This window comes from Chelonia mydas, chromosome 3, assembly GCF_015237465.2.
Source record: "Chelonia mydas isolate rCheMyd1 chromosome 3, rCheMyd1.pri.v2, whole genome shotgun sequence".
In the NCBI taxonomy this organism is placed as follows: Eukaryota; Metazoa; Chordata; order Testudines; family Cheloniidae; genus Chelonia; species Chelonia mydas.
The window spans coordinates 10,656,301-10,726,602 of record NC_057851.1 but is presented as its reverse complement, the minus strand read 5'-3'; the positions used below and the strand labels follow the sequence as shown (position 1 = coordinate 10,726,602).

General features: G+C 50.5%; 2 protein-coding genes across 5 annotated transcripts; both read left to right on the top strand.

Annotated features, from left to right (window-relative positions):
* Positions 1-18,135: 18,135 nt before the first annotated feature.
* PAQR8 (progestin and adipoQ receptor family member 8) lies at positions 18,136-44,136 on the top strand. Of its 2 annotated transcripts, XM_043542119.1 has the most exons (3): positions 18,144-18,253; positions 38,274-41,258; positions 42,798-44,136. In XM_043542119.1, exon 2 carries the CDS (start codon positions 38,325-38,327, stop codon positions 39,384-39,386), a length of 1,062 nt encoding a protein of 353 aa, XP_043398054.1. In that variant the 5' UTR covers positions 18,144-18,253; positions 38,274-38,324; the 3' UTR covers positions 39,387-41,258; positions 42,798-44,136. The 2 variants fall into 2 exon arrangements, with proteins under 2 accessions (XP_037749807.1, XP_043398054.1); XM_037893879.2 differs by having other exon boundaries at positions 18,136-18,253; positions 38,274-44,136.
* A 3,676-nt stretch (positions 44,137-47,812) lies between these two features.
* Positions 47,813-69,553, top strand: EFHC1 (EF-hand domain containing 1). 3 transcript variants are annotated; one of them, XM_037893876.2, is made up of 11 exons: positions 47,813-47,830; positions 55,311-55,532; positions 56,978-57,265; positions 58,442-58,591; positions 60,062-60,254; positions 60,636-60,856; positions 62,778-62,918; positions 64,192-64,405; positions 65,328-65,475; positions 66,802-67,015; positions 68,914-69,245. In XM_037893876.2, exons 1-11 carry the CDS (start codon positions 47,828-47,830, stop codon positions 68,983-68,985), a joined length of 1,866 nt encoding a protein of 621 aa, XP_037749804.1. In that variant the 5' UTR covers positions 47,813-47,827; the 3' UTR covers positions 68,986-69,245. The 3 variants fall into 3 exon arrangements, with proteins under 3 accessions (XP_037749804.1, XP_037749803.1, XP_037749805.1); XM_037893875.2 differs by lacking the exon at positions 47,813-47,830 and adding an exon at positions 51,668-51,802 and having other exon boundaries at positions 68,914-69,553; XM_037893877.2 differs by lacking the exons at positions 47,813-47,830; positions 66,802-67,015 and adding an exon at positions 51,668-51,802 and having other exon boundaries at positions 68,914-69,249.
* Positions 69,554-70,302: the final 749 nt, after the last annotated feature.

Here is a 70,302-nt window from a genome sequence, read left to right as displayed (position 1 = left end):
AGTGTGAAAGCTTGTAACTTCCACCACAGGAGTTGGTCTAATAAAAGATATTAGCTCATCCTCCTTGTCTCTCTAACAGTCAGGATATTATCAGCTCTGTAAAATGCTACATCAAAATCTTCATTCATTCCTATCCAGTCCCACTAGGGGAAGCAGCTTCAGATCGAACACAGCTAACCGTTGTCTGTGTGTCCAAATGAGAGTATATAACAAGTAGGTGTCTTGTTTCCTCTTTACTAGGTTACGTAACAGGATTAGTTTCACCTAGACATCTGAAATCTGCTAAATAGCTATTGTTACTAAATTAGAATGATACCCAATCCTCAAGTATAATCACCCCACTCCTGTAGTCCTTTTTACTGGTTCCGCAACTGAAACTGTACAGCTCTGTCCCTTCCTTGCTTCTCATCTCTTGGGTCCAATTCCTCTCTCCTCTCCTCTTGGAATCAGAGTAGCAGCTGTGTTAGTCTGTATCCGCAAAAAGAACAGGAGTACTTGTGGCACCTTAGAGACTAACAAATTTAGTTGAGCATAAGCTTTCATGAGCTACAGCCCACTTCACTGGATGCATAGAATGGAGCATAGAGTAAGAAGATATATATATACATACAGAGAATATGAAAAGGTGGAGTAAGAAGCTAATTAATTAAGATGAGCTATTATCAGCAGGAGGAAAAAAAACTTTTGTAGTAATAATCAAGATGGCCCATTTAGACAGTTGACAATGTGAGGATACTTAACACGGGGAAATAGATTCCATATGTATAATGACCCAGCCACTCCCAGTCTCCATTCAAACCCAAGTTAATGGTATCTAGTTTGCATATTAATTCAAGCTCAGCAGTTTCTCTTTGGAGTCTGTTTCTGAAGCTTTTCTGTTGCAAAATTGCCACCTTTAAATCTGTTACTGAGTGGCCAGAGAGGTTGAAGTGTTCTCCTACCGGTTTTTGAATGTTATGATTCCTGATGTCAGATTTGTGTCCATTTATTTTTATTTGTTTTTATGGCTGACTTAGAACAACGCTTCCTTAGCTCTCATCCCCTAACGCCCCTACTCTACTTGTGCTACATTGATGACATCTTCATCGTCTGGACCCATGGAAAAGAAGCCTTTGAGGAATTCCACAAAAGCACTAACCCAGGAACCTATCCTTGCAACAAAGCCCGATGCCAACTCTGTCCACATATTTATTCAAGTGACACCATAGGACCTAATCACATTAGCCACGCCATCAGGGGCTTGTTCACCTGCACATCTACCATGTGATATATGCCATCATGTGCCAGCAATGCCCCTCTGCCATGCACATTGGCCAAACCAGACAGTCTCTTCGCAAAAGAATAAATGGACACAAATCTGACATCAGGAATCATAACATTCAAAAACCGGTAGGAGAACACTTCATCCTCTCTGGCCACTCAGTAACAGATTTAAAGGTGTCAATTTTGCAACAGAAAAGCTTCAGAAACAGACTCCAAAGAGAAACTGCTGAGCTTGACTTAATATGCAAACTAGATACCATTAACCTGGGTTTGAATAGAGACTGGGAGTGGCTGGGTCATTACACATATTGAATCTATTTCCCCACTTTAAGTATCCTCACACCTTCTTGTCAACTGTCTAAGTGGGCCATCTTGATTATCACTACAAAAGTTTTTTTTTCTCCTGCTGATAATAGCTCATCGTAATTAATTAGCCCTCTTTTCATATTCTCTGTATGTATATATATATATCTTCTTACTCTACGTTCCATTCTATGCATCTGATGAAGTGGGCTGTAGCCCATGAAAGCTTATGCTCAAATAAATTTGTTAGTCTCTAAGGTGCCACAAGTCCTCCTGTTCTTTTTTTACTCTTGGAATAACTCAGTTGAAGTCAATACAGCTTCACTAGTGTAAAATTGGTGTGAGTGGAGAATCAGGCCTCTCCTGCAATTCCTCCACTCAGATGCTGAGTTCCACCAATTCTGCTTCTGTTCATGACCATTTCGCTATTTCCTGTGCTGTCCCCCTGCAATAGCCTGTCTGATCCCATGTTCTCAGCAGTCTCCTGGTCCTTCAAATGTACCTCTTTCCACAGTCTCTCTTAGAATGAGCTAAATTCTCCTCTTAGTTGTAGTGGCTTCAATGGGGCTATGTAACTGAAGGAGAAGATTTGAGCCCAATGTCACACACCTCCAAGCTAACCTTTGGCATCCTAGGCAAATCTAAATGTAAATTCTAAACTAGTGCAATGTAACATGACCCTGTAATGCGCAAATGCATAACCATATTGCATGTCCCATGCTTCCCCCTCTGTCATGTCTCCCTCCAGCATTTCATCCTGTGTCTAAACTAGGTTGGAAGATGTTTGGAGCCGTGACTCTGGACCTGATACTCCACAAAGTAGGTATAAAATGCTACCCGGTCAGGATGGTAACTCATGGCAAATGGCTACACAGCATGCAGGGGAGTGGAGAATTAGGTCTTATTGACCAGGTTCTGGTCCCTGCTCTGGCTGCTTTGTGTCTTTCTGATGGCGTCAAGTAGCTAGACAGCATCCCTAATGAAGCTGGAGATTCCCTTCAGATAAGGGCATAAACCCAGCTGTAGCTGACTCTGTACCACCTGCCCTTGGCTCCACTGACAAGGAAGCATGTTGGAGGCAGAAGGAAGTATGGCCAAAGCACAATGCACTCCAGGGATCTGGGGTTAGCAGAACAGCCCCAGAAGGCCATTCCAGCTGGTGCCAGTTAGAGCACCTTTGAGGGTGAGGCTGCTCCAATTCGTGCTTGGGGTCAAATTAGCTCTTGGCAGCCTTCAAAATCAGAGGTGATGGAAAGGTGGTAAAAAGCTACTTATGCTCTCTGCTGGGGTGCAACAATCAGGGCTCAGGTTCACCTGTGGATTTGTCCCCATGTCTTTATTTTCTCATTAAAGCACCATGCACACCCGTGTAACCATGGGGAAGAAAAGCAGCAGCAGTAGCAGTAGCAGAAGAAAGGAATAGGGACCTGCTCCTGCTCCCACCGAAGCTATTAGGAGTTTTGCTATCGACAGGAATGAGACTAGGATCAAGCCTTATATTTATATAGTTGAGAAACTGAAAAGAGCTTGCTGGGTTTTGTGCAGGATGGAAATATCCAGGAATATTCTGGCTAATGCATGTGTAGATAACAGCCCCAGCCCCTGGAACGAACTGATGTGTGCAGTAAACACAGGTGACAGGCATTGGCTAGAATGGGGCAGGAGCAGACAAACCATACATCTGCAATTTGGCTGGCAGATTCAGCTATCATAACAAATCACCAGAGGACATTGGGAGCTGTTGATATATGTTATCAGGACATGACATTAAATATCAGTTCTGGAGCAACTTTCCTCTCTTTGTAATGCATGGTATGTATTCTCCACTCTCTGTAATAGACAGCATAGACTGAGTATCCTACTTTAAATGGTCACTGATGGGAAAGTTCTTCCACTATAAACAGAAAAGATATGAGCGTTTGATGGAGCAGGAAGAGGCTGACTGCATATCTGTTTCAGTAGAAGCCAGTTCTCAATGCACCTGTGGATCTGCTTACAAAACAAGCCATGAACACCAATAAAGACAGTAGTGACTCATCGTAAATTGCCATCATGTATTGTATTTATAACATATGTCATCAGAGAGGTTATGGGTTTCGCTCTACACTGCTTTGCCCCTTATGTGAAGTTATTTACATCTGTGCAGAGTGTAAACTGCTACCACTAATGTGAGGGAGAGGAGGGTGCTGATTTGTTAGTATACATTCTGATTAGGCACCACTGCCCCGTAGTGGGTTGACTCAGAACTGCTCTATTGAGCATCATAAGTCCTATACTGCTGTTAGCTGAGGGAAAGTCTCCTCTGGCTTAAATGGTGGGGTCCTGTGCTTTTGAGTAGTAGGATCTGAGTTCTATCCTTGTTGTCACAGTGAACCTCGTAAAGGTTGTGGTGTGAAGCAAGGGGAACCTATAAATCCCTTAGTGGCTATGATTTTGTTCTGACATTAAGAACAAATACGAACATCTTTCCTCACCCTAACACACCACAGCTAGAGCACCTGAGAAGTCAGAAAGGACTATGGCTCCAAGCCTCAAAATAACAAGGGTGAGGGCTAAAAATAGCAGCCCATTGTTATTCATGACAGTGCCCCATGGCAGCAGTTGTATTAATAATTTATTTGAGCAAGTCAGTCCCTAGGAATGAAAAGAGACAGAGAGAGCAGAGATAATGGAATTGACTCCTATTACTTTGTACTCCGATCCCAGAGCAGGTTCAGAGATCACCATGGTACCATACAAACTAACCTACTATCCAATCTAATAATAATAATCAATAATTAGTAATGCTTTACCTTTATATAGCATTGATCATCCATAGATCTCAGAGCACTTTACACGTGATAATGAAGCTTCACAAACCCCCTCTGAGTGGCACAGTTTGCCTGCCGCATGATGTTTTGAGGCCAAGAGCTTAGCAGGATTTTTAAAAATGGACATTTATATGGATACCAAGAAAACCCAGAGTTATAGTCAATAATAAAAATAAAGAGTTTGGGTGGGGATATAAGCCCTTACGCTTCAGGGTTTAGGCCAATCTCTAAATTTTGGGAGTCAGGAGGAAATTTTCCATGCGGACAGGTTATCTGACAACTACTTCCTTCAGTGTTCCTTGCACCTTCAGCTCTTTTTGGCCATTGTTGGAGATGGTAAGAACAGCACAATCTGCCCCACAGTGAAATTAATTGGCTCACCTAAAAGCACAAAATGTCTGTGCCAGAAGTAGGAACAGAAATCAGGCCTTATGACTGAGCACAATGATTGGTGCTATGCCCAAGCGTGTGCTAGGCACTGCACAGAACAAACAGGGAGTCCTGCCCTGAAGTACTTACAACAGACTGTCATCTGCTACCTCTGAGAACAGTCTAGATCAATGTTTCCCAAACTTGTTCAGGCAAAGCCCCTGGCGGGCCGGGCGGCAGACGGTACGTCCCTCGGCCCATGCCACTTCCCGCAGCCCCCAGTGGCCTGCAGCGGTGAACTGCGGCCAGTGGGAGCCGCGATCGGCCAAACCTGCGGATGCGGCAGGTAAACAAACCCTGCCCGGCCCGCCAGGGGCTTTCCCTGAACAAGTGGCATCCCAAGCTTGGGAAACACTGGTCTAGATCCATTCTTTTTGGAACCCCCTTTCAGGTAGTTGAAAGCGGCTATCAAATCCCCCCTCATTCTTCTGAGAATGCTCCCAAAGAGAGATCCAGCAAGCCTTGTACACACAGAAAAGCAAAGTCCTGGGTGCAGGTGGATTAGCATAAACAAGAGAAGAATTTGATGCATCGTTCCTAGGATTGCTAACATTTTTGGTTTGAATTAGTCTATGTCACCCTGTTGAAAAGTGCTGGCCGATTTGACTTCAGTTAACAAAACAGGCAAGGGAGCCAGTGGAGAGATTCAAAAGTACTTGCCCTCCAGCCCTGGAGAACAAAGTTATTAGCATAGCCACAGCACAGGTACAGTGCAGGAAGCAGGTGCGGAAGCTTCCCCTATGCAGCTGCATCCAGTGTGCCTCAATCCTGATCTACGGTGGGACAGCTTCTTTGAGTCCTAATTGTGTGTTTATTTCTTCAGTGTATATAGCCATATAACTGTTATTATTTTTTTTATGTGCTGTGCCTTTAAATTTATAGCAGTGACCTGGAGACATCTGCCATTTTGTGCTGGGTTCAGATGCAACCTGTGATGTAGGAGACACATCCACACCAAGCACTATCTTGGTCTTTACCTGTGTTCTTTCTTGTTTGATTGGCTTCCCTTCATCTACAGGAAAGGTCAATTGGACAAAAAGGAAAGAGCTACTCTGGGTCATCTTCACTCCCATCCTCACTGCCAGTTGTCTTTGCTGAATCTTCCATACTCAGAGCAACTTCCTATGGTAGCCATGTTCCAAGTACACAACAGAACTGTACACAGATGTTGGGGGCGGCTCACGAGTGCAGGAAGCGCAGGAGGGAGGAGGGATAGCTCAGTGGTTTGAGCATTGGCCTGCTAAACCCAGGGTTGTGCGTTCAATCCTTGAGGGGGCCATTTAGGGATCTGGGGCAAAAATTGGGGATTGGCCCTGCTTTGAGCAGGGGGTTGGACTAGATGACCTCCTGAGGTCCCTTCCAACCCTGAGATTCTATGAACTGGACTCAGACTATGGAACACGCTCCTGCAAGAGAGAAGAATTATCACAGATCTGACTGTGCAAAACGTGTTCAATAGATTTTAAAGCCAGAAGAGTCCATTATGACTAACTAGGCCAACCTCCTACGTAACACAGGCCAGGGAATTCCACCCAGTGATTCCTACATCCAGTTCAAACATCTTTGACTTTGCTTTCCCTCAATATTTGCATCACACACACAATACACCCATTCTCCCTCTTAGGCTATGTCTACACTATGCACCTACACAGCCATGCCGCTACAGCCATACTGCTAAAAGACACTCAGTGTAGCCACTGTTTGTCTGCTGGAGAGAGCTCTCCCACTGACAAAATCCTTCCACCCCCAACGAGCGGCAGTAGCTTTGTCAGCAGGAGAGTTCTCCTGTTGACAGCGCTGTTCACACCAGCGCTTTTCATCAGTAAAACTCTTGTCGTTCATGTTCGGGGGGCAGGGGATTCACACCTCTGAACAACAAACCTTTTGTCGTTCAGGTTCCAGTGTAGACAAAGCCTTAGTCTCTAGCTATTCCTCTACAGACTGGGAAGAAAATAAAACACCATCAGGAGACTACTATGGGTATTTCTGTATTGAAATGCTTGAGGAAGTGCACAGATTTAAAATTTTTATTAAAGCTAATGTTTAAAATCAAATTTACACAAGTTAAGAAGGAAGGTACTGTACATCTGGGGCAGGCGTGAGTTATGAGAGATTACAGGTATCTCTCACAAGGTTCACAAGATACATACATAGTACATAACCAGCATAGACCCAGATTGGGGTGCTGGAGTTTTTTGAAGCATCAGTGATTTTGGGTACACACTACAGTGCTATCCTATATCCTGGCCTGTTCTGGTTCGAACCCTGTTGTTAATGCATGGGTGGACATGCTACCTCCAGATGTTGCTGTGGGGTGTATGTGTTGGGATTGTTGCTTTTTTATTGCCAGGTTGTCTGGGACAACCAATAAAACAGCAATAAAAAAAAAAATGTCACCACCATGGCAAACAGAAACTGAGGAGTGGCTGGATCAACAAAACTCTTCAATAGCATAGATGACAGAGTGTGTGTACGTAAGGTATGTGTCACCTTTCACCTCTATGCACTGAAGGCGGATCCCCTGCCAGGATTCACTTCTGTATATGGAGCCTCTGAGGTTTTAAGCAGCTATTTTTATTTTCTTCTGGCTAATTCTCAAAATCAATGGCTTATCTTTAAGAGTAAAAATCATTGATCTGTGTTTAAAGCATGATTTTCTTTAAGTCATATCAAAAACTGCCCCCTGCTTCAGCTACAGCACTCTCCAGGATCAGCTCCCAGCGGGCATGGGAAATCTGTTGGGGGAGGGGGATTTCCCAGGCCACTTCCACGAGCTATTTTCAGCACTGGAAAAAGAGTAAATGTCAGAAACATGGCTGGGTAATTCTTTAAGCCATAATAATAATTGTAGAGTAACAATAATTATTTGCTGTCTAGTAGTCACAATGTGCTCACCACTGAATAAGACACAAAAAGAAAGACAGTTCCTGCCCCAGATAGTCTCACCTCCTTAGAGCAACACCATTTATGTTACAACTGCTGTGTGCTGAGAGATGGTTGTATGAATTACGAGTTATCAAATCACATAATTAGGAACATAGGAATTGCCAGACTGGAGTTGATCAGGTCCATCTAATTCAGCATCCTGTCTCCAACAGTGGACAGCACCAGCTTCCGAGGAAGGTGAATAAAAGTGCCAGATCTGCCTTCTCTGGACCATTCATTACCTGGTAGATCTTTGTATTGTGTTTGACAGAGTAGCTGATACGTTCTACCTGGATGTGCCTGGAACAGTCGGCATCGTGACAGGTGCATTCTACCTAAAGAACATCTGTCGGCAGGGCAGGTGTGATCTTCCTGAAAATACCTATAGCATTGAGTATCACAGCAGGGGTTTTCTATCAGCTTAAACTGGCATATTCAGCAGGATTCTGGGTGCACTCTCTCCATATGTACCTGTAGCAGAGCTGGTGTGTTCTATGGGGCTGTACCCAGAGCATAAGAACGGCCCTACTAGGTCAGACCAAGCGTCCATCTAGCCCAGTCTCCTGTCTTCCAACAGTGGCCAGTGCCGGGTGCCCCAGAGGGAATGAACAGAGCAGGTCATCATCAAGCACTCAGTAGCATGGCAGCTGTGTTAGCATACCTGGGACATTCAGCTGAAATCAGGTAATTAAATGTACTAAACACTGCCACAGGTCTCACTTTTCAGCATCAACAGAAGTTAGCATGTAAAACAAACTGACTGCCCCCGGCTCAAGGAGAGCAATTAGGACTGCATTGCAGTGAGCTGTGGTAAGGTTATTCAAAGACTATTCACAGGCGTGTTTTAAGATAAATGGGGAAAAGCAATCTATATCACAAACCATACAAGAGGGCAAACCTGATATAGGCTTTACAAATCAGGTCCTTTAGCAGGATGGCCAAGCCCAGTCTACGTTCTCCCGTAGATCTGTTTATGGTACTTTTTTACAGATTCATTCTGGCCTCAATCTGTCAGTTAAGCAGATACTCCTTAATTTGCAAAGCGCTACCATTTGGGAAGTTGTAGACTATAATAACACGTCACCCTTACACAATGTTTTTCATCAGGTTTCAACGCTGTTTACATTAAGCCCATTTTACAGACAGGGAAACTGAGGCACAGCATGACCTGATTTGCCTAAAGTCACCCAGAAGGTCCACAGCCTAGCCAGAAATAGAAGCCAGGTCTCCTGTGTTCCAGTCCACTGCTCTATCCACTAAACCAGACTACTGGGTTGTTCAGTTATTCCTTTCTGGCCCTTCAGTTCCGTCTACCCAGCCCACAGCAGTGAACCTCCCACCCCAGCTTGGCAGACTTGGGTGCTCAAGGCTTGTGCTATGTTGCTAAAAATAGCTGCATAGATTTTGCACCTTCCAAACCGCACCTTCAAAGTGCTGTCTACACAGCTATTTTTAGAGCGCTAGCGCGAACCCCCCAAACCAGAGCCTGTAAGCCTGGGCTGGGAGGCTCGCTGCTGTGGGCTGTGGAGATATGCCCTTTGGTGCCCGCACTGCGGATAAAGCATAGGCACCAGCTCATCCTGGCCACCTGCTGGACTCCCTGCTGCGAGGAAAGGAAAAGTAAATTCCATCCAGAGACTCTACATCCTTGAAGGGAAACTCACAAGGATCTTGCTTGCTCCTGCATGCTGCTAGCAGGCATTTCCAGCCTTCGGCTCTTTCAAGTCTTTCCATTGACTTCAGTGGGCTATGAATTGCCATTTAGCAAGGATTATTGCCACGGTTATAACGTTACTGACAGCCAGTCAAGGAGATCTGTTCCTCTGGTCCCCTTCACCACCAGCTCTGAGTTCTTACTCAATTGGATCTCACAGGCTAAAGCCATGTGACTGTAATGGGTCATAATTGCGACCTACTGTTAATTCACAGAATGCTGGCAGCTTCCAGCCGGCCAGACACATGCGTGCTTAGAAAGATGGGCTGAAGCCTTCAGGGGGTTGTTTGCAAGGTTGGTAGGCTCAAAATGGGGCCATATTTTCTTCCTCCTATTTTTGCATATAATTCTTTATATATGTCTCCCCCGCTCCCCCAGAACAAACACTTCAGTGCTCTTACTATTATTATTATTAATTTTTTTGTATTACTGTAGCGCCCAGGAGCCCTAGTCATGGACCAGGACCCCACTGTGCTAGGCATCATGAGCAACCCTTCATAAACAAACCAAGATGCGTTTAGACTGGAAGTGGGGAGGGGGAACAACAGGGATTAAACTTGTGCAAAAGGTTATTTCATTGTATTTTTAAATGCCTTGATTTTAGCACCTTGGCAGTGATACATAACAGTAATTAGAGTTATAAGAGAAGGTATGTTATAAATAAAACACCATAGAACCATAGAAATCAGAGCTGGAAAAGATCAATTAGGTTACCTAGTCCACAACCATTGCTTCTGTAGCTCTGCCCCTGTGCTGTGGTCTGCGTTGTGCAATCATGCAACTCAATGACTCAGGCCGCAGGGGTTCCACCACTTTCCCAACAAGCTAATAGATCTTGTTTTTAGGATTTTTTTTTTTCTAATTTTCAGCCTCAGTTTCCCCTGCTCAATTTCTTTCTATTCCTCCTAGGGATATACCTCCTTGGATCGCACAATCTGTGGCTGTACAGTCCCAAGTGGCTCTTAGATGCTGACGTGTTTGTGATCCAATCCGAATGCACATGAAGTACCATTGAGCTAGTGGGACTGGAGTGGCCAGGATCCCTGCAAGCAGCCAGGAATGAGGGGGTAAGAAGGGTGAATAATTAGGAGACCGAAACACGGGAGTTTATCAGTCAGAATACAGACACCTACTGAATTCTGTTTGCGGTGCTGTTGTGGCCACATTGGCCCCAGGATGTTAGAGAGACGCAGGGAGAGGTAATATCTTCTATTGGACCAACGTCTGTTGGTGAGAGAGACAAGCTTTTGAACTTACACAGAGCTTTTCTTCAGGTCTGGGAAAGGTACTCAGAGTGTCACGACTCAATGCAAGGTGGAACACGTTGTTTACGCATGAGGAGTTAACATGTACTGAATTTTGTTGCATGTCCATTTTTAGGCCTGCACTTTACAAGCTCTGTGCCACATGGGGAATTTCACTGATGTCAATGGGGGTTACAACCAGGGACTGAGGGCATGCTATGGCCCTGTGTGTGACATGGCATCGGTGTGGAGGACAAATGCTGGATTCAGCACAGTTTACGTCACTAAATAGCACCTGGGATTAATACATCTCCCTTCTCAAAAAGGATCATTAACGATACATGGGCCCGCTTCTGGGGAGGAGACCAGCTTACAGAACACTGAACAAGAGAGCAGGAGGGAAAATGTTAGTTAAAGGCATCAGGGCATAGCCCCATTGCTTGTCCACCCAGAGATCAAACAGGAACTCATTATGAAGACACACACAGGGCACTGAGTGGAACTCAGTTTATTGTCTCCCTTGGGAAGCTGAATGGATTTGAACCTATGGTGCAAAAAAATGTTTGCCTTCCCAGCTGTGGGCCTGACTCAGTGAAGTGCTGAGCACTCAACTCCAGTGGGCAATGAGGGCACTGAGCACCTCTCAGGATCATGCCCCTGGTGCTTAGAATATTAGGTTATTCCCCTCCAGCGTGGGATAATACTCTAACTCAGGTGTTCTCGCCCTTTTTCTTCTGACCGCCCCCCCCACGCCCATGCTATAAAAACTCCAGGGCCCACCTGTGCCACAGCAACTGGTTTTCTGCATATAAAAGCATTGGTGCTGAAACTAGGGGTGCTGGGGGTGCAGCCACACCCATTGGCTTGAAATGGTTTCCATCATATACAGGGTTTACAGTTTGGGTCAATGGTTCACAGCGCCCCCATTATACAAATTGTTCCAGTGCCCCTGTATAAAAGCCAGGGCCAGAATTAGGGGGTAGCAAGCAAGGCAATTGTCTGGGGCCCCACACCACAGGGGACCCCGTGAAGCTAAATTGCTCGGGCTTCGGCTTCACCCCCGGGTGTTGGGGCTTGGGGTAGCGGGGCTTCTGCTTTCTGCCCTGGGCTCCAGTGAGTCTAAAGCCGGCCCTGCTTGGTGGACCCCTGAAACCTGCTTGTGGCCCCCCAGGGAGCCTCAGACCCCTGGTTGAGAACTGCTGCTCTAACCACTAAAGAGAGAAGAAACCAGTCATGTGTGAGTACAGTCATGCTAAGAAACAGGGTTATCTGATCCAATAAACTGTCTCCCCGTGTCGGAAATTACAAAACAGCAGCTCAGCGGAGGATGCAGAAAGTTTAGTATAGAAGCAGCTGTGAAACTAGTTAACTTCCTAATCTACTGTATTTACATCAGAGCCGTTGCAAACCAGTTCCCCTTTTAAGACAAAAGAATCTTCCCTCCCATGCCCTCTCCTCAAAGCCCCTGGAGTTGGGCAGGACAGAATTTGGTCCATGGTGAGCAAAGAAAATTATTCAGGATCCAGACTATGTGTACATTGCATATCTGGGTGAACAGGTTTCAGTGACATGGTGAATAAAATGGCAACAGCTGCTGGTGGAGCTGTATTGGAGGCATCAGCAGTGGCAAATGTGAGTGGGAAAAGCCGGGTATCAATACAGCTGTAGGCACTCATCCTCCAGCTTCTTCTTGGACTGAAGCACCTGTTTGGGGTTACACTGATTTCAGTGGGACAGTCACTCCCGGCAGAAGCCCCACTGAAACCAAAGCAGGGGCCGTCGTCCATCCTCGTGCAAGTAGTGGCAGGACTGGAGCCTGAGTGTCTGAATGGCTGCAGAGGAGCAAGACTTTTTTCTGGGTTGCCATCTAGCCCCCCTCAAAATTCACAGGAGATGCTTGATTTTTTTTACCGTCTATTCCGTGCCCCATAAAACGACCGTTAGGATATGAACGCTTCATACACGTGTACTCTGAGCTGTGGGCCGGGCCAGAACACCATGATTTGGGGCCGTCACAGAAATGCCGTGGTGATTTTGCAATATCATGGTGTGACTCAGATTCCATCTCAGAAGATGAAAATAACAAGGATCTTGTGAGTTCTTCCTCTCCAGAAAATGGCGTGTTTCAATGTCACCTCTTTTATACATTGCCAGAACAGAATGCACAGGTCTGGAAATATTACTGAAAATGCAATCATCTGAAAGAGATCAAACCTTTGCATAGGGGATGTGAATAGGTTTTCTGCTGCTGGTGTCTAGAGCTGAGGCTTGCTGATTTTTGTCAGTAACAGGTAATAATGTAGATTAGTAAAGTAGGGAAGACAGCAGGGATAAAGGTTTATAGAGTATTATATTCATAGAATATCGGGGTTGGAAGGGAGCTCCTAGTCCAACCCCCTGCTCAAAGCAGGACCAATCCCCAACTAAATCATCCCAGCCAGGGCTTTGTCAAGCCTGACCTTCAAAACTTCTAAGGAAGGAGATTCCACCACCTCCCTAGGTATATTGTGGTATTATACAGGAAGCACAGGTTAAAGTGGGGGCGGGTGCACCCAGGTCATTGTGTGCCTGCATGTATGTGACTGTGTGTGTGTGTCTGTCTTAAACTGTGGGTGTCTCCATGTGACAATGTGTGTATGTGACTGTGTGTCTGTGTTAAAATGTGGGTTTTTACGTGATTTTTGGGTGTGCGCCTCTAAGTAACATGGTGGGTGTATGCACGTGAATGTGACTGTTAAATTGCGTGTGTTTATGTGACTGTGCGTCAGGGTCTGTGTATGTGTGTGTTTTAAAGAGTGTATGTGAATGTGATTCCTGGGTGTCAAGGTATGGGGGGAGGGTCAAAATGTGTGTGTTTATGTGCGTGTGTGTTTGGGGGGGGTCAATATATGTTTGTGTATACGAGCGGGGAGATTGGTATGTATTTCAGATTGGGCTGGGTGTGTATTAGGGGGTGCTGAGGGACACTGTGTGTGTCCAAGATCAGGCTGTTTGTATCCGGGGGCACTGTGTGGGGCAGAGACTGGGCTGTGTGTGTGTATCAGTGGGTGTGAAGGGGTCACGATGTTGCGGGGATCAGGCTGTGTATATCAGAGGTGTGGAGGGGTCGCTGCGTGTGGTGGGAGATCGGGCTCAGCATGTATCAGGGTTTGTGGAGGGGTCACTATGTGGGGGGATCAGGCTGTGTGTGTACCAGGAGGTGTGGAGGGGTCACTGTGTATGTTGGGGGATTGGGCTGAATGTCTGTCAGGGGACGTGGAGGAGTCACTGTGTGTGTACTAGGGAGCGTGGAGGGGTAACTGTGTGTGGGGGTGGGTCAGGCTGTGTGTGCATCAGGGGTGTGGAGGGGTCACTGTGTGTATGCGGGAGATGGGGCTGTGAATGTATAGCAGGGAGTGTGGAGGGGTCAATATAGCAGGGAGTGTGGGAGGGTCACTATGCGGTGGGGGGGCAAGATTGGGCTGTGTGTGTATCGGGGTGTGGAGAGATCACTGTGTGTATGTGGGAGATTGGGCTGTGTATCAAGGAGTGTGGAGGGGTGACTTTGTGTATGGGAGATCAGGCTGTGTTTGTATCAAGGGGTGTGGAGGGGTCACTGTGTCAGGGAGAGACCGGGCCATGTGTGTGTATCAGTGGGGGTGAAGAAGTCACTATGTTGAAGGGATTGGGCTGTGTGTGTACCAGGCAGTGTGGGGTAAGTCACTGTGTGTGTACCAGGAGTTGTGAAAGGGTCATTGTGTGGGGGAATCAGGCTGTGTGTACCAGACTGGGGTGGGGGGGAGATTGGGCTGTGTGTGTACTAGGCGATGTGAGGAGGTCACTGTGTGTGGACCAGGGGTAGGGGGGCCCTGTTGGAGGAGTCAGTGTGTGTACCAGGGGGGAGGAGGGCTCACTCTGAGGGGGGATTGCACTGTGTGTGTACCAGGGTGTAGGGGGGAGGGAGGCAGTGTGTGGGGGGCAGTGTGTGTACCAGTGTGTGTGTGTGTGTGTGGATCAGTGTCTGTACCAGACAGTGGGGAAGGGTCAGCGTGTGTGGGATCAGTGTATACTAAGCATTGGAGGGAGGTCTCACGGGTGTGTGTGACCAGTGTGTACCAGGCAGTTGGGAAGTTTTACAGGGAGGAGATCAGTATGTACTAGGCAGTGGGAGGTCTCGCTCTGTGGGGGAGGGGGATCAGTGTGTGGGTGGGTGGTCTGTGTGTACCAAGTGCGGGGTGATCTCATTAAAAGGGTCAGTGTGTGTGTGTGTGTGGGGGGGGGGTCAGTGTATATCTGGCGGTGGGAGGGGGTCTCACTGGGGGGGGTCATTGTGAAGCAGGCGGGAGGGGGCTCCCTGGAGAGTCAGTGTGGGGGGGTCATGTACCAGGCAGTGAGGAACTCACTGGGAGCTTAGTGTGGGGGTTCAGTATTGATCAGGCAGTGAGGTTGGATTGGGGGTTGGTGTGTACCCAGCAGTGGGAGGGTCAGTGGGGTTAGTGGGGGGGTTCAGTTGTGGTTGGAGTTGGGGGTCGGTGTGTACCCGGTGCTGTGTGGGGGGGTGTCACTGTGTAAGGCGGTGGGGGGGTCACTGGGGGTAGTGGGGGTTCAGTATTGATCGGGCAGTGAGGTTGGAGATGGGGTCTGTGTGTACCAGGCGGTGGGGGGGGGGGGGTAGGGGGGGTTCAGTATGGATCGGGCAGTGAGGTTGGATTGGGGGTTGGTGTGTACCCGGCAGTGGGAGGGTCAGTGGGGTTAGTGGGGGGGTTCAGTTGTGGTTGGAGTTGGGGGTCGGTGTGTACCCGGTGCTGTGTGGGGGGGTGTCACTGTGTAAGGCGGTGGGGGGGTCACTGGGGGTAGTGGGGGTTCAGTATTGATCGGGCAGTGAGGTTGGAGATGGGGTCTGTGTGTACCAGGCGGTGGGGGGGGGTAGGGGGGGGTTCAGTATGGATCGGGCAGTGAGGTTGGAGTAGGGGGTCGGCGTGTACCGGGCGGTGGGGGGTCACTGGGGTGTAGGGGGGGTTCAGTATGGATCTGGCAGTGAGGTTGGAGTTGGGGGTCAGCGTGTACCAGGCAGGAGGGTCACTGGGGGTAGGGGGGGTTCAGTATGGACCGGGCAGTGCGGTTGGAGTTGGGGGTCGGCGTGTACCAGGCAGGAGGGTCACTGGGGGGTAGGGGGGGTTCAGTATGGATCGGGCAGTGAGGTTGGAGTTGGGGGTCGGCGTGTACCGGGCAGTGGGGGGGTCACTGGGGGGTAGGGGGGTTCAGTATGGACCGGGCAGTGAGGTTGGAGTTGGGGGTCGGCGTGTACCGAGCGATGGGGGGGGTCACTGGGGGGTGGGGGGGTTCAGTATGGACCGGGCAGTGAGGTTGGAGTTGGGGGTTGGCGTGTACCGAGCGATGGGGGGGGTCACTGGGGGTAGGGGGTGTTCAGTATGGACCGGGCAGTGAGGTTGGAGTTGGGGGTCGGCGTGTACCGGGCGGTGGGGGGGTCACTGGGGGGTGGGGGGGTTCAGTATGGACCGGGCAGTGAGGTTGGAGTTGGGGGTCGGCATGTACCGGGCGGTGGGGGGGGTCACTGGGGGGTAGGGGGGGTTCAGTATGGACCGGGCAGTGAGGTTGGAGTTGGGGTCGGGGTGTACCGGGCGGTGGGGGGGTCACTGGGGGGTGGGGGGGTTCAGTATGGATCGGGCAGTGCGGTTGGAGTTGGGGGTCGGCGTGTACCAGGTGGTGGTGGGGTCACTGGGGGGTGGGGGGGTTCAGTATGGATTGGGCAGTGAGGTTGGAGTTGGGGGTCGGTGTGTACCGGGCGGTGGGGGGGTCACTGGGGGGTAGGGGGGGTTCAGTATGGACCGGGCAGTGTGGTTGGAGTTGGGGGTCGGCGTGTACCGGGCGGTGGGGGGGTCACTGGGGGGTAGGGGGGGTTCAGTGTGGACCGGGCAGTGCGGTTGGAGTTGGGGGTCGGCGTGTACCGGGCGGTGGGGGGGTCACTGGGAGGTAGGGGGGGGTTCAGTATGGACCGGGCAGTGGGGTTGGAGTTGGGGGTCGGCGTGTACCGGGCGGTGGGGGGGGGTCACTGGGAGGTAGGGGGGGTTCAGTGTGGACCGGGCAGTGCGGTTGGAGTTGGGGGTCGGCGTGTACCGGGCGGTGGGGGGGTCACTGGGAGGTAGGGGGGGTTCAGTATGGACCGGGCAGTGGGGTTGGAGTTGGGGGTCGGCGTGTACCGGGCGGTGGGGGGGTCACTGGGAGGTAGGGGGGGTTCAGTATGGACCGGGCGGTGAGGTTGGAGTTGGGGGTCGGCGTGTACCGGGCGGTGGGGGGGTCACTGGGGGGTAGGGGGGGGTTCAGTATGGACCGGGCAGTGAGGTTGCAGTTGGGGGTCGGCGTGTACCGGGCGGGGGGGGGGTCACTGGGGGGTAGGGGGGGTTCAGTATGGATCGGGCAGTGAGGTTGCAGTTGGGGGTCGGCGTGTACCGGGCGGTGGGGGGGTCACTGGGGGGTGGGGAGGTTCAGTATGGACCGGGCAGTGCGGTTGCAGTTGGGGGGCGGCGTGTACCGGGCGGTGGGGGGGTCACTGGGGGGTGGGGGGGTTCAGTATGGACCGGGCAGTGCGGTTGGAGTTGGGGGTCGGCGTGTACCGGGCGGTGGGGGGGTCACTGGGGGGTGGGGGGGTTCAGTATGGACCGGGCAGTGAGGTTGGAGTTGGGGGTCGGCGTGTACCGGGCGGTGGGGGGTCACTGGGGGGTAGGGGGGTTCAGTATGGATCGGGCAGTGAGGTTGCAGTTGGGGGTCGGCGTGTACCGGGCGGTGGGGGGGTCACTGGGGGGTAGGGGGGGTTCAGTATGGACCGGGCAGTGAGGTTGGAGTTGGGGGTCGGCGTGTACCAGGCGGTGGGGGGGTCACTGGGGGGTAGGGGGGGTTCAGTATGAACCGGGCAGTGCGGTTGGAGTTGGGGGTCGGCGTGTACCGGGCGGTGGGGGGGTCACTGGGGGGTAGGGGGGGTTCAGTATGGACCGGGCAGTGCGGTTGGAGTTGGGGGTCGGCGTGTACCGGGCGGTGGGGGGGTCACTGGGGGGTAGGGGGGGTCAGTATGGATCGGGCAGTGTGGTTGGAGTTGGGGGTCGGCGTGTACCGGGCGGTGGGGGGGTCACTGGGAGGTAGGGGGGGTTCAGTATGGACCGGGCAGTGGGGTTGGAGTTGGGGGTCGGCGTGTACCGGGCGGTGGGGGGGTCACTGGGGGGTGGGGGGGTTCAGTATGGACCGGGCAGTGAGGTTGGAGTTGGGGGTCGGCGTGTACCGGGCGGTGGGGGGGTCACTGGGGGGTGGGGGGGTTCAGTATGGACCGGGCAGTGGGGTTGGAGTTGGGGGTCGGCGTGTTCCAGCTGCAGAGCGAAGCCGCTGGGAGAAGCAGGCGGGCGGGCGGGCGGCCGCCGTGGGCAGGGCCATGCGCGGGGCAGGGCTCCCCGTCAGACCCGGCCCCGCCCGCCTGCACACAGCCCCGGCCGGCGGCTCCATCCCGGGCACCCCAGGGCCGTGGCTGCCGCTGCCGCGCTCCAGGATCGCGGGGAGCTGCCGCTGCTGGAGGCCCGGTGAGTCTGCAGCGACTCCGACCGCGGGCTGGGGACGCGGGGCGCGGGGCAGCAGCGCCGCCCAGTCCGGGGGGCTCCGTGGGCCCCCGAGCGGGCATCCCCCGCACAGAAATAGATGGGCACCCCCGTGTGCCCCCCCAGAGATGGGCAACCCCCCCGAAAAAGATGGCACCCCCCCGATGAGCACCCCCGCACAGAAATGGATGGGTACCCTCCATGTATTCCCCCCTCGAGATGGGCACCCCCGGACAGAAATAGATGGCACCCCCTGTGCGCCCCCCCCCGAGAGGAGCAACCCCACACAGAAATAGATGGCACCCCCCATTTGTCCCCCTGAGATGGGCACCCCCCCGCACAAAAATAGATGGGCACCCCCCATGCATCCCCCTGAAATGAGCACCTCCCCCACAGAAATAGATGGCAACCCCCATTTGCCCCCCTGAGATGGGCACCCCCCGCACAGAAATAGATGGGCACCCCCCATGCATCCCCCCTGAAATGAGCACCTTCCCCACAGAAATAGATGGCACCCCCCCTTTGTCCCCCTGAGATGGGCACCCCCCGCACAGAAATAGATGGGCACCGCCCATGCATCCCCCCTGAAATGAGCACCCCCCACAGAAATAGATGGCACCCCTCATTTGCCCCCCTGAGATGGGCACCCCCCGCACAGAAATAAATGGGCACCCATTGTGTGTCCCCCCCCCAGAGATGGGCACACCCAGAGTGGCACACAGACAACACCACTGTCTGCCCCCCCTCAATTAGGGCCCAGCTATGAGCACCCCGTCTACACCAGCATAGACAGATAGCATTGTGCTCCCTCCCACACAGCGGAGTGCCTAGATTGAACACCCCCTGCATGCCCAAAGGATAGACTGGTTCCTCGGTTCATCCCAGAGACGGACATCTCAACAGCTGGGCACCTTTTGCGCATCCACAGAGATAGCTGTGCCTGTACTGCGTTCCACACGGTGTCGATCCTGGTGGTATGAAAGGAAGGATGGCCGCCCAGTTTTTAGGGCATAAGCCTGGGAGGCTTTCAGATCCCTGGGCCAAAACCAGCGGCCCTTGCTCAAGCGAAACTTTTGGTTAACAACTGAGTAAGGACCTGAGGATTTGGCCCACTATTAGTACATCAGCTGGGCATATTTCTGATCTGCTTTTCTCAGGATGCACTGTTTTGTTTGTGTCTTTCCTGGGTTGTGTTGTTTTACATCACATACAGTTGCAAGGTGAATGTTAGCTGTGGGCCTGATTCAAAGCTCACTGAAGTCGAACAATGTGAATGTTGCCTTTGATTTCAATGACCTTTGGATCAGGTCCTTTGTTGCTTGTATATTTCACTAGTATTTGGAAAACAAGAACCCTGCACTTAAGGGAAAGTGAGCCCAAATTTGCTTTTTCCTTTGGCCACTTTCTCTGCCTTTATAATTTAAACTTCTGTAACCAGGACTTACAGTGGTTTGGAAGTGGGTGTAGAGGGGTCTATCAGCAACTTGGCTCAATTTTTTCCCCTGGGCCTGTGTCCTCTGCCCTCCCCATTACCTTAAGCACTGCTTAAAATCTCATGGCCAAATTCTGTTCTCGGTCACACTTGACTCCTGTGTGACTGAGAACAGTGACTCCTTTGGGGCTCGCTCCAGTGGGACTGAAGGTGAAATCTCAGCCCCTTGCGTATCAATTTTTACACACATATACTCAGTGGTATGAAGTATACAAACATGCTGTAGTGTACCTGATACGTGAACTAAAAGGTCTCTGCCATCTCTGATTTCTCTGATTTTATGAGTGGTTCATCATTGATTTCATTCTGCAGACCACTTCCCCCTGCTGCTTGGCATTGAGTATGTTTTGTCCAGAGAGGGTTCCAGAGACCACTTTAGTTAGGCTCACTCAAGAGAAGTAACTTGAGGGTAGATAACTTGAATGAACTCTGCAGTGAAAACATAAACCACAGTTTGAGAGCCGCAGCTTGCACGTCTTCTGCCTTGACTGATTAAGATTTAACATGTATTTGAGTTACATGGCACTCTGACACACCCTCCTGCACTCTCCGCTTCTCAAAGGCCCACAGCTGTGATTTGTAATGCTGATCTAATGGATTGTCAGCAGGAGACTTAAGCTCTATTCCTGTCTCTGCCACCGTCTCATAAAGTAACTTGGGCAACTCACTTAACCTCTCCGTGCCTTAGTTTACCCATCTGTAAATGGAGGCAGTGACCCTCACCCACCTTTGTGAAGTACTTTGCTGAAAAAGAGCTCTAGGCACACAAAGTATCATTAGTCATGAAAACATGGTTGCTGGGTTTGAAAAAAAGGCCGCTTACCAGTACTGTACAATTATGAAAAACACAATACGAGGTAAATGTGTTGTTGGTAGCTCTGTAGCTAGTATTGCTTGTTTTCTGTGTACTCCCCTCTTCATTTCTAACAAGGCTGCCTGCCTAGAGGGCAGCTGCTGTTCAGTGAATCATGTTACAGACATGGCACACATGCTGTGCCTTCTCATGGAGACATCACTCCAGTTCCTTCTTGTTTGATTGTTTCCCTAAATCGAATATAAAGAAATCATTCAGGCTGAAAGTATATGGTTACCTCCTCTTTGTATATGGGAGAGAAACATAACAGTGGATTATATAAACAGGTTGTGCGCCTGCTTTATCATTAAGGGACAGTGTGAATTTATCCAGATATTGTCTAACAATTCCTAGAAACACAGAGAAAAATCAAGCCAAACCACAAAAACATTCTTTATTTACTCCTGTTTGCTGCTAAGGGTGTTTTCCACCAACGCCATGTGGTTGCAAGAATGTTCAGACTCTAAAAATACCCTGTGCATCATTTATTGTTATTTAATATTTCCACTGAAGCTGTGCCCAATGGCTTTGATCGGGATCAGGGCCCCTTTGCGTTAGGTGCTGTGCAGGCACAGATAAATGGACCCTGTCTCAAAGAGTTTACAGTCTGATTGCAACATTGTACAGCAAGTGAACCGAACAAACAACAGAGGGGAGAAGATGAGGGAGGATGAGGGTAACAATGAGATCATAAAAAGAAAAGGAGTACTTGTGGCACCTTGGAGACTAACATGTGAGATCATGTGGTTGCGCAAGCAGCTATGTGCGTTCACAGCTTGGTGTTTCTGAATAATTTACAAGGTTTAGCTATAGCTGCGTCAGGAACCCTCTCCCTGCAACCTTTACTAGCCCTTGCATTATAGTATTCATAATTGCTCAATAAATTCTCCAAGAGTTACAAGTTTCCTTGAAGAGTTTCTAAGCCAGGGCTTCTTCGCCTGTGGCTGTGACTCTGGGGGCCGGGGGGCGGGGGGGATGGATGTCGCAAACAGGTGTCAAGGGGTTGTGATCACTTTGTGCTTTTCATATTGCTAAATGGGAAAGGGCTCCTTGCTAGACTGGAGGAGAGTGGGGGATGGAGGTACTAGTATGTAAATGAGACCTGATGTGGAAAAGATCCACAGCTCTAGGCAATTAGGGTAGGACTGAGAACATCGCACTGCTTCGGCTGCCAGTTTTGGTTGGACATATTCCTGGAGGTTTCATCACATCACGTAATCTTTAATTAAAAAATTAATCTTTAATTCCGGCTAATAATTTGTGTAAATTTTTTTCTAACGACTGTGGCACCAGAATTCATAGCCTTAAAAGTTTTTCTGTGCATTTGTGGTGACGACATGTTTATGGCAAAATTAAATCAGTCCAGCAGGACGTGCTGTGGGAGATCTTGGCAACCACCCTGTTGCTTTTCACAATGGGCTCACAGGTTTATTTTGTTTGTTTGGCATGCTGCAGATGGTCACCTGATCACAAAAATCCCACCCAGAATTTAAATGTCATGCTATTGGGAGCACAGTTCACGCAGTGCAGGACACTTGTAACCCCCCACTGGTCTGGGTAGCAGATCTAAGAGCACTTTCTTAGCTCTCATCAAATGACCTCTCTGAGGGCCTGATTTGTCAAACTCTTGTGTGAGTGGGCCTTGCTCACATGAGTCATCTCCACAAAGTCAATTGATCTACCTGTGTGAGGAAGGGTTTGCTGTACTGATTCCTGATTCTGCATCTACAATAGCAAATCTATACCCCCTCTCCCCTCCCAGGAGCATAGCACTCCCTACCCCATACGTGGGTATTGGTCCTGTACTGATTCAGGAAAAGGGTTACCTGCTCAACAGGCCTTCGGGCTACAGTGAGGAAATGGACAGATGGAGGGTATCCAAAGAGTTGGGAGCTGCCTTCTAAAATGTTCTTATAACTCCCAGGTCCAGGAGGGTAGTTCCTAGCTGTGGTTGCTCTGAAGCATCTCTGTGACTTTTCACGCTCGTAGTTACCGATTCCCGTGACTCAGCTCCGCCATAGCAACTGTTAACGATGCTAAGCCTGCGCTCTAATTTTGCTCCCACCCGGTGGAATGTATATCCATAGCTGACCTTGGTCTACTTCATTTCCACAGTATGCCCAGCCCAACCCCTGGCAGATGCTGAAGGTGCGTGGCATTGTCCAGGGCTAAGGGCGGTGGTGATGACCTCTTACAAACTACTTTGCAGGCTATACATGTGCATCGGCGCTGAAATGCAGCCACCTCTGGAGTACGTAGTAACACTGCACAATGATTTGGGACAGGAGGTGTAGAAGGATCCTATATCCAAATGAAACTGCAATTTGGGAAGGCAGACAGTGACTTTATTTGGAATTTGGTTAGGACTACGCCCCCTACTGTACATATGAGCGATAGCATCTTGCGACAGAAAGATTCTGGCCAAAATTTTCAATTTCAGATGCCTAAAGTGAGACACCTAAATCCATAGCCTGCATTTCAGAGATACTGAGCAAGTTAGGAGTTGCTCTGGGAACTCTGTACCTCTGCAAATCAGGCCACGTATTTAGATGTCTAACTTAAGGTATCCAGGGTTAAAACTGTGTGACATAGTGACTTTCCCCAGGGCACAGAGGGCAGAGTCAGCAGCCAGGGCTAGACCTCAGTTCCTGGCTCACAGCTACGAATGAGTTCAATCTACTTTTCTGCTCTTGTCCTCCAGGCACCAAAAAAAACCCCATGAAGAATTCTCCAGCACAGTGGTTCTCAACCTTTCTTTTCGCGGACCACTTGAAAATTGCTGAGGGTCTCGGCAGACCACTAAATGATCTTTCCAAATGTTGTTTGTACCATTAGCTAACTATTGTAACGCGCTTTGGATAAAAGCGCTATATTAAAAAACCCCTTAATAATAATTAAAAGTTTTTTTGTTGTACAAATAAAAACACACAACTCATATTTTAATATCAGTACCTCACCTTTCTAATTCTGTGGATGTGCCCTCTCTCCCCGGCCGCAGCAGCCCCCGAGCTGGGGCTGGGAAGGAGGGGGGGGTGTCTCTCCCTCTCTCCCCCACCGCAGCAGCCCCTGAGCTGGGGCTGGGAAGGAGGGGGGATCTCTCCCCCATCACAGAGCAGAGGCTGGGAAGAAGGGCCGTTTCTCCCTGGCAGCTGCAGCCCTGGAGCTGAGGAAAGTCGCCTTTTTCTCTGGCCGCCGCAGCCCTGCACGTCCCAAATTCCCCCCACCCTCTCTTCTCACCCCATCGCCCCTCCCACCTACCCCCATTCCTTCCAAGGCCACCACCTCACCTTACATATGGGTCTTCTCCAGGGTCCAAGCACCTAATTACTGGAGCCGTGCCTGCACGGGCTCCACTAATTAGGTGGGTGGCCCTTCATTCTCTCACGTGCGGCTGCCCAGACACGCACCTTAGAGGGAACTATCCGCAGACCACCTGAATGGAGCTCGCAGACCACTGATGGGCCGCGGACCACAGTTTGAGACCCTCTGCCCCTGCACATCTCATCTTGGCTGGACTTTGCAAACTGCCTTTCCCTGTGTTGGAACTCCAGGATCACTGATTTTTTGTCTGGCGATGCCCTGGCATATTTTTGTCATAACTCGCCCTCATCCAGGGCCCTCGTGCTCTGTTCATTGTACAAGATGCACAACTCTCTCACTGGCTGGAGACAACACAACTGACAGACCATGCAGTGTCGGTGTTGAGAAGTACTATGGCTCAGCACACCTGAGCCTGCCTCCAGGCCAGAAAACAGCGAGACCTGGCATTCCGGTGACTCTCCTAGGATTTAAATGGTGACGCCAGCTCTTGTCATTTTTGATGGCTAATCTCTGTAAATTGTGAGACGCCAATTCTCGGATTAATACATATGGGGACAAATCCTGCCTTCAGCTCCCTGTATTCAGCTCCCTTTGGAGCTGTACATGTGTATGTCTGAGGGCGGAATTAGGCCCATTTTCTTTTCTTATAACCCTCCACAGACTTGCTCCAGTCTTTTCTCTTGCACCTTCTCTCTTTCCATCACTTCCTGCGCCCTCCACCACCTCCTCACTTCACACACTCTCATCGCTGTTGGTGCAAGAGCCTTCTCCCCTGCAGCTCTGCCCTTTGCAATCTTCTCCCTGTACTGTTCTGTCTCACTGAGCTACGGTTTCAGGGTTTAGACACTTCCACCTCGTGCCCTATGTGCTCTTTGAGTTCACAGCCCAGGGGCTGAACACAGAACAGCAGCCAGGCCTCCTAAGCAGCAAATCTAAGCAGATGCAAAGGACGTGGGAGTTGCTGTAAGATTCTGTAGTGCCCATCCCAGTTCCACACACCTCAGGCTTAGTGCTTGTGCTACAGATGCTCTAGCCGGAGAGATTATAAAGTTAGATTTGAGGAGCTTTTCCCCTAGTTAAAATACCTTTTCTTTTGAAACTGCCAGGCCAAAATGTTCCAACATGGGTGCCTAAATCCATCATTTAGGACCCTAAATAAAAGCAGCCTGAGCACCTTGTTGACTTTGATAGGATTTGTGGGGCCAGCAAACTCTGGAAACTCAACTACTTTAATATAGGTGCCCAACAGCCCCCACATTAGAGCATTTTGGCCCCAGTGAGTTTTAGGGCTTATGAAATGTGCCTATTTACGTCCTTCCCTTCTCATCTGAGAGACCCAGTGGTCAAGGTGGTTGCCAGCTAGTGGAAACCAGATTGGAGCCACCAACTCACTATGGAGAGCTAAGTAACTAGCAGGTAGGAATAGCTTTTGGTCTCTGCCTAGTCTGGGTTTGAAGGTGTGACCTAGAAGGAAAAGGTTCCACAGTCCAATTCTAATGTCCTGACCCATTCAGTCCCCCACTTGGGTGAGTGCTTTGAATGTATCCTTTGACTGATAGAAATCAGATGGCGTTTGGGTGAAATCCTGGCCCCATTGAAATCAATGGCAAAACTCCCACTGACTTCAGTGGGTCCCAGATTGCCCCTTTGTGTAGAAATAAAACATACCTATTTAATATATGATGTAGTAACAGCACGCTGAGCACCTTCTGTCCAAGGATTTCAAAGCGCACACACAAGGATGTACCAGTAAAGCTGGTAGGTATTATTAGCCCCATTTTATAGATTCACAAATCAAGACACGGAGCAGTTAAGAAACATATTCCCAGTTGTGTCTTCTAATGTTGGTGCTTTGATTTTTGGATGCCCAGCGTGAGACGCCTGGTATCTGATTTTACAGCAGTTCCTGTCTGCTAGAGGTGGGGGTGCTCAGCATGTCTGACAACTGGAGCCTAGATGATCAAAAAATCACTGGATCCTTTACTGCCACCTATTAGACCTTGGGTGAAATTCATCCCTGGTGTAAATTCATTGAATCTGCCCTCTTATATGTTACTACATGGACAGTGCAAGCACAGAAACCGATTCTGAGCTCTGCTACGTGAGTGTAAATCCAGAATTATTCAAGTGAAGTCTGGATTTGCACAAGCGTAGCTGAGATCAGAATCTGTCCTTTAGTTATCTGAATGCACAGCGCTTGCCATCTTCAAGTTGTAGCAGTTGGCAGGAAATGTGAAGATGGCAGGTTTATGTACCACAGGAAAAGGAAGTGAAGACTGCGGGTGCAGGGAGCTACTAACAACAAGTATGTTATGTTCTCTCAGTTTCGCAGCCAAGGGCAGTAGTAATTCCCAATGGTCACACGGGTTGGGGCTGGGAAATATTTACAGTCGTGCTAGGGTGCTCATTTCAAAGTAAGTTCCATTTTTTTTCTCCTCTGCTATTTGCTTCTAGACCAAGTTACTTCTACGATTGTAGAGGAGTGAGTTTGTTCTAAGGTGATTTGACTGGGGAGTGCAAATGGGCAATGGGCCCGATCAGAAATGCAGAGCAGTGAGTGGAAAGACTCCTGGTTCAGTGGACTCTGGATCAAGTCCATTGTGAGTGCATCTCTCACTACATCCTTTCAAACTCAGCTCAGTAGATACCCAAAGACATGATCATCTGGTGGCTTTTTGGTGGGAGGTGATGGGAGGTGGTGCTCTCAGTCTAGTTCCTCGTGGGTGCCTTTCAGGTGAGATGCAGGAGGGCTCCTCACTTGAGAAAGCCCCGTCATTGTCTGGGAGTGTCTAGCCCAAGGAACTGACAGCAAGTCTCCCCCAACTGGTCTTCACTGCTGAGAAGGAACAGTTTCTTTCTGATAACTATCGCAGAGAAGCCAAAGACAGCCAGCACCTTGAACTGCAACCGGAAGCCAGTGCAGAGATTCAGTCACCAGAGCTATGTGCTCCTAGGGAATGTCTACACTGCAGTGTAAGCCCAGGGTTAGTGGGACTGGAGTCAGCTAGTCTGTGTTAGGGAACCCTGGGCTTGAGCATCTACATTGCATTTAAACCCTTAGTTAAGTTTTTGCTCAAAGGTAGGGCTCTGGCGTCTGCACTGGAAGACCTGAGTCAAAGTAACCATATCCCAGAGACCATAGTGTTCCTCCCCCCCGTGTTGCCGCTCTAGACCATGGTGCACTGTGGGGAAACTTAACTGCCTTCCCTACACGTTACAAGTTTGCTCTCCTTTGCAAAGTCATGAGGTTCTCTGATAGTGTGCTTGCAGATCGGTGGTCAGAAGAGAATGGGTTAACTCTGACCTGAGCCGTTGACCTTTGCCAATGGGTGGTGGCTTCCGTTTTCAATAGAGTGGATTGCAGATTGTTGGGATAGAAAGGACTAAGGAAGTTGTCCCATGGAATTGTGGGATACTTGCAGATGACTCCTGGGACCTGAGTCAAGCGCGGCTGTGGCTACACTGCAAAGCAGTAGGGATCGGAACCTGTTTCCCAGCTTGACTTGAGCTCGGACCCTCCAGCCCTGCAGGGTCTCAGCACTAGGTGAGCTCAATTGCAGTGTGGACGTAAGGGGATTGAGCCTTGAGCTTGCGCTCAAGCATGGGTTTACATTGCAGTGTCGACATACCCCTTGTGACCTGCCTCATTCAGCCATTAAGCAGCTGCATTCGGCATCCGCTGATGCCCTAGGGGAACTATCAGGTTCATCTCAATTCAAGAACATTATACTTATTGAGCCTGGAAATGACAGCCATGTGTGTGGCTGTTGTGTGGCCCACATTAGAGAGGAATGGTCACAACTTCTGGCCAGCTACAGATAGTAGGAATGAAAGGAAGCAGTGGCCCCCACTGCTATCTGGGCAGCCATGGCTCCAACAGGGACGGAGGCCATTAGCCATCACGACGACTGGTAGACATAACCCTTCAACTACTGGCCTGCCCATTCTTCTACACACTGCCACCAAGCACTAGGCATATCTTGTGCAGGTTTGATCACTTCCTCTCAGCTCCCAGTCTCAGCCGGGTAGTGGGAAGGTAATGAGCCAGCAGAACCTAGCTTTAATTCAAAGGAGACATAGAGCTGAGTGTCAGCTAATAAATCTGTGCCCCAAAATGATTTGCAGTCCCCCTTAGTGGCTTCACATACACATTGAACAGGAGGCATGACAAGACGGAAGGCAGAGTTTCTTTGAGGAGAAGGAATTCTGGAGCTAGTCAGGAAGAAAACTTTTATGACAAATTCCTAAGTTGTTTTGTGTGTAGGCTTCAAAATGGGCCCACTTTGCATTTTTAACAAACTTTTGGCAACATATTTGTGAATTGAAATTGTTACCAAAACTTTACATTTGCCAAAAACCTTGTTTTGTAAATGAAAAGTTTCCATAATGATGTTTGATAAAGATGCCCATGAAAAATGCTTCAAAAATTTTTGCAAACAATTTAGCTAACATCGATAGTTTTTGCAAAAATATTTTGATTTTTAAAAATGGCCCTTTTTCAACTAAAAAACTTTGTACTTCAAAAAATGTCAACAGTCTCTAATGATTTTGCTGAAGGACCCCCCCATCCGTCCTCACAAGAGCCTGCAGGCAAGTCAACAAGACCTTGTAGCCCATGGCACTAGAACCTTGCCATAAGTGACAAGCATGCTTTTAGCACTGCATAAATGGTAATAGAAATGACCTGGACGGTTGCTAGGAGGAGATCATTCACCATTGCTATTGTCACGTTATAGAGAATCACGGTCTTTCTTAAACAGGAGACATTTATTAAAGAAAACAACCGCAAGTGCAGAAACAAACAGACTTCCGTGCAGCTCCAGTTCCAGCTTTGTCACTCTTCTTTACCAGGTATCACACAAAGACATCTAGTGACTGACTGGATAACATACTGCAAGTAAACATATCAGATCAGTACAATCTCTGTCTCTCAGTTCTGAGGCCAAAGTGATGGGGAAATAGAGAATTGTCACATAGCATCAGATTTTCCTCATTCAAACCTCTCCACTAGACTTAGACCAAAAGTAAAGGTCTGGAAATGGTTTGGGTTTGCTAACGCTTTTAAACCTGTTTTGTGGCATTAATAAAAGGGAAAAAGAATCATTCTCCTTCAATTTGCACATTTTTACTGGGCTTGTAATGACACAACTTGGCTGTGGTCCCCTCAGTCTTTCCCTTTTCTCAGATCCCAAACAAATGACACTTGGTTGCTGTTGTTTGGGAGCAGCCAAAATAATTGAATCCTCCAGAGAGCGGGGTGAGGACAGATTCTGAAATAGATGCCCTACAAATGAATGCAGCTTTCAGCTGAGGCTATACCCCCGCGAAAGGGAGAGAATAGAAGCTCTGTGAAAGGGAAACAGGCACTGCTGACCGTGGATTTCTTTTCTCTGTAACATTAATTGCTTGTTGCTTTGTTCACCACATGACTGCTGGAAATTGCCAACTGGTTCCTGCTCGTTAGTGTCATGGGCTCTGTTTAAAATAAGCCATGTAGGAGATTCTTAACTTAGGGTTGTTTATCCAGGTTTCAAGTGTGTTTCTTGTGATTTTTTTTTTTTTTTTAATATCAGGATATTATTGTTAAAATGTCTAGCCGGGGTTTATCCCTTTAAACATCAGCGCTTTCCAGACCGTTAGCTACATGATTGCTTGGAGTGTCAGTCTCTGTCTATCATTAGCTAAGCGTTTGCAGGTACACTTGAAGCCAATGGGAGCTTGAGGGCTCAGCACTTTTGAAAAGCAGGCCCTATGTAGATTCTGGATGGCCTACACTTTGACACACACCGTACTAATTGTAGCTAGTACTAGTCTAGTACAGACGCTGATGGGATGGTTACTAGCAAAAGTTGCAGAGACCTCTCTGAATGTCCTCTGTGACTTGCAGTGCCAAGGGGATCTAATAGGTGTGACCAGGGAGCCAGGGTTGTATAGTGCCAGCACGGCCTGACCTGCTCTTAACCCCTCTGCACAGTCTCCCCCAGCCTTTGAGCAGACTGGGCAAAGAGCCCTGCATATTCAGGACCACACAATCATGTTGCTTTGGCGGTGTATTAGTGCCCTGTTTGCAGGAGAAGGGGCCATCACACCTGTGTCTGTCTAATCCATCTGCCTAGCTAGATTTGTACATTGCGCCCACCAGCATAGTATCCGATCAGCTACGTGCTAGCCACAGTCTGGATCCTCTTATGTCAATGCCACAATGTTCAGGTGAGCTTTGGTTAACTTAAACTCCAACCAAAGCCCCAGTGCCATCCTCTGACACCAGTGCAAGCAGCTGCAGTGATCCCTCCGGGGCCATCCAGGAGGTCTGGGCCCCAAGACCTTCAGATAAACAGGTTTGTATTGTGTAGAGCCGGGTCTGCAGGCTCCAAAGGGTTAACAAGGGCCTTGGGTCTTGTCACTCAAGCTAGCGATACCCATTTCACCCTCCCTGTTCTGGTATGACCTGTGCTCACTGGTAGCCTGGCGATTACCACCCAGCTTTTCCGTGGTAGGGCTGAATTCTTGGCTGCTGTTTGCTTAAAGGAGAGATGGGGAAGGGTTAGCATGGTGCTTTGGTTACACACCATCTCCCTTGGGATGGGCTAGTGGGCATCCCCCAAGCAATGATTCCACAGAAGAGAGGCTGATGATATGCTGAAAGGTGAGTACCAAGTGCCTGCACATGGAAGCTCCAGCTGTCGCAGGAAGTTGCTACACAACTTTCTCTCCGTGTGGCTTGGCCCTCAGTGATCTCTGTGCTGTGACTGCCTCTCTCCCCATGACCACAAAGGCCAGCTGATGTGCTCGAGCACCCAGTGCCCGGGTTTAAACATCAGGGGCCTGGTGCAGGACATTCCCAGCAGGTGACCCTCGCTTCTGGACCTTGTTGGGGACAATCGATGCTGGATTGTGATCTTGGAGAGTGCCATTGGGATGGAAATCCAATCTGGGGCTTGACCGGACCTCACCTTGCTATTATTCAGAGTCATCTGAGCCCTGAGGCGGTGTTACAGCTCCAGAACCGTGGTGCGGGGAGGAGCGTGTTTGGCTGCTCCCTGTGTGTGGGAATGGAGGGCATTGAGGGAGGCTGAAATGCTTCAACTGAGTTTTCAGCATCAAAGCTCAATAATAATTAAAAAGGGATGTAGCAGGTCAGGGACTGGGAGCCCAGTGGGGAGTGCAAGGTCAGGCTGCATTACCAGCTGGTGTGCCCAGAGCAGCACAGGGTCAGCGTAATGCAAACCCCATGGACTGTTCGATTGTCAGCTGGAGACACCAGACAATGGGATTTCTACATTACAATAGAGACCATCCGCTCTGTGAGATGCGTGGACGTGTTTTCCTTCAAGAGCATTATTTTTATTATTATTTGTATTGGAGTAGCCCTAAAGGGGGAGTACAAGGAACCAATGACACACTATGCCGGGAGCAGCCGATATCCCATAAATCCCACGCAGAAAACCTCTGCCACATTTGTGATATTACAGGCTTTATTGTGCCCTTACCGCACAGCCCCGCTTTGGGGTCTGCGCAGAGCTGCACACCCCAGTGTGACCTGTGGGAGGGATTATTCCTGAAGGAGGCATGTGGGAAGGTGATTGCTGCTTTGGCCTTGAGGTGCAGCACACACTCACTGCAGTGCGTGGTCTGATGTGCTGGGTGGCCCAATGAGGGAAGCAAGGCCCTGCGGCAGCCCTTGCCCATTGGAGGGGCAAGGGCTACTGCAGGAGTTAGTCTTGTGCAGTCCCAGCACTGCCGTGGTGAAACTCCCCGCCCCCCCATGCGGAGGGCCAGCGTGAGGCTGAGGCATCCTTAACTCCCACGTCAAGCTCTATTTCGGAGGCTTAAGTGGTGCCTAGGCCTTTTGCTGCCCCTGCACGGGAGGGAGTGTCAGGCTTGTGACTGTGCACGGCTCTTGCACCGCCGTGCAAGGAGAGGCAGCTTCTTTGCACTCTCCCCCCACTCGGGGCCCGAGACAGCCTTGCTGTAGTGGGAGTTTTGCAGGACCTAGTGTGAGGAGACTGGACCAGATCCTGGCAGGTGCTGAGCTGAACGTCAGTGGGAATTGTGGGTGCCCAGCAGCTTCTAGGATCAGGCCCTTTATGTGTATCCAAGGCACCAGGAGACAAAATACTCCGAGTGAGTTCTGCTTAGCATTGTCAACCCACTCCCCCGCTAGCCTCTGGCCCCTCCTTCCCCATGATGCTTTGCGTCTCCTCGCTGTTTGCTAGCCACGATAGCTCCGTGCCAGGCAGTGCTAGCCGGGTGCTGCAGCTTTCTGTGGGAGAGAAGCACTGGTCTGGCTCCAATCTCTGCACCTTCCCTGATGCAGCTGAGCTCGGGTCAATCATCCTTGGGGATAGGAGGGAAGGTTAAAGCTAAATAGGGAAGGGAGCTGAATAGAGAGAGCCAGATCCTCCAGTCTATTAGAGCTTCTTTGTGCCCTTCTGGAAGATGGAGCCACTGGAGGGTTTTCATTCTGCAGGGGGATCCTCCGGTGGCAGCCACTGAACTGGCCCTTCCTGGCTGCTGACACAGGGGGCATGGCTGGAGAAAAAGGGCTGTGGCTGGTGCATCCTTATGCCATGACGATCTGCGGCTGCCAGGACAGCAGCATGGGCAGCCCGCGTAAAACGGAGCAGTCCTGAAGCTGCTCCTTCTTCTGGCAGGGAATGGCCCAGCACTCACATAACTCCAGGATTGGGGGACAGGGAGGGGGAATGGGACCCAAATGTGGCTTAAAACCCTTTTGCGCTGCTCTTCCTGAGCTGCACCAAATGCACCACAGGCCAGGATCTGGGCCACAATGTTCACAGGAGAACCGGCGCAACAGCGGGTGACGACAGCAGCACTGCACAACACAGTTGTCGTGGCTTCAGTTTACAGAAGGACTCTCCCATGTGAACCCTTCTGAGCCGTCCTAAACCAATTCTTTCAATACTGTGCCAAGGCCGCAGCCCTTACTGAGGACACTGTCTGAAAGGGCTTTCATGCTTCAGGGTTTTTGTTTTTTTTTGCCAGTGCCCTGTTTAAAACCAAAAGAACTTTGTAAATTTCCCCTCTTGAAGGGACCGACGGGGACTGAGTCAGGCTCAGCAGACAAGTTCCCCCATTGCCAAACATGGGAAATGACAGCCCCACGAGGTGTTATTTTCAGAAAGCAAAAGAACCGGCTGCTCTGCCAGAAACTCTTTTGCAATCTTAACAGTGTCTGCAGAAAGCAGGAAGTTCCACCCAAATCTCTATTTACGGACTGGTTGGGTTGTTGGAGGAAGTGGGGAATGCCGGGTCACTGCAAAATCAGGCTCAGAACCTTCATTTTTGGCTCTTCTAGGACTTCTTAGTTCAGGGGCGTTGGCTTCAAATGTGGATCTCCTCCTGTGGTGGTTGCCATCTCCCGGCCTTCTCTCCCTTTGTGTTTGAGTGATGTAGCTTTGGGAGGATCTGTGGAGCCATTAGTTAACATGCCTTTCCATACCAGATCATACAATGGGTCCACCAAGCCTTATATCCCATCTCGGGCAATAGCCAGCGTCTGTTGCTTCAGAGGAAGGAGGAAATCGTTCAGGGGTGGGCAAACTTTTTGGCCTGAGGGCCACATCTGGGTATGGAAATTGTATGTGGGGCCATGAATGTTCATGAAATTGGGGGTTGGGGTGTGGAAGGGCTCCGGCTGGGGGTGTGGGCTCTGTGGTGGGTCCAGAAATGAGGAGTTCAGTGTGCAGGAAGGTGGTCTCAGCTGGGGCAGGGGGTAGGAATGCGGGGGGGGGGAGGGCAAGGGCTCCAGCTGGGGGTGCAGGCTCTGGGGTGCGGCTGGGGATGAAGGTTTGGGATGCAGGAGGGTGCTCTGGGCTGGGACCAAGGGGTTCAGATAGCAGGAGGGGGATCAGGGCTGGGACAGGGGGTTGGGCCATGGGAGGGGGTCAGGGGTGCAGGCTCCAGGCGGCACTTACCTCAAGCAACTCCCAGAAGCAGGACGCTGCCCCATCCGCAGGCACCGCCCCTGCAGCTCCCATTGGCTGTGGTTCCCAGCCAATGGGAGCTGCGGGAGTGGCACTTGGGATGGGGGCAGCATGCGGAGCCCTTTGGCTGCCTCTACGTGTAGGAGCCAGAGGGGGACATGGTGCTGCTTCCAGGAGCCACGTGGAGCAGGGCAAGCCCCCAACTCTGCTCCCCAACTGGAGTGCCGAAGTGGGGCAAACCCCAGACCCTGCTCCTCGGTCGGAGCTCGAGGACCAGATTAAAATGTCTGAAGGGCTGGATGCGGCCCCCGGGCCATAGTTTTCCCACCCCTGAAATAATTCATGCCCCCAAACCAAACTCTCTTCTGTGTTTACTTACATATGAACCGTCTCCATGACGGTGGTTGTTCAGTGCATGTCAGGAGATAGGCACTGACCCCGCAAACATAGATGCACACGTTTCTCTTTACATATCTGAGGAATAGGAATTCTATAATGAGGTCAATGGAAGTACTCAGATGCATAAAGTACAAGCATAGATAGGTGTTTGCAGGATCGGGTCCATAGCAGAGTTTTGGAAAGAAAATTAGCCCTTAGGCTTCAGAGTTTCAGCCAAGTTCTAAGGGATTAAGATGAGACCTTCATGGGGACAGGTTACCCTACATCTGCCTACTGTGGGGTTTTTACACCTTCCTTTGAGGCATCTGGTGCTGACCACTGTCAGAGACAGGAGAGTGGATTAGCAGAACCGTGGGTCTGATCCAGTCTGGCAATGTATGTGTTCCTTGAGGCCCCATTTAGGAATGAGGATGTCCCTGCGCTAGACACTGTACAGACCTATAGCAAAGAGATGGTCCCTGCCCCAGAGACCTTAGGGGCTGTCTACACTGTAATAAAAACCCTGTGGCTCAGAGCCTGGGTCAATAAACTTGGGCCTGCGGGGCTCACGCTATGGGGCTAAAAATTGCAGGGTAGAGATCGGGGCTCGGGCTGGATCCTGGGCTCTGAGATCCCGCAAGGCAGGAGGGCGTCAGAGCCCAACCTCCAGCCCGAGCCTGAAGCCCAAATGGCTGCACTGCCGTTTTTAGTCCCACAGTCTGAGCCCTGCGATCTCGAGTCATCTGATCTGGACCGGTCGCAGCCACGCTACAGGTCCTTTGTTGTAATGTAGACATGCCCTTAGAGCCTAAGAATAAAATGGGGGACGAGCGGTGGACACAACAAACCGATGGGAAAATCGTCTCGTTGTTACCGGAGAGCTGATTGTAAGCTCTTTGTGGGCAAGGACCGTCTCTCTGTTATGGGTTTGCACAGCATTTATGGCAATGCACTTAGTAAGATCATTCTGAGTATACCAGAGAGAGGTCAGAGCACGTCAGCTGCCTGGCCATAGCTGAGGGCATCACAGGCATTGCGGCAAAGCGGAGTTCTAAGGAAAGTGGCGTTGCGGGTTTTCACAGGGAGATTTTCCCAGGCCGTATAGCCCTCCTCCTCCAGACTGCAGGGAAAAGGCTGAGGGCTAAGACTGTGCCTTCTAGGTGTGGCTCTGCAATGGGAATTGTGTGGAGCTGCATCACCTCCCAGGGAGCCTCAGGCGGCCTTGCATTTTAGGGAAGTCCCCTGTGCTGCTGCCCAGCATGCAGGAGGAGTGGGCCTGTTCCACCACCCGTTAGGAGGGTGCTATCTGTGCAGCCCTCCGTGGTGGGGGATGGTACTGCTTGGGTTGCTGCAGACCCCACGATTTCATGCTGCAGGTTTCCATCTGCTGCAGAAATGTGTCTGGAGCTCCCAGGCCTTGCGAATGATGGGGGAGCTCTGACCCTCTCACAACCACACACCACCCCAGTGCCTCGGAGCCGTGGCTGTTTCTAGGGGCCAGGAAGGCCAGCCCAATGGGGCTTGTGAGGGTCAGGTTATATGTAAGAACATAAGAACGGTCATACTGCGTCAGACCAATGGTTCATCTAGCCCAGTAGCCTGTCTTGTGGCAGTAGCGAATGCCAGATGCTTCGGAGGAAATTAACAGAACAGGGCAATTATCGAGTGATCAATCCCCTGTAGTCCAGCTTCTGGCAGTCAGAGGTTTAGGGACACCCAGACCATGAGGTTGTGTCCCTGACCTTTTTGGCTAAAAGCCATTGATGGACCTATCCTCCATGAACTTATCTAGTTCTTTTTTGAACCAGTTATACTTTTGGCCTTCACAACATCCCCTGGCAAGGAGTTCCACAGGTTCACTGTGCGTTGTGTGAAGAAATACTTCCTTATGTTTGTTTTAAACTTGCTGCCTATTCATTTCATTGGGTGACCTTTGGTTCTTTTGTTATGTGATGGAATAAATAACACTTCCCTGTTCACTTTCTCCACACCACTCATGATTTTACAGACCTCTCTCATATCCCCCCTTACTCATCTATTTTCTAAGGTGAACAGTTGCACTCTTTTTAATATGGAAGTTGTTCATATGTAAACATTTTTGTTGCCCTTCTCTGTACTTTTTCCAATTCTAATATATCTTTTTGAGATGGGGAGGCGAAAACTGCACACAGTATTCAAGATTTAGGTGTACTATGGATTTAGATAGTGGCAATATGATATTTTCTGTCTTATTATCTATCCCTTTCCTAATGATTCCCAACATTCTGTTTGCTTTTTTGACCGCTGTTGCACATTGAGTGGATGTTTTCAGAGAACTAGCCACAGTGACTCCAAGATCTCTTTTTTGAGTGGTATCAGCTAATTTAGACCCCATCATTTTATATGTACAGTTGGGATTATGTTTTCTAATGTGAATTACTTTGCACTTATCAACATTGAATCTGATCTGCCATTTTGTTCCCCAGTAGGGATGTAAAATGTTAAATGGTTAACCGGTAAGCATCAGTCTTACTGGCTAACCCGTCTTAACTGTTAACCTCTGGGCCCGACCCTGTGCCAGCCGGCCCCAGTGTCCCTGCACCGGCCAGAGCAGCCCCAGCTGTGCCTGCCCCAGCCAAAATGGCCCTGGGCCTGGCTGTGCCAACCTGCCGGCCCTTTAATCAGTTAACTGTTTATACAGAATAGTTTTTAATAGTTTAAAAGGTTAACTTTTTAAACGATATTTACATCCCTATTCTCTAGTCACCCAGTTTTGTGAGATCCCTTTGTAACTCTTTGCAGTCAGCTTTGGATTTAACTATCTTTACAGATCCTTGGCAGAACTCTGCTATTTATCTCTCTCCATTGTGAAAACTGACCATTTATTCGTATCCTTTATTTCCTATCTTTTATCCAGTTAGTGACCCATGAGAGGACCTTCCCTCTCATCCCTGACTGCTTAGTTAGCTTAAAGGCTTTTGATGAGGGACCTTATCAGAGGCTTTCTGCAAGTCCAAGTACATGTCTCCCCAAGCCTGACTGACTGGATCTTATAACAATGGGAGCCCCATGGCTGCGTTTCAAGGCAGGTCCTAGAAAGAGGAGACGGGATTGGCAAGGCTAAGCACTCCCTGCATCAGATCACCTCTCTTGAAAACAGCATCTCTTTGGCGGCTCCTTGGTACAGAGCTTCCCTTGGCCTGCAGCTGCTTAACTGCTGCCAGTGAAGGGAGAAGGCTGGAATGTCAACTGAAACAGCAGCTTGCTCAGTAGTGGAGAGGGGTCTGGCCCCTCTGGCGGAGCCCAGTGCTCCCCATCCAGGAGGAGGTGTGCATTTGGTTCAGAAGTTAAGTGGCTCAGCCTGCTTTGCTAACTTATTATTACAGCAGCTGCTGCGCACTAAGCCCGGGCTCTGACTCAATTTTGAGCCCACCCCCTCCTTCGGTCCACACCCAAATCAGTCTGACTCGGTCAGCAAACCCAGATCCTGCTAAGGGATGGCTCAGAGCCCGAGTCCTGCTGTGACTTGGGTCCAAGCCCTGTCATTTTGCAGTGTGGAGGCAGGTCAAGCCATAGAGCTGAGTCAGACGGTCTGTGAATGCAGGCTTCCACAGCCCCAGGCTTAGTGAGCTGTGTAGACACACCGCTAGAGGCCCCCCGCTAAGACTGGGACCTCCCGGCGTTGGGAACTCAAGCTCTGTTCACCTTTCGGGCTGTGCTTCGTGGTATCGCAGCGCCCACGGGGGAAATCTGTAGCACTTTGCAAGCTCAAAGCACAGTGCGGGCCCTTGCTTGCTGTTGTGCAGTGACTCTCCCAATAATTAGGGCAAACCCTCCCAGATCCAACCCCACCCAGAGCACCCCTCTGCCCTGAGCAGCTTGGCCTGGGGACGGGGAGAGCGCTGCTGGTCTCAGCACTGGCCACTAGAGGCTGCTGCGCCTCATTGGCTGCCTCTGTAACCCTGCCTCACGTTCCCTGGTTCCATTCCGGCTTTATCCTGCTGTTCACTGCTCCCATTTGTCTCCTAACTGCAGGGCGAGGGATTGGCTTTACCCCTCTGCAGACTCCCTTCTGCCGTAGGGAGCATGATGACGGCCATCCTCGAGCGTATCAGCACCTTGTCCGTCAGCGGGCAGCAGCTCCGCCGCCTCCCCAAACTCCTGGAGGAAGGCTTCCCCAAGATGCCCTGCACCGTCGAAGAATCCGACGTGCCCCAGCTCTTCCGGGAGCCATACATCCAGACGGGGTACCGCCCTACCGGCCAGGAGTGGCGCTATTACTTCTTCAGCCTGTTCCAGAAGCACAACGAGGTGGTCAACGTCTGGACTCACCTGCTGGCGGCCTTGGCTGTGTTGCTGAGGTTCAAGGCCTTTGCAGAAGCAGAGGAGCTGTCCTTGGACGTCTCATCCTTGCCTTTGTTCATCTTTGTGCTGTCCTCCCTCACCTACCTAACCTGCAGCCTCTTGGCCCACCTACTGCAATCCAAGTCGGAGCTGTCTCACTACACCTTCTACTTCATGGACTACGTCGGGGTCAGCGTCTACCAGTACGGCAGCGCCCTGGCCCATTTCTACTACAGCTCGGACCAAGCCTGGTACGACAAGTTCTGGCTCTTCTTCCTTCCCGCGGCTGCCTTCTGCGGCTGGCTCTCTTGTGCTGGCTGCTGCTACGCCAAGTACCGGTACCGACGCCCCTATCCCCTCATGAGGAAGATGTGTCAGGTGATCCCAGCAGGGCTGGCGTTCGTCTTGGACATCAGCCCAGTTGCACACCGTGTGGTCATGTGCCACTTGGGGGGCTGCGAGGAGCAGGCTGCCTGGTATCACACCTTCCAGATACTGTTCTTTCTAATCAGTGCTTATTTCTTCTCCTGCCCGGTCCCCGAGAAGTATTTCCCGGGCTCCTGTGATATAATTGGCCACGCCCATCAGATCTTCCACATGTTCTTGGCCCTTTGCACGCTCTCGCAGCTGGAGGCCATCTTCCTGGATTACAAGATCAGGCAGGAGATTTTCCTGAGTAGGCATGGACCCCTCTCCATCTACCTGTCCTGTGTCTCTTTCTTCGGCCTGGTGGCCTGCAGCTCCATCACTGCTCACTTCCTGCAGTGCAGGATCAAAGCGGGGCTGGCTAAAAGAGACTCCTGAGAGTCCATTGCGAAGACTAGTTAGACCCTGCCTGGCTGGTGCCGATTTGGTGGAAACCAGCGGAGGATAATTTATAGAGACATAACAAATTGGTTTGTTTGCATAACAGGTTTTTCTAATTTATAACTGAGGGATGGGTCGCGAGCTGGAGCCACTGTACAAGAGCCCTTCCGTCTAAAGCGTTTTTACTTGAGTGGCTGCCTCTTGCAATGCAGGGGTGTTTTTTGAGCCAGATTGGGGCACTTAACCAAGGATGCTTGGATTAGGCGGAGGTTTCTAATTTGTTCCATGCTAGTAAATCTGCAAGGAACACTACACTGAATATCAGGAAAACCTTCCTAAGGGTCGTTAGACTGGAGAGCAGTCTCCTAGGGGAAGCACATGGCTAGAGTCATTTAAGACTTTACAAAGCACAGGAGACTGAGCAGTGTGGATCAGTCCTGTACTGGCAGGGGGCATGGACAAGATGACCTAGTAGGTCTTTTCCATCTCTGCTATATGTGGGCTTGATCCTGCTCCCCTTTAAGTCAATAGCAAAATTTCAGCAGCAGCAGGATCGGGCCATATGAGTCTAAATTTTCAGGGTGTAGCTGCAGAGGTCTGGGTGGCACAGTGATATATAGTGTACAGCTGCACAAGCCCTTTATATATCTCCAAGTTAGATTCTAGTGACTCGTGTTCTGTCAACTCTGCTCTCCTGAAATAAATCGTACCAGGTTCTTAGGATGACTTTGCCAAATCTTTGTTGTAGAGATGGGTCTGGACCAAAACTCTAGATCCATCTATCCCCAGACTTTGGGGATGTTCCAGACCAGATCAGAACTTCGTGCCTCAGGCCCATCTCTGCTTCACTATTTGACTCTGACCCAGGTTTTCTTCCAGGAGACACCTGACCCAGTGATGATGTGAGCGAAATTCCCTCTTCTGTCACTGGGAGATTTTAGCATGGGTGTTTATAGAAATCCAGTACCAGGGCTGCTCATGAAAATTTAAAACAATGAGGTGGACTGTCTCAGGGGCTGGTAATGGGATATGGAGCCTTTCCCTAGTAGATCTTTAGAATCATAGACTATCAGGGTTGGAACGGACCTCAGGAGGTCATCTAGTCCAACCCCCTGCTCAAAGCAGGGCCAATCCCCAATTTTTGCCCCAGATCCTTAAATGGCCCCCTCAAGGATTGAACTCACAACCCTGGGTTTAGCAGGCTAATGCTCAAACCTCTGAGCTATCCCTCCTCCCCTGTTGTTGAATCCAGGCTGGGTCGGTAGTGATGCTGGTGACTGTTTGGTGGCCTGCATCAAATGCGTTTGTGCTCGTAGTTGGGTTACTGGTGGAGCAAAGAGAACAAAGACCCTTCACTGTAGGGACGGTCCCCTTCTGGCCAGGAGCAGTGCTCTTTAATGGGCATTTTGGGGAAGCTGGCACTTGCTGTAGCCTGTGTTGTACTTATGAGGGTAAACAGAGGTCTTCAAGGTTGTGAGTCTGCCACCTTTCATCAAAGCGAAATAACATTAGAGATTAAAACTTAATAATTGGAGAAAAAACAGTGGGGGGGAAGGGGGAGAAGAAGCAAAATGTACCCTCATTCTCCCTTCGATGATCCCGCCTGATGTCCCCCAATGTCTATTGTACTCAGAGCAAAATTCTTCTTCCATTTGCACTGCAGATTTCTATTGAATATTCGACTCTGACTGATGCCAGTGGAGTGGAAGTACCATAAGGAACAATCCCACCCTGGCAGGACTGGCTGATATAATAGGCCTTTGCCCTCTGCTGCGGGAGCAAGCTGTCAGCGGAAGCCTTGCATATGGATCTAGGGCAGTGCGTAACCCTGACACTGTAGTGTAGCCCTCCTGTAATATGGAAATGAGGGTAGGAGACAGTTAAATATTTCATGCTGATGGTTGTGGGTCATTCCCTTCTACCATCCCAAATGAATTACAAAGGTTTGGGTTGCTTAGAACGAATTCGCCAATTGGATAAGTCCCTTCTGTCTACCTGAGTGGGAAGTAGGTGATTGGAGGCTATGAGCCAGATCCCCAGCTGGTGTGAATTGGAGTGACTGCACTGAAGTCAGGGGCGCTTACATCAGCCGTCGAGGAGGCTCTGCCTAGGTACAGTCCTCACAGGCCTAACTTGTAAGCAGTTCTTGTCTTGTCCATTCTGTCCTCTCCCAGTGTTAAATCCCAGTTCCCTTGTGGTTGATTATACCACTGCACTACCCACGTGTCCTGTGCAATATCTCCACACCCAAACGGTCTGATTGTCACCAGGTGTAAATCCCTATTGACTTCAGTGGAGCTACACTGATTTACTCCAACAGAGGATCTGGCCCATCAAATCCAAATGAAACTGGATTACTTAAGTGAGTTGAAACTGACCTTGGAGGTGGGGCTTAGAGATGTGACTGAAGCTTAGTCACTATAAGCTTGAGCTTTAGTGTTCGGTCTGGTTTGGGGGATTTTCTCTGAAACCTCTCTTTTGTGTGTGTTACAACTGCCAGAAGGGCTCCGTTTTGCTTTGATGTTAGCAAACCCTTTTGCCGGGTGAAGGTCAGCCAGGGAGGGAAATGGTTCGCTGGTGGAGGGAAGCAGTAGACAATGGCAGCTGCGGATGCCTGGACTAAAACCAAGCCACTAATTTAGGTGCCTCCCTGTGGATAAATGGCTACATCTGGGCAACCTAATCTGAAACTACTGGCCTTAATGACAAGTTAAATACATTTATGGAGGTAGCAGGGAGGGGATTGGCTCAAGGGATTGCTAATAGGATACAGAGGCTGTGAACTCTGCATTCCTGATTCAAATTCAGCCCAGGTTGGTAGCGATAAAAAGAGGTTTATATGAGAGAGCTGCTCAGGGGCCTGCGTAATTGTAAAATTGCTCTTGTCAGTTTTGGGGAAGAGTCCGTCAGAGCAGATTTTCTTCTTTTGCCTTATTTACACACTAAAGTTGAACCACTGTAACTGCATTGGGTTAAAACAGTACAAACCCTCTAGTGTGGATGCAATTATAGTGGTGTGAATGTGTTTCTGTGTAGGAATGGGAATAACGTATTCTGGTATAAAGCACCTTTGTACAATATAACTGCATCTAAACTAGAAGTTGTACCAGTATAACTATAGCCGGGGGGGAAATCACATCCCTAACCTAAATACTTTGTTATGCTGGTACGAAATCTTTGTGTGGACCAAGCGTAGCTTCTCCAAAGGATGTAAACTAGGCTGTGTCCCAACAGAGGAGGATACACTAACCCATGCCATCTCAGCGCAAGTGTTTGCAAAGCACAGGGGACAAGAATGTGTATCCCTCTTAATGGAAGGACTGAGCCTGGTGCTTTCTGTGATACTATATCGCCACCTACTGGTGTCACAAATCAACTAATTTTTTCCTCCTGGGTTGTTTTTTTCAGTGTTCCCATGTTAACTCTCAGTCTGAGCAGTTACCCCCTCTCACCCCTGCAAATGAGACCAGTAACTGACCTCCTCGGGGAATGATGGAGATGACTTTGCAGGGAAGTACTGACCAACGCTGCTTTTCAGATAACATCCTAAGGACACAGGGTGCTTCATCAACACTGGAGTTAGTGCCATCCCTACCGTCCTTCTCCCAGTGAGCGAGCCAGTCTTGTCTGTTCTCAGACCAGACCACAAACCCTCCCTCTTCCCAAGTCGTCTTGTACTTGTGCCTTACACAGCTGGCTGGCGATTGCTCATGTGGACCTTGTGTGTATGCACTCCTGGGCTGGCTGCAGGTCGCTGACAGTGCTACTCTAAACCCAATGAAGTCATCGAGAGTCCTGCCTTTGACTTCACTGAGGGTGGGTCCTAAGAGGACGTAAATGCCGTCATGTTCGGCTGTCAGCCTGTTACTCCTTCCACAGCTCCCACATGGCCATTTGCAGCTGGTCTTCCTCCTGCTCCTAGAGTCCTTTGCGCCAGATCTGGGGCCCCCCACGAGAAGCTCAGCCAGCAGTGGCATCTGATGATGACCTGGTCGCAAGAGGCTGAGTACATCAGCCTCGGTAGGTTGACTATGGGAAACAGGGTCACAAACCTCCTTGGAGGACATGACCCTCAGATGGAGACCAAGGGCCAAGTCTTTAACAGGTGTGGATCAGTGTTTCCCATTGGAACTGTGCTGATTAACACCAGCTGAGGATCTGGTCCAGTGTGTATTACGCTGCTCACTCTTCGGACTTGCTCATTGGGAATGAGCAGGTTAGAAGCAGCAGCTTTGCCATCTGTAGCCTCATGATTACACTTACTGGTTGATTTTTTACCAAGAGAGCTGTCTTGGTATTGAGGGTGAAGGCAGAGGGGATCAGTTAACCATGAATTTACTTTGAGTGCTTCATGTAGAAGAACTGGGGTGCATGCTTCAGGTTACACATGTGCCTTGGTATTTACATCTCATGCTGGCTGGGTTTTAAAAGCATCGCTTGCTACTAAACAGGAGTAGTGAGTTTTGCATTTTTTTCTTTGGGAGTGTGGGAGAGGTGTAAGTATTATGCACAAACCCTCCCTCATTTGTCCCCCAACTTTGTATTGTTGAGACCTCTGAAAACATTGTATTGTATTGACAGCTGTTCAAAAGCCTCAGTAATAAAATCTACAAAAGCAAGACGAAGGGGTGCAACGTGAAATCTGTAACTCCACCAACAGGAGGGGGAATGTGATGGTCATGGCTGTAAGTTGTTCAGCAGAAAGTTTGGCCTTAAAAAGTGGATGACAATAAATAATAATAATGAATGTGCTTTACTTGTCTTTCATCTGTAGATCTCAAAGCACTTTTCAAGCCTCACAACAGGCAGGTATTATCTCCCTTGTACAGATGAAGCACAAAGTGGTTAACTGTGACTAGCTGGAGAGATTGTGACAATGCATCAGTGGCAGAGCTATGAATGTAGGGCCTGATTCAGCAAAGCACTTAAGTGTGTGCTTAAAGTTAAGCACGGGAGAGTAGTGCTCTTGACAGTCAATGGGACTAGTCACATGCTTAAAATTAAGTACATGCTTAAGTGCTTTGCTGAGTTAAGGTCAGAACTCCTGATCATTGTTCCTCCTGGCTGTAGCCATCTGGTCACCTACAACTACACACTGTTTTCCAGCGAGCTCGTAAACCGTGGGAGGAAAGTTTGACTTATACAGGTTGTCTCCAGGAATCTGAGATGGGAACATTTCCTCCTTCTACTACCGCGTTTTTTTAGTTTTTTTGGCCCTTCATATATAACAACATGTGAGTCTGTTTGCGCCCCCTGGCTACTGCACTGTGTTTGCATTTCCTTCCACCAGATGGCAAGATTTCCTCACCCTCAGCAGCAGAAAGCATGCTTCTTCATGCCACGAATGCAGTATCTGCATAACTACCCTCCCCCCAGATCCTACAATAAAGAGGAAACTATTTAAACAGAAAAAAACAACAACTTCCAAATGATCTAAGGGGAAAAAAAAGATTGAATTTGAGTCGGTATCAACTCCGTGCAGTGTGGATACTTCTTATTTAATAGATGTATTCCAGTGCAGGGGATTCCTTTCTTTAAAGTGTTATCCGTCATGGAAGTTACAAAGTCAAGCTTTTAAATGGGCAGTTTAGGTTCAAATCTTAAATGTTTGAAAAATACAAAATTGAGGGGATGGGAAATTTACAAAACAGAATAGAGGATTTAAAAAAAATCGATGATAGGGATTTTTGGGATGCAGAGAGGAGAGATTGTTTTTTATTTATACATCTCAGTGATATTAGAAACAGCTGCATGAAAACCTGAAACTGACTGTAAATAGAAAAAAAGTGGACTTGACTAACCCAGCCCAAACTGAGTGAAGTGCAAAGAGTGAAACAACATCAAGGGGGAAAATTACAGTGAGGTTTAAAGTTTGCGTTTTTTTTAATATCTTCTGGCATTATTAATAGGAGTGGGGAAGATTTTATTGAATGCATAACTTTTCACCTGGGGCACCCAGATACTGCAGTAATGAGCATCCGCCGTGACTCAAAAGTGTTATCTGGTCTTATTCCTGAAGCTTCTTGTTAACATGCATTAACTAGGCCAGGGGTTGGGAAATGGGTTTAAATTTTGCAGGCTTCATTTTATTCTTTCCACAGTCAACTAGCCCGTTAAAGGAGAAAATTTCATTCCCTGTGTCCCAGCTAGACCAATGTCCATCACTGCCTGGAGCTCCCATTGACTTCAGTGAAAGTTGTGGATGTCCATTGCCTCTGAAATTCAGGCCATGAGTGGTTTAAACCTGAAGCTTACAGCTCCAAAGCCCTTCCTTGTGGTCTTAAACAGTGCAGCCATCTCCAGTGTCCAGTACCTCACAGCTCTTTGCTTTGTTCTGGCTGAGGTCGGATAAGACAGACTTTCTATCACTCTAACAGAAAATGCCCCTAGATGGAAATAAGAAAGCACTAAAAATCACTCCTTCCCATTACCTGGCTATCAGCTAGTAGGGATTTGCTCACAGAAGGGGAAACAAGGTCATGGTACATCACAGGGTGGCTGCTGTTAAATTAACCCCATGCAGCACCAGCCAATGGAACATAGTGAAGTAGCTCATGTGGGAAGCCTACTCACTCCTTTTGTGGCTTGAATGTTCACCAGGTCTGACCTCTTTGTAGTGTTACTCAGTAGCTGTGTGACGGGACGAGCTAGCTGCTCCAATCAGGATCTGTGTCCCAGGGTGTTAGGTGCTGTACAGACACATTCTAAGTCCCTGCTCCAAAAAGCTTAAAATCTGAATAGACGAGAGAGACAAAGGAGGCATTACTATCCCCATTTTATAGGTATGGTACTGAGGCACAGGAAGATTGATTCAGGACACAAAGGGTAGAGGCAGGAACTGACTCCAGCTGTCCGGAGTCCCAAGCTGGTGCCTTACCCACAGGACCATTTTTCCTCTTTTGTGCTTTACTGCAGTCATTAAATGGTTTTTCTGAACCATCCCACTCCTCCCAGAATACCTGATAGGAATGTTTTGGGAGCATGGGGCAAGAAGGGATTAACTGACTCACCACCAGGTGAGCACAGGTTCCAGCTCTGCGGCAGCTTTCCTATATGGCCGGGGGCAAGGCATTTACGCCCAGCTCCTCAAAGGTATTTGGGCTCCTAATTTTCATTGACATGAATGGAGGTAGGCGTCTAAATCTTGACTTGAGAATCTGGGCCGTTGTGTCTCACTTCCCCATCTGTACAATGGGATAATAACATTACCCTGCCTCCCAGGGGTATGGTGAGGATAAATCCATTTGAGATTGTGAGGTGCTCACATGGGGATAAGTACATTAGCGTGATAGCTTAGGCCCAGCGGCTGGTTGTGCCTCTCTTTAATCTCCTCTCTTTCAGCACCAGTTGGCCTTGAATCTATCATTTTACTTTCCAAGCTCATCCGCCCCCTTTTTTATCTCACCACGGCTGGTTTTCTTCTCTCTCTCCCACTCGAGGGCCAGGGTTGTGTCTCTCCCTGCCCGACCTCCATTTGCAGAACTCCGCGTCCCATCTCCCGCTCGCACACTACAGCGTGGCCTTTGTTGTAGTTTTCTGATAAAGAAAGGCAGCAGGAAAATAATCCCCTTTGCTGACTGATCCACACCTCCGCTGTCTGTTGCTTCAAGGATTTGGGGATGGAGGAGTGCTTTCTTCACAACCATCTTCTTTGAAGGTCTCTCCACTCCCTTGTTACTGCATCTTTTTAAAGGAGATAAAAATTATGTGCAGAGGAAGGGAACAAACCTCAGGGTAAAATGCAAAGCTCACAGTTAAAATTCACCAGAGTCTGATCCCAGCTCCCTTTGAAGCCAATGAGAGTTTTGTCTGTAATAGGAACAGAACCAAGCCTGGTTTAGGAAATGTTAAGTCGCAGTGGTCCAGCAGTCACTTACCCCGTGGCATATTATGATGTACACTTGCAACATAAACAACAGCTGTGTACAAGATAATGCAGCAAACCCATTGTTCCTGTGGCTGACAACGTGCTCCTGAATATCTCAATGAAGTGGTCAGTGTGTATCCATATTACTGCTGTAGAATGGCAATTGGAACTGCTCAGTGGTGTGTCATAGAGTCTGTAGTGCTAAAGGTGAATGGTGATTCTCCTGTGGCTCAGGTAGACCCTGTGATTTGAAAGCAGGAGGATCTGAGTGTTCTCAGAAAAGAAAGATGTCTCAAGTGAGAGAAGAGCAGTTGGAGGAGGAGAATAAAGGACGAGGGGGAAGGAGTGGGGGGCACATGGTAATGGTGGAAGGAGGAGAGACCAGAGTCCTTTTGTGCCCATTTAATGCTATCTTTAATTGTCCCAGGCCTAAATATCATGGTGATAGGTGCCTTTGAAATATTTGAGGAAGATGGACAGACAGATAGCTCCTGCTGCCGCCTTGATGTTGTGAAAAAAACGATGGTGCACAGTTCAGGTGGCCACCGACCTTCCAAGGAATTAAAGGACAATGGTATGAAAGATACAGGAGCCAGATTGTTTTTTAAAAGTCAACCTGCCATTCCTCTCCCCCCTGAATGTTTTATTTATGGTACAAAATCATATATAGCAGAAAATCCTTCCTTTCCGTCACAGTGTTTGATCTTTTGCTGTAACACAGGCCAGGGTGGGTTTTACAGCGAGAAGGACACTAGGCAGTAGATAAAGATACGTGAAGTGCAGCTCAGTAAGAAGCATTTCTAAGTGTCTCTGCATTTTATTAGTTATTTGCACTATTAGAGCAATGGCGTGGGCCTTCTCAGGTTTTGCGGGCAGACCATTAAGGTGACCTTGTGTCCTTGAAAAACAGGAATGTCCCAGTCCTGTCCTAGTGTCCCTGTTATATTTTGTCCGGGTTTTCTAACCCTTTGCAGCCTAGCCACCCGCAGGAGCCATTAGCTGACTGCTATGGTGACACTGACGACAGGCAGGCTGTGGGCTTGTGCACTTCCCAGAACCTTCCCAGGCAGAACGGTTGCATGTTGTCACTTGGCCCTCCCCACCCTCACACGCTTTCCCCACCAACCCCTGCCCCTCCAGAGGAGGCCCCAAGCCAGCCTGACCCCTCACTCTGTGTGTGTATGGGACGATGGAAGGCTGTTACCCTAGATAACAAACCCCTCCTGGATGCACCCCCTTGGCCCTACCCACGCCACAGCTGTCCCTGTTTAAGAGCTGGCCACTCCTGCATAGATGCTGTTTGGGGATGAAGAGAGTGTGTGAAATGGGGGGGAGGTTCTGGAATGGCCCTCAGTATGGCCAGCCCCAAACGTTCAAAAATCATGAGTAGGGCCCTACCAAATTCACGGTCTATTTTGGTCATGTTCACGGTCAGAGGATTTTAAAAATCGTAAATTTCATGATTTCAGCTATTTAAATCTGATATTTCACGGTTTTCTAATTTTAGGGATCCTGACCCAAAAAGGAGTTGTGTGTGTTGGGGCGGGGGGAGGTTGTGGTACTGCTACTCTTTCTTCTGCACAGCTGCTGGCCATGGCGCTGCTTTCAGGGTAGCATGGTCTGGTACTGCCACCCTTAGTTCTGCGCTGCTGCTGGCAGGGTGCTGCCTTCAGAGCTGGGCGCCCAGCCAGCAGCCGCCACTCTCTGGCCACCCAGCTCTGAAGGCAGCAGCGCAGAAGTAAGGATGGCAGTACTGTGACACCCCCCTCCTAAAATAACCTTGTAACTCCCTTTTGGGCCAGAAGCCCCAGTTTCAGAAACGCTGGTGTCCCCCATGAAATCTGTATAGTACAGGGTAAAAGCACACAAAAGACCAGATTTCGAGGTGGGGGAGACCAGATTTCACGGTCCGTGATGCATTTTTCATGGCTGTGGATTTGGTAGGGCCCTAATCATGAGTCAGGCTCACTAAAAATCATAAGATTATGTAAAAATATTAGATTTGGTGTTTTGATTTGCTTTCTGAGCCTTTAGGGTACACTGGGCCCACATTTTGAAGCTGTCTCTGCAGCCACACGGGCTAGAAATATGCCTTTTCTTTAAGAGTGAAGGCTGAAATCATCACCTGTCCACTTGACTCTAGGAGTGGGGACTTTGAGGAAAACAATAATTATCATGAGACTCAAGACAAAGTCATGAGAGTTGGCAGCACTGGGTCCTGGTTTGGGAGGGATGGGTAGGGTGTCAACAGGACAGAGGTGCTGGCCAGCCCACAGTGTGTGGCTGCAATGCTGCCTGTGTAAGGGGACTGTTGGCCCCTTACTAAAACTTAGTGCGGGGTGGTGTTTGGTTGGACAACTCCCAGTACCAAAAGTAAGGGGAAGGGTCGATGGGAAACCAGGGACAATGCGGAAAGGCCAACGCTCCAGATCAGCCTGATTGACAGGGTGGGCAGGCTAATGAGGGAGTGAGGAGGCCAGGGGTCCTGTCCTGTGTGGGCTAGAGCTGCCTTCGTGGGCCAGAGTTGTGCCGAGCTAAGGAGAGAGCAGGAGCCTGGACTGACCTGGGGAACAGAGCCTCACCAGCCAAAGCCAGAGGGTCCAGAGAAGCAGCCTAGGGAGCGGATCTGTGCTGGGAGGAGAGCCACACCAGCCAGAGCCAGAGGGGCCAGAGAAGCAGCCTAGGGAGCGGATCTGTGCTGGGAGTAGAGCCACACCAGCCAGAGCCAGAGGGGCCAGAGAAGCAGCCCAGACAGCTGTGCTGGGAGCAGAGCTGCAGCAAACAGATCTAGAGGGGCCAGAGGAGCAGCCAGGGAGCTGCATTGGAGGTGGAGCAGCAGCAGTGCTGGGGCTGGAACAGTCTGGTGCCAGGTGCAGTGAGCAGTGGGGGGAAAACGAGGGAGGACCCTGGGCAGCGGGCCTCGCAGATGGAGACACCCCCAGCCAATAGGCCTTGCAGGCCAAACCTGGAAGGGATCATAACCGCAACGGGGGGGAAGGGAGGGGAAAGCTGGGAAGAAGGACTCTCCCACCTAGAGCCTGAAGGCGTGTGGCCACCGCGAGAGCAAGTGTCCGACCCCACAGTACCCTTGCAGCACAGCCAGGGCCTGGGAGGGAGGCCTGGCACATCTGAGGAACAAACTATGAACTGCCCTTATGTTCCAGAGATGGCTGGGTGTGATATCCCCATGCCACAGAGCGGGGTGATGTGTTTTCCTTTAACCTTTCCCATTTTTCCTTTTTTTAAAAAAATTGGTTGCTGTTTAATAAATTGTATTTGCTTGAACTATATGTAATGATCAGTGAGCCAGGGAAGCGTCCAGAGCGGAGAGAGCACCCCGGAGTGGGGACACCCTAGCCCCTGCCCTAAGTGACCACAACAAAGTTGGGGGTTCAGTCCCTCAAGAATCCTGGGCCCAGGCTTGTCGGGGTTGCAAGGACCACACAGGAGAGTGGGAGTCCTCGAGGTCAGGCAGGCCTCTGGGTAAAGGAAATGGGAGCGAGGACTCAGATCCTTTTGCTAGCCCACTTCACCGGGGTTGTGTATAAGCCAGGAAAGTGCCTCACAACAGTGGAACTATCCCCCGCTCCCGACTCCGCTTACTCCTCGGTAGCATGACCTCCCCCACAGCTTGGCAGGTGGCGGGACCTGGTGCACACTCCCAGTGGGGCAGAGGGCTGGCTGGCCCAGAGTGTGTGACCCCCCGCCAGCCCAGCAGGTGGAAGGGGCCCTGGCGGGGGGGCAGGGGACCCCCCAGCCCAGCAGGTGGAAGGAGCCCTGGCAGGGGCAGGGGGCTCCCAGCCCAGCAGGTGGAAGGGGCCCTGGCGGGGGGGCAGGGGACCCCCCAGCCCAGCAGGTGGAAGGAGCCCTGGCAGGGGCAGGGGGCTCCCAGCCCAGCAGGTGGAAGGGGCCCTGGCGGGGGGGCAGGGGACCCCCCAGCCCAGCAGGTGGAAGGAGCCCTGGCAGGGGCAGGGGGCTCCCAGCCCAGCAGGTGGAAGGGGCCCTGGCGGGGGGGCAGGGGACCCCCCAGCCCAGCAGGTGGAAGGGGCCCTGGCAGGGGCAGGGGGCTCCCAGCCCAGCAGGTGGAAGGGGCCCTGGCGGGGGGGCAGGGACCCCCCCAGCCCAGCAGGTGGAAGGGGCCCTGGCAGGGGCTTGGTGCGGCGAGTCCCTGCCCATTCCCGTGCTGGCAGCGCCGCACCCTGTCACGGCGGGGGGGAGAAGGGGGGGGGTGCCAGGTGGGGCTTGGCAGCGCTCTCTGGGCAAAGCCCCTCCCCCCCGGGAAACGCTCGCACGAGCCCCCGATTCCCGCGGCAGAGCCGGCTGCACCCCCAGCGCGCATGCCCAGAGGCGGCGCATCCCTCGCCGCCGGCGCTTCTGGCGAGCATGCGCTCTCTGGAATGTTTACGGTTGCCAGGGGTGACGGCGTTGCCTGGCGCCGGGGCAGGCTGGGGACCGGAGCCGCCGCGCCGGGCGCCCGCTGGCCATGAGCGCCCATCCCGTGCAGGGGCTGCCCCTGCTGCCGGGCAGCGCCTTCAGCGACCCCACGGTGAGGAGAGCCGGGCCCGCGAGCCCGGCAGAGCCCCCCGGGACCCGATCCGCCCCCAAACCCGATTCCCCCTCCCGCCCGCACCGGGCAGAGCCCCCCGGGACCCGATCCTCCCCCAGACCCGATCCCCCCTCCCGCCCGCACCGGGCAGAGCCCCCCGGGACCCGATCCTCCCCCAGACCCGATCCCCCCCTCCCGCCTCCACCGGGCAGAGCCCCCCGGGACCCGATCCTCCCCCGGACCCGATCCCCCCCCCCGCCCGCACCGGGCAGAGCCCCCCGGGACCCGATCCTCCCCCAGACTCGATCCCCCTCCGCCCCGATTCCCCTCCTCCCGGACAGAGCCCCCACCGGGACCCGGTTCCCCCCCGCCCCCACCGGGCAGAGCCCCCCGGGACCCGATCCTCCCCCAGACCCGATCCCCCCTTCCCGCCCCCACCGGGCAGAGCCCCCCGGGACCCGATCCTCCCCCAGACCCGATCCCCCCCCCCCTCCCGCCCCCACCGGGCAGAGCCCCCCGGGACCCGATCCTCCCCCAGACCCGATCCCCCCCTCCCGCCCCCACCGGGCAGAGCCCCCCGGGACCAGATCCTCCCCCAGACCCGATCCCCCCCTCCCGCCCCCACCGGGCAGAGCCTCCCGGGACCCGATTCCCCTCCGCCCCGATTCCCCTTCTCCCGGACAGACCCCCCACCGGGACCCGGTTCCCCCCTGCCCCCACCGGGCAGAGCCCCCCGGGACCCGATCCCCCGTCCGCCCCAATTCCCCTCCCCCCCGAAAAGAGCCCCCCCGGACCCGATTTTCCCCCCGACCCAATTCCCCCCAGGACCCGATTCCCGTCCCCCCACCCGCCGGACAGAGTCCCCCGGGCCCTGATCCTCCTTCTCCCCGCCACCTGAGCCCCCACCGGGACCCGATCCTCCCCCAGACCCGATTTCCCCCCGCCCCCACCAGGCAGAGCCCCCCGGGACCCAATTCCCCTCCGCCCCAAAAAGAGCCGCCCCCCGGACCTGATCCCCCCTCCGACCTGATTTCCCCCCGGACCGAGCCCCTCCCCGGACCCGATTCCCCTCCCCCCGGACCGAGCCTGCCTGGTACCTGATTCCCGCCCCCCCACCCCCGGACAGAGCCCCCCCTGGGCCCCGATCCTCCTTCCCCCCCACTTGAGCCCCCACCGGGACCTGATCCCCCCCTCCCAGACCCGATTCCGATCTCCCTTCCCCTCCACAGACCAAGCCCCCACCAGGACCCGATTCTCCTGGCTCCCGATACTCTCCCCCGACCGATTCCCTGGGACCCAATCCCCTGCCCCATCCCATCAGGATCCAATCGTTCCCCCCGACCGGATACCGCTTAGGACCCAATCCCTCTGCCAATTCCCTCCCCCTCCTAAGCCTGGGACTGGATCCCTTCCCGAACCGATAGCCCCTGGGACCCGATACTTCCCACCCGAGACCTGGTACCCTGGCTGATACCCCCAACCCTGGGATCCAATTCCACCCCTACCCCTCCGGGACACAAATTCTCTGCGACCGGATACCTCCCCTCATCCCCCAACCCTTGGACCCAATCCCCCCTGGGACCTGATACCCGTGGACTGATACCCCTGACCCTGAGACCCAATCCCCTCCCCCAGATCTGATACCCAATACTCTTGGAACCAGTGGTCCCATGTTCTCATCAGCCCCCCATGGACCTCACACCCTCCTTAATAGGGATGGGACCCCCATGAGAATCTGATATCCCCAGGATAGGTACCTCTGTGCCCCATGGGGCCTGATAGCTCTGTACCCTCCTGGGAACCCAGTGTCCCCCAGTGGGCTGTAGTGTTCCCCAGATACTCTTCCAATTATACTCTAACACTGGTTGTTGGCCAGTTGCATTCTGAAGCACACAATCAGCCAGACAAGCCAGTGAGAAGTGAAGAGCTGTCCCTCCTTGCCCCCACACCTATCGAAAGGGCTTTGTCCCAGCTCGTCGCCATTTAAATATTTTTCCTCACCATTGGTTATAGCCCCTTGAAAGTTTGAACCTCAAATCTAGTTCCTTGTCCAAATGTTTCTTTCCTCTGGCCTGTAGAAATCCCGCTTGCCATACTCATGTGAGTAGTTCCATTGACATTAGCAGGACAACTGGTGTAATTCACATTGACTTCTAGAGTCGAAGGCCAGAAGGGCCCATTGTGGCCATGAGCTTACCCTCCTCTATAGCGCAGGCAAGAGAACTTCGCTGAATTAATTTGTTTGAACTGGAGCGTATCTTCTAGCAAAACCATCCGCCACGAGCAGGAGTTGGCTAGTCGGGCTATTATTAAAGGGTTGCTCAAAAGTGCGGAGCTGGTGTCAGCAATCTGCACGAGGAAGGCGAAAGGTGGTTGATGTGTTCATTGAGGGGGAGAATGGGCTCCGAACCAGCAAACAGAGGAACTGCATTGAAGTCAATGGTGTTCCTTCAGATACATGCTGGCGTAGCTGAGACCAGATGCAATGGCTTACATTTGGGGCTGTCTCTTTACATTCATGTCAGTCATTTGGTAGGAGAGTCCTGAACTGGAAGCCAGACTCACTTGATTGGTCCTGTTAATATCACTGGGAGTCCTTATGGGCCCAATCTGGAAAGGCACCTAGGGGTCTAAAGATGTAGATAAGCACTTTTGAAAATTCCAGTTGGCGCCTAGGCGATTGCCTATATGCCTTTAAGGGCTGCAATATTGGGCCCAAATACACTGCAGTTTACTCTGTCACAGGATTGCTGTCCCCTGCTTTCATAGATAAGCATCTTGGTTTTGTCTCAGCTGTCTTTCCCACAACCACCTCTGCTTCGCCCTGGCATTTATTTACCACCAGGAAATCGTTATTCTGTGGCAAGTATGATAGTTATGCAACTGGCTATTAACTTCCCTTAAAAAACCAGCTTGCTTCACTGCTGCTCTGTCCTGAGCAGCACTGGCCGAGGCCGCTGTATTTGGGTTTAAGTAAAAATGGGCAAGTACTTGGAATGCCATTGGTGCCTTGGGATTATAAATAGGATTAGAGTCTTAACCATTGGGCTGTTTGTTCATGTGCTCAAGGCTGAACTGGTTGCAAATTCGGGGCTCGGAAGGCGTTTTCTTTCCATGCATTGTAATGTGCTGGTTCCCACCTCCTTCTATAGCATGGAATGAGAATGGCTCAACAGTGTGTCAGAGGCTCTATCCTGCTAAGAACAAATTGAGATTCTCCTTTAGATTGGCATGAGCTTTTGGAGCAGGAGGATCTATCGACACTGATCTCCTGATTTCCAGTCCAGTGCCAGCTCCCCAAAACACCTGTCCTCTCTGCAACCTCCTTTGGCTAAGTGGGACCAGGAAAGGTTAAACTAATAATTGTTGCAAGAAATTACAATAAAATGCGCTGCCGTTTTTCAGGATATTTGACACCTTGAGCTGTTTTTTGGTGAAAGAATTTGCTTTGTGTATCAAGATCTAGCTGGTGCCAGATTGTATTTAATGGTTGAATTGCTTTCCTTAGAAATCGGCTTTCCATCGCTCCCAGACACTGGGTTATAGGAATGGCTTTGCCTGTTCGCGGCTACCGACGATGGGGATAGGCAGGGAGCGACTCTTCGTGAACCAGCTGTCCCAGGCTGAATTAGATGAACTGTCCAACAAGAGACCCACGCTGACCTACGGGCAAGCCAAGCAGGCCCCACCTTCCGACTTCATTCCAGCACATGTGGCTTTCGACAAAAAGGTACAGAAAGCCTTAGTTCAGGAGCATTGCTAGCCAAACCCAGGGCTGTGAGCTGTGAACGCCAGGGTGCGGGGACACAGACAGTATAGAATGTATTTTCCAGCTGCCGTAGTCCTTAGTCATAGACAACTGATGTCTGGATTGAAAGAGGCTTTCTTTGCTTGCGAAGAGGATTACAGTAAGTAAACATTATAAAGCATTCCCCACGAGCTACTCAAGGACATATCCAGTAGTTTAAAAGAGAACTCGGATGAACTCTAGATGCTTCACTTTACAACCATCTCCTGGTAAGTCCCACCCTCTCATGTTCTCCTTGCAAAATTATGCTGGAACTGCAACAGAGCCGGGAACCTAAAGGTCCCATGCAAAGGGGGCATCTCCTGTTTGTCGAGCTGTCATCTGGGAGTTTATACCGTGCTCATCACCACAGCGTCCTAAAGCCTGTACTGCCCCATATAGACTTCTTGCATTAGTCGTCGTCAGCGTATCTGCTTCGGGCCAGACTGTGTCCTTAAGGAACTTGCAGCACCACCCCTTGCACAGCTTGGGAGGGATCATGCCCCAGCAAGTTGCAATCCCTCTCTGAGCTCGGAGAGCGCAACGGGGAATGCGTAGGCTGTGCCAGCTTTTAGGGTGGCACCATCTGCTCCCCACAGCATGCCTGGGCAGCTCTGTGGGCTGGTGTGGAGAGGCAGGCAGATCCATGGCCCTAGCTACTCTACACCCCTTGCAACCTGGAGTCTCACGGAGGAAACGTTCCTTGTGCTTTGCCCAAGCACAGGAACTGTGATTGTGGCTGCACTTGCGCAGGGTGCCCAAGACAGGGCAGTCACCTTGTGCCCTGACCCTCCCTCGCCACCACCTCCCCACGCACAATCTGGCTCTTGCTGTCAGCCTGCAGGGCAAATGCAACTGCAGGAGAGTGAGGCAGATTCTCAAATCCAGTAGAGCACAGGAAACCTCATCAGTAGTGGAGCCAGAGAACGAGGGAATGGCTTCCCCTATTGGGAGCTCGGCAGCCACACTGACTCTGAGGGGATGAGCATATTAAAGAAGCTCGTGTATGTCAGTAAGCTACGCCAATGGGAACTGGAGAGCTCAGCAATGTGCCAGCCGGGGCCCCTGGCTGTAAAGGGCTTGGAGATCCTTCGTGGGGGCAGGAGCTATGTTTATTCGAGCCACTTACACTCGGTCCCTGGGTGCCTCAGACAAGGGAAAAATTTACAAAGTATTGGGCTCTAGAAAAACCACCAGCAATGAGAGCTCCCCTGAGGCTATTGCAGTCAGTCTGTGGTCAGACTCTGGGGCCCTCGATGGCATGATAAGTACTAATCCCAGTGACCCATGTTGTCAAAGCAGATGGCAAACGTTAACAAGATCTTTGATTAATGCCGTCACTAATGTGAGTTCCTTCTCTCCTTCCGGGGTCCTTCCCCACGTTACAGGTGTTAAAGTTTGATGCCTATTTCCAGGAAGATGTTCCCATATCCACAGAAGAGCATTTCCGGATCCGTCAAGTGGGTATTTATTACTACTTGGAGGATGACAGCATGTCCGTCATGGAGCCCATCGTGGAGAACTCTGGTATTCCTCAGGGCAAGCTCATCAAACGCCAGCGGATTCCCAAGAATGACCGCGGGGACCATTACCACTGGAAAGACCTGAATCGGGGCATGAACATCACCATCTATGGCAAGACTTTCCGCATAGTCGACTGTGACCCGTTCACACAGGTGCATCAGGGATGCAGGGAACTAGTCGACTAAGAGAATCCTAGGAGTTAGCGATGGGCAAAGCTCACTAGAATCCCTGCTCTGTTCCCAGCCCACTAATCCCAGCACACAAAAGTAAGATTAGGGATTCTCAGCCTCTTCCATACTGGGGCCCCACCCCACATAAGACCATGGGGCAGGTGAGGTGATCACTCATGACCCCCTGACACCCATTTCTGACACTCCCACCCCGCAGGGTTGTGCCAACACATTGAGAACCCGTGATGTAGACTGGTCTCTTTTATAGAGCTGGTGCAAACTGGAACTGAATGACCATTGAAGTCCGTGGAGTTTTGCCTGTTTACCCCAGCTGTAGATCCAGTCCCTGATGTTACTCTAGAGTCGTTTGGTGGCTTATGTGAAATGAATTGATGATGCCGTCCAGTTCCCATTTCAAACCTGCAACTACATTTAGCATAAATTGGCATCCTCAGGGCCAGAACTACTAAGCCATGCAGCCTGACCCTTCCTTCTAAGGCCTTGTGGTAATCTCTCCAACTCAGGGGTCAGTTCCCTGATGGGGAAGCTTGTGCTGCTGCTTCCCAAGCTGCATGTTTTCTGGGCCAAATCTTGGTGACTTAGGCAGGCGAGCAGTCCCACTGGCTTCAGTGGCTCTCTCGGGTGAGTGCCGTGAGTATAGAAATAGGGCTCTGCTTTCCAGAGCTGGCGCCTTCCAGGAGCATCGCAAATTAAACCAAAAAAGAGAGACGTGCCCTCTTGATTTGTAATAGAAACATAAAGGGGCAAGACCTGAAGTCCTTCTTCAGTCTTTACTCCGGCAAAACTCCCAGCAGTGGAGCCAATGGGAGGTTTGCCCGAGTCTAACCTGAGGCAGGACTTCAAGATCTGGCTTGCAGAGAGGTCTGAAAGGTCCGTGGAAACAAAGAGGCAACTGACAGTTAAAAACCTTTATTAATTATGATGATATGATCACAATGATCCCTTCTGACCTTAAAGTCGATGAGTCTATGATTATTGTGCAGCACCTAGCATATTGGGATTGCGGCCTCTAGGTGCAACTGCTAACAGTGAGCTTACAGGCTCTTGCTGATACCCTCCCAAACCCAGCCCAGAGCTTTCCTTGCCTCCTGACCTTAAGAACCCATCGCAGCATTAATGGCCCAGACACTTCCCCAGGTATTTCTGGAGAGCCAAGGAATTGAGCTGAACCTTCCTGAGAAAATGATTTTCGACCCGTACACGGAGCTCCGGAAGATGCCCATGCGCATGTACATCACACCATCGAACTTCGACCAGCTCAAACAGTTTCTGACCTTTGACAAGCAGGTGAGTGGGGCACAGGTGCCTTTCCTTGGGTTAGGTTGTTCTCTGTGTGTCCGTTTTTTTGTTGAAGAATTGCCACTTTTAGGTCTGTAATCGAGTGACCAAAGAGATTGAAGTGTCCTCCGACTGGTTTTTGAATGTTATAATTCTTGACGTCTGATTTGTGTCCATTTATTCTTTTATGTAGAGACTGTCCAGTTTGGCCAATGTACATGGCAGAGGGGCATTGCTGGCACATGATGGCATATATCACATTGGTAGATGTGCAGGTGAATGAGCCTCTGATAGTGTGGCTGATGTGATTAGGCCCTGTGATGGTGTCCCCTGAATAGATATGTGGACACAGTTGGCAACGGGCTTTGTTGCAAGGATAGGTTCCTGGGTTAAAAAGAGAATACGAAGTTCAGCTCTTACCTTTCCCCCAGGCTTGGCTGCTTCTAGAGTTCCTCCTTCAGAACAGCTCAGCCCACACTCTAGATCCTCCTCTCTCTCTTTCTTGCTCCAGAAAGCCTTATGTCCAGGTAGGGTAACCAGCCACTTGCCTGAGTGCATCAGGGGCAGTGACTGTTTGGCATCTGAAGACTCCTGATTTCACATCTGTCATGAAAGGCACATTATAACCCAGCTCTGCAGCTAGCTGCTACCTCAGTGGGTAATGATGGTGCATTGCAAACATCCATCGCTGTGTGATTATTTTGACCTCTGGGGCAAATAAACCACAGCCCCACCTGAGAGTAGCTATGGTGTTTAGGCAGCCTGATGGTTGAGAGCAAGATGCCTGCCACCTGTGTCTCCCTGTGATCTGGGGTGGAAGGAAGTTCTGTTATGAAGTGGTCGCAGTTCGAGCCCTGTTGGATCAGCTAGTCCACCTCATTGTACCAGTACTAGATTGTTATTCTCTAGTACTTTGTCCAGCCTAGTTATCAATGTCCCAGCGCTGCCCTTGGGGACTGATACATCTCAGCGCTAGGGCATTTTTTGTTATTCTCTAGTACTTTGTCGAGCCTAGATATCAATGTCCCAGTGCTGCCCTTAGGGACTGATACATCGCAGTGTTAGGGCATTTTTCCCAATATTTCCTTTGATCAAATTTCTTTTGAACTACCTGAATAATTTCAGTCCCTCCATAGTGTTTCAGATATTTGTGGTTGGGTCTTCTCTCCCCTCAGCTGCTGCCTAGCCTAGCTAGTTCTGTTTGGTTCTCTTAGTCAAAACCTCCTGCTGCTGAACCATTTCTGCTTCTCTTCTCTGAACTGCCTCCCTCAATGACTTGCTGACCAGAGCCCAGAAATGAGTGCAGGATTTCAAGGCCAGTCTCACCAGTGCTTAACACAGGCAGACTGGCACCCCTGTGCTCAGGGCAGGATCCTTCTGCATACACAGCCCCCAAATTGCACTGGCCTAATCCAGACAGGGCATGTTTTAGTGTCATGTTGGGTTCATGGCCCTTGCTTTGCTCTCCAACACCTGCAGGTCCTTCGCTTCTACGCCATATGGGACGACACCGAGAACATGTTTGGCGAGAACCGGCCTTTCATCATCCATTACTACCTGGCGGACGACACGGTGGAGGTTCGGGAACTCCATGAGCGCAACGATGGCAGAGACCCTTTCCCAGTGCTGATCAGACGCCAGCACTTGCCCAAAAGCTTTGTGGACAAGATGAGTAAGAGTCTGTGCTTGGGGTTTTACCTGTTTTCTGTTAGCAGGAATTGTGTGTGTGCATGAGCATAGATGGGTGGATGCATGCAGGGCGTGCGTGTCTCATATTATAAATATACTGTCTATGTAATTAATCCCAGGAACCTTTCCTGAGTTTACAATTTCTTTCCAACAGAAACAATCTCTGTCGGTTTTAAAACATTTAACCTTTTGCTGCCGCTTTGCCAAAGCAAGTGCGACATCTCAGGCATTCCACCACTGGCCCCCTGAAGCTGTTTATACCTTTCACATACAGACAGGCTTTTCTCATCTCTTGCTTTGTATGCAGTAATAAAGACGACATCTAGCTCACTGAGCTGCCTTTTCTACCCCTGATCTTCCCCAGAAACCTTCCCCCGCTGCGTGCTGGAGATCTCCAATCAGGAGGTGCTGGAGTGGTACACTGCCAAAGATTTCGCCGTTGGCAAGCCCGTCACCCTCCTGGGGCGCAGCTTCTTCATCTACGACTGTGATGAGTTCACAAGACAGTTCTATTACGAGAAGTTTGGCATCACTGACTTCCAGCCAGTGGATGTAAAGAAGAAGCCACCAGAGGAAGTGCCACAGGTACTGGGAGAAAATTTACAGGGCGGGGTGGGGGGAGGAAACCCATCAGTCTGTACAAGGCAAAGACCCTTAGGACTCCTAAGTGCCGTTATTGTAAGCCTTTTAGAAATACTTTCTCCTAATGTTGTGGTGTTGCTCAAGAGAGTCAGATTAAGGGGACGCCAGAGGGAAAGTCTAGCGTGCGTCAGCCAGGGCAGTAGGGCTGTGAGTCTTAACCTATACAGCAGTGAAGTACTGGAAAGCTCTCTACTTCTAAGGTTAATTCCACTGCTGAATGACACAGCAGCTGGAAGGCAAAACACATCCTCTAATGCTCTGGAACGCGCCTGGTGCCTTTTCCACAGTGTTGAGTGGACTTGTGGAATTTGCTTTGAGTACTGAGATTTAAAAACCAATAAACCTCATTAGATATTGATATGAATAAGTCGCCACAGGTCCTTACTCAGAGCCAAATTCTGCAGCCCTGACTCAGAGCAGGAATTATTCATGTGTCCCCATCGCTGGAGGTTTTTCGGAACAGGTTGGATAAATGCCTGTCAGGGAGGTCTACGTTTCCTTGGTCCTGCCTTGGTGCTGGGGTTTGGACTTGAGGTCCCTTCCAGCCCTACATTTCTATGGGAGTGGAGTCCTACTAACTTCTTGACTAAAGACTCCATGAAAACTGAACAAACAGCTCAGGCTTTTGGCCAAGGAGAGTACAAAAAGTACAGGGGCTATCACCCCTCTTGCTTCAGGGGGTTGGGTGAGCACCTGAAGTAAGGAGACATTTGCAGCCCCTGTACACTGTAGACTTGCATACAAGTAGGCACATTATTGCAGAAGGGGCCTATGTCTTTCTCTGGAATGTCCAGTACTGGCCAGTCATGGGGAGAGGATATAGGAGTAGATGGACCATTGATCTGTTCCACTGAGGCTAGTTCCAGAGAGGCTAGTACTTTCATTGGGATGCCATTCCAGGAGCGGGGAAAGGCTTAATGTCACAGCTCATGTAGGAAACATCTGCGTAGCTTGGTTACCTCCAAACTGCGGGGTGTTCAAGTTGAGTTGGTGAGTCAGTTTGGCCATGTTCTCTGCTCTCGGGGTGACTGACATATTACAGAGCAGTTGTGCTCTGAAATGTGATTATAGGTAACATTTGCCAAGATGGCTAATGTCCAGATCCGCAAAGTTAGGAGACTAACTCCCATTAGGCCTAAGTGATTTAGGAGCTTAAGTCACAGGATCTGTATTGTCAACAGAATGGGTTAGTTGGCTTCAATCAGTTACAGCTGTGAACCCCCTTGAAGATTATAGGGTTGCATGGGTATCCCCAGGCCTGCAAAACTCCTGGACCTGATATTTGGAAAGGAAAGAACCCAGCTTTAGCCTCAAGCTTGAGGCTGAATTTGCAGGCTTTGGAACTAGAAAAACAAAAACATATTTTGGCTGGAGCACATTTGATCTGAAGTCAAGACAATAAACCTGAAACCCTGCAATGCCCTCACTTCCCTGACAAGGCAGGGGCTTCCGGGGATTGGTGCACCTCTCTGCCTGTCCCATTGTGGGCTGGTATACTTTGATCTAATGCTGGTTGTTGGCTTGGGGAGGGGGTGGCTGTGGGGGTTGAGTGGAGATTGGTCAGACTGGATGACCTGCTGGTCCCTTTGGCCTTAAACTCAGACTTGTTCTTCCAGAGCTTCTTTTCAGAGTATGTAAAACACAGGGTCAGCTGCTGTAACCGAAGTCATGGGAGGCCTGCTGATTTATATGTACAGTCCAGGGTATCATGGCTCAGCTTTGGGGAAAACAGCACTGCCCGCGGGGAAGGTATTCAGAACTGGCACAATTCTCGCTGCAGAGAATGGTTGCCCGGAGCCGCTTCCTGACCACTGTCTTTTTGTTAGTTGTAACCACATGTGCCTCCTGTCTCTTGTGTGTGCAGATCATTCCTCCCTACAACGGTTACGGCTTCCTCGAAGACTCCCTGCAGAACTGCTTCTCCCTACTGCCGCATCCCCCCAGGAAAAACTTTATTAAGATGCTAGAGAATGACCACAAGGTGCTGCGCTATCAGGTTGCACTGGTGAGAGCTTGGTACATGAGTAAGCGCTACCTGGTTACACCCTCCAAATCAGAAGGGTTGGGGGAGTGGTGTGTGCTCAGTTAACAAAAGATAGCACTGGGGGGAGCTAACACTACAAGAAAGGTCTTCAGCAGCCACCAGCGAACAGCCCTCTGTTTGAGGATGGTCACATGTTCCAGTATGGCCTTTAAGACAAGCAGTAATATAGTAAGGCAGAATAAAAGCAGGACCAGACAATATTACACGGTCCTGCACCACACCCCCATTGAAGTCAATGGAAAAACTCCCCTTAACTTCAGTATGTGTTGGATCAATGCTCATATGAGCAGTATTGCCGCTTGAACCTGACTATCATCCATCCTCGCCCCCATGTCCATGCCCCGTTACATCATCTTCTTCCACTAACACCTGCCAGCACCTGTGCACGCTGCCCCCTCCTCCCCCGGGGCTAATCCCAGCTTCAGAAGCCAGCTGTGGTTCATTACATCAGGACTGTCCGGCGGTTTGCAGGCTGGGAAGCTGGCGAGGGAGCCCAGCTGAGAGCTGTGTTCTTCACACAGCAGCAGCTTTTAGGCTGCCATGTGCATGGCCTCTGCGATGTAGTGGTAGTTCCCATGCTACCCTTGGGTCAGCTGATGTCTGCCCCTCCCACATTCTAAGGGGCGTGCTGTGGCTGTTCTCTCGCTTTGGCTGCATTAGTTCCCGAAGGCCATAATTTAGTGCTCAGATCAAAGCTAATTTTAATCTAAGCACATAAACCCAGTGGAGTGCTCAGAGGGTTTAGTCTTGTGGTTAGGAGCTGGAATCGGCCCAGACCTCACGGAGATACAGACTTTAATTCTACAGCTAATCATTCTTTGTGGGATGAATCACTTCATACAAGATATGCCTTGCTCCTGGAGTGCTGTAGACGTGGATGTAATGAGTGAATTTGGTGGCTCTGGACCAGATTCTGCCACGGTTAGGCATGCTGAGCAATAGTTTGGGCTGGGAGTAGTCCAATGAGTCACTGATATCCCAATTTTGAACGTAGTCTGTGGTTTTATTACAGTGCAGCAGGCTGGTTACTCCTCTTGCCTTCTTCAGGCAGGGGCTCGAACCAAGTGCTGTAGGTGTTTAGACAGGTGTAAAAAAGAAAGCTCTAGGTTCGGTCCTTGGCTGCTTGGGGGTGTATAGGAGTAATTTGTGAGTATCCAAGGAAAGCTGCTAACCCTGAATGTCCAAATATGTGTTTCCTGACCACACAACCCACTCCGGTCCTTCCCTTCTCTAGGAATCGCCAAACCCCGAGGAGAGAAAGCGCCGGTTCATTCTCTCCTATTTCCTCTCCACTGACATGATCAGCATCTATGAGCCGCCTGTCCGCAATTCAGGCATCATTGGAGGCAAATACTTAGGAAAGACCAAAGTCCCCAAGCCGGGCTCCACTACAGATAACCCCGTTTACTACGAGCCAGCGGACCTCACCATTGGTGCCACAGTTGAAGGTAGATCTGGAACTCGATGGAGCCGTTAGAGCATCTGTTCTTTAGAGCAGGCTCATTGTTTTAAATGAGTTTTCTGATGCACTACAGGGGGATCGATCTAAGTTACACAACTTCAGCTACATGAATAACATAGCTGAAGTCGACATACTTAGATCTGCTTACTACGGGGTCCACACTACACGATGTCGACGGGAGGCGCTCTCCAGTTGACTCCTCTTGTGCTTCTCGTTCAGGTGGAGTACAGGAGTCAACGGGGAGAGCGATCTGCGGTCAATTTAGCGGGTCTTCACTAGACCCGCTAAATCGACTGCTGATGCATCGATCATCATGCTTCGGTCTCCCAGTAAGTGTAGACAAACTCTTCCTTTTTGCACAGATATTGCACACAACATCCTCCACCTACAAACTGTTAGTTCTGGATCAAGTGTAAAATGCAGCAGGTGGTGGAAAATGGTGTAGTTCCATTCATTTAGCTGGTGATTTGGTTTCTACCCTACATAGAGAGAGAGCACTATGTTTTCCGTAGCATTTGTGCAGTTGGTGTTCTGAGGTATGCCAGCATTCTAAGGGTTAATGCTGGAGCACTGGGCCACATGAAATCCTGGAGCCTGGGCCATCAGTTCATCCATGGAGGAAAATAACCCTGATCCTAAAGCATGTTAGAAAGTAGACAGTGTTAAATGTATAATTCCTCTGGGCCCAGTCCTGAAGCCTTTACTCAGTGGCTCCTGACATAGGCAAAACGCCCATGGAATTCATAGAGATCTTTTCCTACACCAAGACAATAAAAAGCTGCATGAACTGCTCTGATTTGGCTCTGACATTGCAAGTTCCTCAGGGCAGGAATCTTGTCTTTTCCTGTGTCAGTAACCTGACTCGCCCACACACGGAAGTAACACTTGGTTTGCTGTTGCTTGCCCAGTATTTGGTCACAGGTTTATCATCACCGATGCTGACGAGTACGTCTTGAATTACATGGAAAGCAACGTCGAGAGTTTCCCTGCAGCAACGCTGCAGTCTCTGCGGGATCACTTTGCCCCTCGCCGAAGGGCAGCGCAGGCAGCTGAGAGGTAGGTTTCAATGGCGAGCACATGAGAGGCAGCGAGAGCTGGGCTTAATAAGTCATTCAGCTTTTAGCTGGTCAACTGGCTAGTATTTATTTGCAGTAGCTGCCCTAGAGTTGTGCATTCTAGCGCAACCTTGCATAGACCATCGTTAACCAATGGTACCACGCTCTAGCCTCTTACTCTGGCCACTGCTGGCTAATGACTGATCAGCTGATTGTTCCACTCTGGGAACCCCTCCTTGGGCACAGAGAGAAGGAATTCAGTGTATGCAAGGTACCACTAAGGCTGCTTATATAAGAACTCCTGAGCTGGGGCTACCACAGCCCACGAGCCTGAAATCTTCCTTAGAGAGCATTGGCGCCGCCCTGAGGCCTGTAGCAAAGATTTCTCTTCAGCCCTGCTTCGGAGCAGTTAAGTCGTCCTTCTTCTGTGGAGGATGGCGGCGCTCAGTAATAGTGGCTGCTCACAGTACCAGCACCCGCCTCTTGTCGCACTCTGGCTACGAGAAGCCTACCTGACGGTTCTCTTACCATTGCTAGTAGGTCATTTGGGCCATTCCTTGGCCTGTGAAGGACGGGACCCAACCCTATTGTCTAGTGCTTTGTCCGGTCTTATTTTATATGACCTCCCCTCCCCTCTCCCTGGGGCGAGGGCTTCCATCCCATCCCTTAGGAGACCACGCCACACCGAGCTGTTGTGGGCTCCAGCTACTGATTTTTATGGCAGTACATAGAGGCTCCAGCTGAGAATGGGGTCACTTGGCTCTGTATGACCACACAGAAGGAGACAGTCCCTGCTCCAAAGAGCTTACACAAAATAGACCAGACAGACAAAAGGAGTGAAGAGAAACAGAGGCAAAGGGGGAAGGGGCAGAGCTGGGCAGAGACTTTTTGGCCCCTGCCTTCCAGCCCAATGTCCTGTCCACCAAGGAGGTGACCTTGTTATTCAAAGGAGTGTGTCTTTAGAAGCCTACTACAGGCAGTCCTTGACTTTACGACATTGGAGTTACGATGAACGGCCCTTACGTTTATAAATTGTCATTGTGTTTTGACTATGACATCTGTTTTGACTTTACAATGCTCGATCCAGCATCGTTCCTACGGGAAATTCAAGTTATGATGTTTTCGACTTAAGACGCGATATTCAGGAACCAGTTGTGTCGTAAGTCCAAGGACTGCCTGTATATATTCAGGAAGAACAGCTGGCCAACCCAGGAACATGACTGGCCCCCATAGATTTTAGTTGATGGAACATGAGAGAAGGACTTAGCTCAGCTGTGTCAAGAGTGACTTCTGCACGCAGTCATTTCCTCCTTTCCTTCCTCCACAGCCAATTAGCCGCGGGGACAGGCAGGCAGGAACTGGAGGAGCTAGTGAAGCAGGTTCAAGAACAGCTGAAGCACCATAACTACTTAAGTAACAGCAGCATGAGGGAGGCGTTCCTTCACCACGACAAGGACGGCTCCGGATTCCTCGAGAAGGCAGAGTTCTTTGCCCTCTGCAACCGATTCAACCTGCCGGTCAGCGATGCCCTAGTTAACAAGGTCAGGAGGCAGCATGGTTAGCATGTGCAGAGTTTGGCTTTTAGCTGAAACGTTGACCTGGGAGCCACGTAATATTGCACACAGCACTGTCCTCTCTCGCTTGCCTCAGCGATTCCAAAGGAGCTGCCCTGTCCATTTACAGAAGGCAGCCAAGCCCCATTGCTGGCAGTGCCCCATCCCCGGGCAATGCCATGAACTAGATTGTGTGCTATCCCCCCTCCTCCTGGAGCATTCCTGCTCAGGGCCCCAGAGGCAGAGGAGACCCACATATACAGTCTGGCAGTGGGACTAGCAAGAGGTGGGAGAAATTCCTTCAAACTCTGAGGTGAAAACCACTTCACCCCTGTGTGGGTTAAACAGAAGCTGGGGGATGGAGGTGGGAATCCAATTCCATGTAGGCCCCAAGACAGCACTGGTAGCCAAGTAACTAGTCTTCCTCCACGGTTATGCTGTCATGGGCACCACAGTCATGCTTCCTGCAGGGCAGCTTCTGATCACCAATTGCCTTTGCATACCACATCCCAGCTGAATTGCCGAGAAGGTACAGTAAGCCCAAGCCTGCATGGCGTCTCCACCATCTCCACCTCAGGCTTTCGCTAAGGCTGGATAACCTTATGGGCTTAGCTAATAAGGGTCAATGGCAATACAGCTATGGGGCCATGAGCAGAAGCCAGCAGAGATCACAGGCTGCCTTGTAGGAAACAGGACCGAGAACCACGTGTGTGAGAGAAGAAACCAAACATAGTTGAACACGAATGGTAACTTGGGTTTCCTCAGTATAAACTGTTAGAGTTGTAAGTGCAGAAAACTTCTCCATCTGAAGAAATGTATAAAACCTGGGGACTATGTCCCCCATTTTCTTAATAAAATTAGCGAAAATTAGACTGGCTGGTAGCCAAGGGATCAAGCCGATTTAAAACAATGCATTCGAGCAAGACTTGTTTCTTTGGTATTACAGGAAAGGCAACAAGGTTATTTCATCACCAGGGCCCTGCTGCATTAGATTCTGCAGGAGACTCTTCCTGCCATACCCGATATAATGGGAGAAAGGAGGGATTGTTATCCCCATTTTAACACATGGGGGAACTGAGATTCAGAGCAGATTAACTAACATGCCCCAGGTCACCCCGGCCAAGGCCAGGAATTAAACCCAGCTTTGAGTCCCAAGCCAGGGCCTTATCCCCAGGACCGCCCCTCCAGTCTAGCTGTGTAATACATAAAGTGCCTAGATCCCTAGTCTAGATACCAGAGCCACAGGCTAAAAATAGACACCGAGCAGCAGCAGCTAATTCTTACCTCTAAAACAGAATTAATTAACCAAATATGTATCCATCACACAAGTGACCGTGCAAACGAGGTGACGAAGGGTGAGTAAATCTTTCAAAGGAGTTATGATAATCCCAAGGTGTTAAAGAGAAGACACCATTAAAAACTCTACTTCCCCCATGAAAGCCCCCAGGGACGGTAATATAGCCGACGCCAGTTCCCTCTGCTGCCTTTAGGCAGTGGTTGGGAGCTGCTGCCACAGGGAAACAGTTCCTTAGGAGCTGTTAGTGGGACCTGCTGTGTCTGGACAACAGAGCAAGGGGCACCCATGTGGGTCCCTCTCAGTTCCTGTGGATCCCCTGAAGTCTGTAGGCAAAGGGCAGGGAACATTTGGCTTCTTCCTGCTAGAATGAGGAGGACGCTGGGTTGAAACTTCATGGGGCAGGTTACTCCTGAGTGAATGGGGCTATTTATTATAAGGGAAAGTTTTCCTCTCCTTTAGGTGGGTTGCTCCCCTATAGGGAAGAACGGGGCCCTTTGCCCTGTCCCACAGGAGCTGCTCACTGGAGTTATCCTTTAGGGAAATGTGACTGTACTTCTCTGCTCTCCTCATGCTGCCGTTTCTTTTCCAGCTGATCAGCCTGTGTTCACATGGGGAGAACAAGATCAATTACCATGACTTCATCAGAGCTTTCTCCTGCTGAGCTGCCCCCAGAAGGTGAGACACAAACCAGCCAAGATTGTCCCAGCTGAAATGATACATATTCAAATGTACCTTTAGACTCCCCCCCATCGCTTCATTTAGCGCTGCTCATCCCTTCGGCACCAGGTCACCTCATCGCTGCCCCACTTTCCTTCCTGCCTCACTGAGCTCAATGTCCCAAATGCGGGGCCTGTAAGCAGAGCCTGTAGAAAAAGCTTCATTTATATTAAAGAAATGACTCCACATCGTTCCAGGTTGTCTCTTCCTGGGCTCTGATGGGGTGGACTGGGACGGGGTGGACTGGATGGACTGAGAGCTCCAGGCCTTTCATACAGACCGCCCGAGGAGGACTAACTAAGCAAAAAACAACTGGGTACCCTTTTAATTTATTATTTTGCTGCAGAAGGGCCTAAAGGCGCCAGCCATGGAGCAGGACCCCATTGTGCGAGGTGCTACAGTATCCGAATCCTGGCAACCATGTCTGCTGTGAAATGGCAGATACATGTGTCTGCTGTAAATACGCACACCGAGTGGCCTGAATAATTGAGGATTAAAGCAAAAGATCAAACAAACAGCATTTTGCTTGCTTAAAACAGAATTTAGTGCTGCACTCTTGTGCAGTTTGTGACAGCAATTGCCGTAGAGGCAGTCCCCCGGCAACAGCCTGATACCTGTCTTGCAATCACAAGGGCCCTGCTGTGCTCGATTCTGCAGGAGACTCTTCCCACTGTATCCGAAATAATGGGAGAAAGGAGGGATTGTTATCCCCATTTTAACACAGGGGGGAACAGATTTAGAGCTGATTAAATAACGTGCCCCACGTCACGGAGAATAGATTTAGATACGTATCCCCCCCCCCCCCACACACACACACACTCTGGATGTTCTCTCAATTTAGTTGCCCTACTAGAAATGCTGGTCCCATGAGGAAGTGTTGGCTATTGCCTGGATAGTGCTGTGTTTCCCTACAGTGAAGAGAGACACATGGTCAGGGTGAGTCTATAGCACTCTCACCCTGTTTAAAAAGTCTGGTCGCTCGCCCTTACATGAAGAAAGCTGCCACAGACCCACCCACCCCCATTGTGCTCTAGGTCAGCCAGCCAACTGTGCCAGTGGGATGCCCAGGTGCACCTGAGGAGCAACTAGGACAGAGATCATGCAGGTCTCCACCATTAGGCACACTTTCTGAGCAAAATGCTTATTTTATCCGTCCCTTTTTGGAGTGCGTGTGTGTGGGGTGGTTCCCGTTTCCTCACAGATACCCAAGAATCTCAACACACAGCAACACACCAGCTCCCATCCTCTAGGTTAGGCTCTC

Bases quoted from the DNA above. Each gene is read 5' to 3' on its own strand.
- PAQR8 (XM_037893879.2), top strand. From the start codon at position 38,325: ATGATGACGGCCATCCTCGAGCGTATCAGCACCTTGTCCGTCAGCGGG.
- EFHC1 (XM_037893875.2), top strand. From the start codon at position 51,740: ATGAGCGCCCATCCCGTGCAGGGGCTGCCCCTGCTGCCGGGCAGCGCC. The intron at 58,592-60,061 runs GTGAGTGGGGCA...CAACACCTGCAG, and splicing joins TTCTGACCTTTGACAAGCAG to GTCCTTCGCTTCTACGCCAT. The intron at 60,255-60,635 runs GTAAGAGTCTGT...GATCTTCCCCAG, and splicing joins AAGCTTTGTGGACAAGATGA to AAACCTTCCCCCGCTGCGTG.